Raw genomic sequence first — 60,948 nt, forward strand, 5'->3', positions numbered from 1 at the left:
TAAAAACCCATTTAAATCAGTAAATGAAACAGTTCCCAAATAATTAAGATTATCATTAATTGTTGTTGTTGTTGTTATTGTTATTGCTATTATTGTTGTTATTGTTATTGTTTTTTTGGTTTTTGATTTATTTTTGTTTTTGTTATTACTACAGAGAGTGGATCCCTGCATGATGGGGGGTGGAACACAAAGGGGCTTGGGGGACACAAGAAGGGGATGGGAACTTTAGGCTGGGTTTATCTTGAAAAATTCTGAAGGCTGCACAGATGGAACTCTGTGGAGACTTCACACTGGAAAAAACAGGTTTATTGGGAGGCACAGTGCTGTAAAAATTGGTTTATTGGGGAGTGTCTGGCTGGGAAAGTGGGCTTATGGAAGACTCCAATGGTGCTGGGTATTTGTTGGGGCACCCACACTGATAAAATGAGTGTTTTGGGGGACCCCCGAGTCTCCAAAATAGGTTTATTAAGGATCTCAGAGCTGCAAACTGGGTCTCTTGGGGAACCCCACCATGCCAAAAACAATGGGTTTTGAGGGGGACCCCAAGAGTGTAAAAACTGGTCCTTGGAGAGACACAGAAATGGGTCAAATGCTGCAAAAATTCACCTTTTTTGGGGGAACCCAACACTGCAAAGAAGGGGGTTTTGGGGGACCTCAAGAGTGAAAACTGGGATTCCTGGGGAACCCCGTGGTGCAAAAATTGATTTTTTTAAGGGACATACCAGTGCTGTAAGATTAGATCTTGTTGAGGACCCCATGCTGGAAAAATGGTGTCTTTTGGGGAGCTCCAGGAGTGCAAAAAAGGATCTTTTTGGGCACCTCATAGTCCAAAGCTGATCTTTTTGGCAGGGATCTCCCACTGTAAGAATGGGTCTTCTGGGGCTCCCAGGAGTGCAAAATTGGTGTTCTGGGGGGACTCTAATCCCCAGTGGAGGATTTTGAGCTATAAAACTTTGGGAGGAATCCCAGTGCTTCAAAAGCTATTTTCCTGTAAGACCCCACGCCCAAAAATAGGTTCATTGCAATTTCATGTGTTTAACTCTGGGGAGGAAACCCCTAAATTCCAGTTTTGGGGTCACACAGATTTTGGAGCATAACCAGCCCTGACAAAACCTTTTCTACCCCCAAAGAGGGATTTTTGCTGCTTTTTCCACAGGTTTTCGCTGTGGTTGGAGCACAGGGCTCAAGGAATTAGAGGATTATCCAGGGAAATCTCACCTCTGAGCCCCAGAGGGTTGCTGCCAGCTCCATCATTTCCCAAAACTCAGCTTTGGGAAGGGCAATGTCTGTTTGGGGGTTCAAGGGCAATTCCCACATGCAACAGGGTGGGAATTCTATCCAGGATCTGGGACCCTTGGACCCCAACATGCAAATTTACATTTTCTTAAACCCGGGGGGCATTTGTGGTAATTTGGAAACCAGGACCCCACTGGTGCAAACATTGATCCCCATCTTGGGAATTTGGGGTGCCTTTCCTTGAATTTGAGGGGGCTTTTTGCAAACCTGGGACCCCATTTTGGGAACCTGAGATGTCATTTAGGGAATAAGGGATGCTTTTTAGGGAACCTTTGGAAATTTTTTAAGTTTTGGGGCCCTTTTAGTGAATGAGGGCTCTTTTTATTAAACTTGGGACCCTTTTTAGGGAATCTGGTATACCTTTTAGGGAACCTGAGGTGTTTTTTTTCAACTCTGGAACCCCATGTCTGGAACATTTCTCACGTTTGGGGAGGAAGATTGTGAATCAGGAGTCATTTTGTTAAACTTGGGGTTACTTTTCTTAAAACTTGGACCCCTCTTTGAGAGCCTTGGACCCCTTTTAGGGAACCTGGGGTGTCTTTTTGCTGCGCTGGACCCTCATTACCCAAATCAAAACCACTTTTATCAACAGTAGTACCCCATTTTGTGAACTTGGAGCACCTTCTCTCAAACCTGAGAAGGTTTTTTTGTCAATAAGGGCTCATTTTATGAAATATGGGGGCTTTTCTTAAACGTGGGACCCCTTTGTGCAAATCTGGGAGCTTGTTTTTCACATCTGGAGGCCCTTTTTTTGCAACCCTGGTGTCCACTTATGCAAATCAGAGACCACTTTTTGCAAATCTTGAACCCATTTTTGGAAACCTGGGGATAGTTCTTAAATGTGGGGGATCTTTTTGGAAATTAGGGCTCCTCTTTTTAAACCTGGGGGGGATTTTTCTTATGCCTGAGATCCCACTTTGCAGACCTGGGACCTCATTTTTGGAATCTGAGCTGCCTTTTCTTAAATCTGGGGTGACTTTTTACAACCTGAGACCTCCTTTTGCAAATTTACCACCCCATTCTATAAACTTAGGGTGCCTTTTGCCAAACATGGAGCCTCCTGCATCGAAGCATGAAGAGGGGTCCCTGGTCATAAAAGAAAAGGGGTTTGGGGGCATCTTAACAGATAACATGTAGATAAATTTACGTTTAATGTTTTGATTAAACTGAAAGGCTGTGACTTCTCATTATTCCTCTCTAGAAGCTCCAATTTACCTTGAAAAATTAAAATTTGGATGGATTTTTAGAATTCTGTCCTGTTCCTGGAGATTCTTTCTCATATTTGGGTGGATTTTTAGCATTTGCTCCCATTCCCGGACACACTTTCTGATTTCCAAGCAGGAACAAACACTTATTTCCCCTCAAACTCCTTAAAACCAAGCCTAAAAGCTGCAGGAGCCTGACTGAGGGCAGTGTTAGGGATAGAGATTCCCATAAACCTGGCCATGGGATTTGGGGGCACGTGCCCCAGCAGGAAATATTTCAGGCATCTATAGTTTAATTTCACTGTTTAATTAATAATGGAGCTATTCTTTGATAGGAGTTGGCGGGGGATTACGCTGGAGGCAGCTGAGCTTGAGGCTGGATTCCCCTTTTCCGAGTCAGTTCCTTTGTTGGAAAAGAGGTTGTAAATTTATATATTTATATTTTATAGAAATTTATCTATACCACTCCCTCCCTCTCTTTCTGTATATCTATATAAAATATTAATATTAATATATAAATTATATTCTATGTTATATATACTATATCTTTCTGTAATTTTATTAATATAGAAATTAATACATATAAAGAAAAAATTGTATTTTCATATAGAGAGATTGTATGCATAATTTGCAATCCCTGGGATAACTCAGCCTGGGGGGATTTAAAACTCCCATTCCCAGGACTACAGAAAACATAAATACTCCAAAACCCCACTTTTTTCTTCATTTGAAATATCAGGGTGAACCCAGTCCATTGGGCATCTTCCCCCTCCACATATTCCTGATGTTGTGATGCTAATCCATGCTGAATCGCTTCACAGAAAACTCTGCCAGGAAGAGTTTAGGAGGAAAAAAAATCCCTCAATGAACACGTTTGCCATGGATTTTAATGCCAAGCCAGACTGGGAGGCAGGTTCTCGGTGTCGCTCCGACCCCTATAGAGGTTGGATATGCCGTAAGATGGAGGTGGGGGTTTATTTACATTAAATTTCTCCTGCTGGTGCAAAGGGCTGGAAAATCCAAAGCGACAGCTCATCCAACGTCTTGGCCTCTTTCCGACCTGTTGAGCTGAAATAATTCCCTGGGTTTTTGTTTGAGGTTACCCCAGTTATAAAATGCAAAGAAGGGAAGGAAGCTGAAAAGGGGAGAATATGGGGATCTCCAGGGCTTGTGCTGCCCTGTGTTCTGGAAATTATGTTTTAGAGTGTGGAACTGAGGTAAAATTTGTTTTACCTAGAATAAAAACCCAGTCTGGTTTGGACTGGGAGGGACCTTAAAGCCCATCCTGGCCACGGGCAGGGACACCTTCTACTATCCCAGGGTGCTCCAACCTGGCTTTGGGCACTTCCAGGAATGGGACACTTTTAGGCAGGATTGGCTCTGTCCAATTGGGAACACCCTCCTCTACCTCACCACATCCCAGCCGACATCTCCCAACATGTGTTGGAACATGTGTGGGAATCTTGGTGAGCCTGAATTGGTCCTTCTCCTATTTCACTTGACCTGGGAGAATCCTGACTGGCCACAGTGTCCCAGGAAGGTGACACCAACTCGAGGCCTGAATGTCTTGAGCAGCCACGTTGTTATCATCTTGTTCCTTGAGGAGATCTGGCATCTTCCCTGGTCATAGGGCTGTGGCTTCTCCTGGTTAGAGGAGACAGTATAGTTGTTATCCCAGCTTCTCCTCTCTCATCTCTCTCCTCACACCAGCGTGGTCCATCCAACCCTACATTACTCACCTCTTCAGCTGGAGAGAGCAGGAACTCCATGATGACTCAAAAGGAAGCAAAAACACTCTTTCAAAGGATGGGAAAAGGAAGAAGCCAAGGGGTAGATAAATAATCACAGGCCAGGAAAGAAAAGAGGGAGGATGTGACCCCATGGGATCCATGGTGGGAATAGGATCTCACCTGGGATCACATGTCCAACCTGGGCAGCACTTAGTGTGAACTAGAGGTGAAGGTCTTGGGAAAGTCCTGCAAGAGAAGCAACAAGGCTGGGCTGGAGAACCAGAGCCATGAAAAGGAGGAGCTAGAGCAAATGATGAAGATAAGGCCAAGTTGGAGATGTCCATTCCTTTGGAACTTTGCACATTTCTGGCTCTTGCTTACACCAGACATGAGGAGGATGGGGAGGCTTTGTGGTCCATGTGGGTTTAATATCAGTGAGAAAGCAAAGCCGGGGAGAAAATCAAGAAGCACCAGGTCAGCTCTGGGCAAAATGAGGGAGAAGAGCTGGTGCCAGAGGAACCAAGGCAGCTCCTGTTCCACACATCCACTGACAAAGCAACAAGGAGGTGTTGGGGGTTGGTTCTCTTCCCTCTGTGGAATTTTCCCCATTGTCATGCTAAGATACCTGTTAACTGGGCCTTGGTGACAAGGCGGGGGAGGGGGAGGAGAGAGAGGAGGGAAACCCCGCAAGTTTCAAACAGCCAGAAGAGGAAGAGGAAGGCTGGGCCTCGGCCCATTTCCCCCGCGGAGTTCGGATGAGAAGGACGATCGCCGCCTCTGCCCCAGCGCTACCATCCCAGCGTCGGGAGCCATCCTCACTGCTGTCGGACCCTGCCCTGCTGCCTTCTCGCTGTGAACTACCACCATCCAGCACTCTGCTGAGCATCGGGACCGACACCGTGAGCGGAGAGCTCTCTCTCTCCATCTCTCTCTCCCCCTGGGACAGCGCTGCCACCAGCCCCAGCCCTCCTGCAGCTCTGCGGGACCTGCCCGTCCCCAGCACCGGGAACTGCAGCTCAGGGAAAAGGTGCCTGCAGCCAAAAACACTGGGATTTTAGTTACTGTTCTGTTTGTGGGTAATTTCATAGCTGTTGTTGTTCTTGTTTGTCTTGTTAGATATACTAGTAAAGAACTGTTATTCCTACCCCCATATCTTTGCCTGAGAGCTCCCTTAATTTCAAAATCATAATAATGATTAGGAAGGAAGGATCACATTTTTCAGTCCAAAGGGAAGCTTCTGCTTTCCTTAACAAACACCTGTCTTTCAAACCAGGACAGGAGGATTTGTGCTGGTGGAAGACTGTGTGTCAGTGACTTCAAAGTACCTCAAAACCATCTGGCTGGAGCTGCCCTGTCCCAGCTTCATCCCATGTCAGAGGAGACATAGGAAGAACATCAGAGCATTATCCATGAACCTCTCAGAGGGGAGAGCCTAAACGTTTTGCTTATTTGGGGTCAGGTGCATGTGGGTAAAGTAACGGGAGGTGGCATCACACATTTTTGCCACAAAATCACCAGACATCACCCAAAAGCAATGAGGAATCAAACTGGAGGCAGCTCTGGTATTTGGTCATCCATTCCAAGACTCAAAATTTGGTCAAAAAGACCAATTTCCAATTTGTCCTCAGGATGCCAACACCAGCCTGAACAGCCCACATACACCAGCTCACAACACAAACCCCCATGACTGCCAGCATCCAGATCCATTCCCTGTCAATCCAGTGAATGTGGACCCTGGCTCACTCCCATGGTAAATAACCCTGAACTCAGCCTGTTTGTTTTGCCTTGTCAGCATTCCCAAGATCCAAGTGCATCACTTCCAGTGGGTGGTGGGAGCATCCAAGGGGTTAACTGAAGAGAAATTCCCAGTAATGGGTAACTCCATCACATTTGTAACATCTTTCATCAGAGCCAGTCTTGGTGTACAAAGATTTTGGAGGTGATCACGTCCAAGTTATGGATGGATGAATGTGGGGATGGGGATCTTCAGCATATTCCAAATGCAGGACGGCCAAGCAAATTCATGGGGTACTTCAAATGGTCCCAAATCATTGTTAATCACCATCAGCACTTCATCTCTACTCAAGAAAATTGAATTTTTGCTAATTTTTCATTGTTTATTGAGGAAAACACCTCTCTGGGAGACCCTAAGGAGCTTGGTAAGGGGCTGGGAAACATCTCCAGCAGTGCCAAAGCATCATCACAGGTCCCAAGCCATAGTGAGGAGCATGGAGAAGGCATTGGATCTCTGCTTACTGCTGGTGTGGAGGGATAAACACCCTGGATCCACAGGAAAAACCCACAGATCCATTTGCTTCCCAAAAAAAAAAAAGGTGATTCACCAAGGATTTCCAGGGTTTACAGCTTTATAACCCCATTACTTTGCTGTAAGAGGGTGGGATTTTCCTGCATTTTCTCCTCCTTGGTTTGATTTAGAGGACATTCCTGGCTGGAGGGAAGCAACCCAGATGAATTCCCCAGAATTTACCAGTAATAACGTCTTTCCTCCTCCTAGAATAACTCAAAATACCAGAAGCAGGTTCTCCAGGAGGTTTCTCCAAGGGTACAAACCCACACCAGAGGTTCCCAAACACCCACGGGTGACTGGACTGGTTGTGGTGAATCATCAGCGTGGGTGAAAATCCTCTGACCCTACTCATCTTCCCTTATTTAGGATCACAAGAATGAAACCAAGAGGTTGGGATGGGCTGGAAACTTCTCAGACCAGTTGTGCAATGGTTTTTCCAACCCCATCCCAAAGGGGTCCCTCCTCTGGGTTTTCATCTCAGTGTCTTCAAGATTTGAGATTGCAAAGCAAAAGGTATTGAGATTTCTAGCAAAAGGTATTTCCATCCCTGATCTTTTTGGGCCTTGATATGTGTAATTTTTTCAGGGGTTGACACTAAACATCCTCCCCAGTGCAAAATGGGAATTGAGAACACCCTCATATCCCACTGTAAAAAGTGAAAAGCTCCAAAGGAAAGTGAAATTCCACCAGAAGAGTAGCCCCAGTAAGAGAAACAACAAACAAACAAACAAAAAATGAAAAAAAAAAACCCACAGACATATGGAATATTTGCAGTCCTCCAACTCAAATCCATGTAAATTTGTTTAACTGGGGTGGGATTGCTCACCATCCAAGAAAGTCCAGGGTGGGTTTGTGTTTACATTTTCATGGAATAAACATTGGGAATGAGATTATCTGGGTAGGTGTAGCGGCTGATTTCCTCTCTCTGTGTTACAAACCCGTGAAAGAGGCTGAAAGCAGCATCAAATTCACCCAAGACGGTGAAGATGCAAATAATTCCCTCAATTTATGTGAATATTTATCTATTACTTTAAATTTTGTCCCACTCCAATGGCAAACCCATTGCAAACACATTGTAAGGCTATTACAAATCTGTCACAAACCTGTTGCAAATCATTTGCTAACAAATTTAAAGCCCACTGTAAATCTATTTTAAGCTCCTTGTAACTCCCTTGCAAGCTCATTTCAAGCCCACAGCCCACTGCCTGTTGTAATCTCATTGCAAGCCTGGTGCAAGCTCCCTGTAAGTGCATTACAAGTCCACTGTATACCCATTGTAGACCCTTGCAAGCTCATTCCCAGTCCACTTCAAGCCTGTTGCAAGCTTGTTGTAAGCTCCCTGCAATCCCAGCAGCAAGGGAAGGATGAAGCCTGGAAGCAAGGCTGGGATCAAAGGAATCCTGCTGCTCCCAACCTCTGTCGGTTGATTTCCCAGACTGGACTCCCCTCCCTTCTGGTTCCAGTTAAACAGAGGCTCCAGGGCTTCCGTCATGGCTCTGTCCCGTGCGTCACCATCACAGCCCCACATAGCCAGAACCCTTCGGATCTTCCCCCCCCCCCCCGCACCTTCAGGGATTTTCCACCCTCCCAGAGCTCCAGTGGGATCTTTGATCTCCCACCCGAGAAGCTGCTTCTCCTTAAATCATGGAGAATGAAGCCCAGGGTGGGACAGGGGGATAAATCCTTCCCTGGGATGGACTGAATCCAGAGGCAGCCTTGGGAGAGGGGGACCAGCACAGCTAGGAGGCTCCCCAGGATGAGGGACAAGTGTCAGGACTGGGCTTTGGATTTCTGGGATGTGCCCATGTGGAGAGAAGGCACTGCAAACTCATCACAAATCCCTTCCAAGTTCATCACAAATCCATTGCAAAGGCATTGCAAGCTAACTGCAAACTCCTTGTAAGTCCATTGGAACGTCAGTCACAGGTCTACTGCAAACCCTTTGTAAGCCTATTGTAAACCCATTGTAAACTCATTGCAAATACCTTCCAAGTCCATTGTGAACCTACTGTAAACCTCTTGCAAAACCTGGAGGTCCATTGCAAAGTTGGGAACCTTGAACATCCATTTCAAACCTCTTGTAAACTCACTGCAAACTCATTGCAAGACTCTTGAAGCCCATTGCAAACCCTTTTCAAGCTCTCTGCTGTTCCACTGGGGACGTTTGAAGCCCATTTCAAACCACTTGCTAACCCATTGTAAATTAATTGCCAACCCATTGCAAACCTGTTTCAGTCCCATTGCACCCCCCCTTGCATAAATCCATTGCAAACCTGTTGCAAGCCTGTTGCAGGTGCATTGCAAGTTCACAGTAAGCCAAACTCTCATCTTTTTTCTCATCTCCCATTTGCAGGAAGCCCCCCAAACCCCCACCCCTTGATCTGAATCTCCCGTTGAATTTTCTTTTATGATTTTTCTTTCCCGCTGGAAGAATGAGGGATGGAGAAAGGCAACAGATGGCACCCCTCCCGCCCCCCCCTCGCCCCCCGCCACCGCACCGGAGCATCACCCCGGTGCTTCCAGCCCAGCCGGCTCAGCAGAAGCCGCCGCCGGGCTCGTCGGGCCCCTCGGCTTCGTTAGGGCTCATTAACGAAGAGCCCGTCTCGCTTTTCCAAGTTGTCAGGGCCCATTACCATCCGGGACCCCTCGGCCCCGTCCCGCGGGCTGGGAACGGGACGGCAGCGGGAGGATCAAAAGCCACGGGTGTCCCGCTCCAGCGGGGCAGAATAATTTAATAGAGAAGCTGATAATTTATTTTTACAAGGCTTTTTTTTCTTGCTCTTACGAGTTTGTTTTTTTTTTTCCTTTGCAATTACCAGTCTCAGCCTGTAAATCTCTCTGCCACCCCTCTCCGATCCCATTACACCTCCATCACCAGGAAAACGGGGGTGGTTTTTTTTAATTAAGCTCCAAAGTTTTTGGCAAATTCCACTTTTCTCTTTCCAGGGAAATTAAGATTTACTGGAAAGGCCGGGATGGGCAAGAGGGAGGTGGCGGGATGCCGGTGTGTTACCACTGCTCTCTGCTGGACCTGCTTCATTTCTCACAACCGGAGCCAGGTACTTCGGCTGGAGCAGGAGAGAAGGACGAGGAGGAGGACGAGGAGGAGGAGGAGGACGAGGACGAGGACGAGGACAAGGAGGACGAGGACAAGGAGGACGAGGAGAACGAGGTGGAGGAGAACAGCAGGAAGAGAAGAAAGAAGGGTTGTGCTGGGGCAACACCATCCCAAGCATCCCCAGCCAGGGACAACGTGGTGGGGGAGAACCATGGCCCTGGGGACAGCAGTGCAGTGTCCAGAGATGCCACCCTCTCCTTGGCATTGCCACTCTGCACAGAATTGTCAGCCTTTCCCCGACACTGCCACTCTCTCTCTGGCATTGCCACTCCATCTCCCTCCTTAACATCTCCATCCTCTCCCCAGCATTCCCACCTTCTCAGTGCTGGCACCCTCTCCTTGGCATTGTCACCCTCTCCTCAACATTCCCACTCTCTCCCCAACATTCCCATCCTCTCTCCAGCATTCCCACTCTCTCTCCAGTGCTCCCACCTTATCCCCAGTATTCACACCCTCTTCCCCCAGTGCTGACACCCTCTCCTTGGCACTGCCACCCTATCCTTGGCATTGCCACCTTCTCCTCAACATTCCCACCCTCTCTGCAGTGCTGCCACCCTCTCCCCAACATCATCACCCTCTCCTCAGCATTCCCACACTCTCTCTGGCATTCCCACCCTCTCCCTGGCACTGCCACCCTCTTCCCTGCCTTCCCACCCTCTCCCTGTTTCCCTGTGTGTGCCCAAGCTCAGACTCCACTGAGGAAGGTTTATTTGCACTTAGAAAATCCAAAGGACTGGACTGGGTGCACTGGGAGCAGGGTCACAGGGTGAGAGAGCCCTGCTCAACCCGGAGCTGGGATTTCACTGGGAGTCTGGGTCCAAGTGAAAATCCCTCAAGAGAAAATCCCTCAAATGAAAATCCCTCATGTCTGTGAACTCCAGGGCCTCTCTGAGGCCTCAATGGGGCCTCAAGAGGTGTTCTGCAGTGCAGCATCCAGGGAGCAACAGGACCTGCAAGGATATTAAATATTTAAAAATTGAATTTAAATACATTTATTATATAAAATGTATATTAAATTAATACTAATTATTAACTAATAAAATAAATAATAAATATTTATTTATGTTATATTTATATTTTAATATATATTAAATATAAGTATTTAATGCCCCAGCCTTAAACATCCCAATGTTAAATGCCTCAACACCAAAAAACCCCCAAGCTGAACACCCTGACATTTAATGGCCCAGCCCTAAATACCCAGTGTAATGCCTCAGTTTTTAATACCCTAACACTATGTGTCCCAAAGCTAAACATCCACGTTTAATCACCCAAAGTTAAATATCCCAATGTTTAATACCCCAAAACTAAATACCCCGGAGTTAAACGTCCGCCATGTTTAGTGACTCAAAGCTAAGCATCAGTTGTTTAATACCCCAGAGCTAAATCCCCCGATGTTCAATGCCCCAGCGCCAAATGCTGCAGCCTTAAATATCCCAGAGCTAAACACCCTGATACATAATGTCCCAACAATGAATACTCCAGAGCTAAACTCCCTCATCTTTAATGCCCTAGCCCTAAAGACTCTAAGCTAAACACGCTAATATTTAATGTCCCAGAGTTAAACACTAAAGGTTTTATTTCCCAGAGCTAAGTTCCCCAGTGTGTAACACTCCACAGTGCCAAATGCTCCAATCCTAAATAACCCAGATCTAAACATCCTGATGTTTAATGCTCCAGTACCAAGTATCCCAGAGCTAAATTCCTTAATGTTTGAAGCATTGATCTAAATGCCCCATGCTCAATGCCCCAACAATACATGCCCCAAAGTTATTTGCCCCAATGTTTAGCTCAATGCCCTGATGTTAAGTACCCCAGAGATAAAGTCCCCTTTATGCATCAATCCAAATGCCCCAGTGCTAAATGAGCTGGTGCTAATTACACAAATTCTTAATGGCTCAGTGCTAAATGCTCCAATATTTCATGCATTGATGTTTAATGTCCCACAGCTAAGTGTTTAATGTCCCAGAGCCAAATGCCCCAGTGCAACGTTCACCAGTGTTTTAAACATTGAGGCTAAATACCCCAGGTTTAAATACACCAGTATTAATGACCAGTGCTCTTGTGCTGCAACACCAAATGGCTGGGGCTGAACTCCCCCATTTTAATGCCCCAGATCTCAATGCCCTATTACTAATGCCCCAACCCTGAAGCCCCCAGGGCTGAATTAATATTAAGCTCCAGTGCTTAATATTCCAGTGCTAAAAGCCCCAACACCAAGCGGTCCAGAGCTAAATTGATGATTTATGTGTTGGTCAAAATGCCCCAGTGCTCAATATCCCAACCCTAAATGTCCTAGAGCTGATTGTCTCGATGTTTAAAGCCCCAGTGTCAAATGCACCAACACTAAAAGTCCCTTCCCTAAATGCCCCCATGTTTTATGGACTGAGGCTGAACATCCCAGCCCTAAACACCTCAGAGCTAAACACAGCAATATTTAATGCCCCAACCCTAAATACCCAGAGCTATACATCCTGATATTTGATGCCTCAACCCTATATACCCCAGAGCTAAATACCCCAATGTATATTGCCCAGTGTTTCCCGGTTCTCTCTGCATAGATGCTGAATGTCCTAGTGTAAGACATCCCAGAGCTGAATATTCCGCTGGGAAACACACCAGTTTTGAGCTCCTTTGGTAAACGCCCCGCTCTAAAAGCTCCAGGCACTAAATCCCCCAGACACTGAATGCATCGACACTAAACTCCGAGAGCTCAGTGCCGTGGTGTTTAATGCCCCAGGGGTCAGTGCCCTGCTGGTAAATGTCTCGATCCTTAGTGCCTTTTTCTGAAATGTCCCGTTGGCAAATTCCCCAGGCACTAAATTCCCCAAACACTAAATACCCCAGAACTCCATGCCCTGATGTTTAATGCCAGTCCTAAATATTCCAAAGCCAAATGCCCCAATGCCAAATTCCCAAGGAACTAAATTTCCTGGGTGCTTAATGTCCCAATAGTAAATACTCCGGAGTTCAATGCCCCAGAGCTCAATGTCCCGATGGCAAATTCCCCAGGCACTGAGTTCCTCAGGCGCCACATTCTCCAGGCACTAAATTCCCCGGAGCTAAATGCTCTGCTGTTTAATGCACCAATACTAAATACCCTGGAGCCAAAAGCCTCCGTGCCAAATTCCCTAGGCACTAAATTCCCTGAATGCTAAATGCCCCAACATTACATTCCAATAAGCTAAACGTCCCGGTGTTTAATGCCCCAGAGCTAAATACCCCAACGCTAAATTCCTCAGGCACTAAATATTCCAGGCACTAAATTCCCCGGAACTCAATGCCCCAATAGCTTTCGGCTCATCCTGCTTTAAACACATCAGTAAAAAAATTCCCACCACAACCAAAAGCAGCAGCTCCATTTCAGGATATCCCCCCCATCCCAGAGTTTAATCCATTTTCAAACTGGAAGGGGTTTAATTAACCCAGCGATGGTGCCGGTTGAAAGTTCTACAAATCTACAAGATTCCGAGGGCGGATTCGGCACCCAGAGAGATTCCAGCTGGGAAATGGGCTGAATTCCTGTATGGATCCCGTAGGATAATCATGAGCTGGTAACTTTTAATGCTGGTAAATCAAGGATTTTAACTGCAGGAAAGTGAATGGATCCACCAAAACAGCCAGTGCTGGTGGGGTTGGAGTTGTTTGGGATGGTGGGGCTGGAGCTGACACCAAGTGGATGGAAACTGTAATTCCTGCTCTGGGAGCAGAAAACAGAAGATCTGGGGGGAAAACGAAGAGTAATTGGAAAATAAAAATTAAAATAATAGTAATAATAATAATAATAATAATAATAATAATAATAATAGTAACTGAAACACTCTAAGACCAGCAAAAAATGTGCAAAAATCCAATTTGGAGCATCCAGTAAAACGGAGGAAGAGTGGGGGAAGCCATCGGGATGGGATGGGACAAACAGACCACATCAGCATGAGATTTCCTTTGGAAAAGTACCCAAATCCATGGCAAATAAATGGAATAAACCCCCAAAAGTGGCTCGGAATATTTATGTAACCTTGGTCATGTCTTTTCTGTCAGTTCCTGGCTGGAATGGGGGTGCTGGGCAGTGATGGGGATGGGGAGGGGGCTCTGGGGGCATGTTGGGGTCACTGCAGTGACCTCTGCATCCTGGCATCTGCATGCAAGGGATGGAGGGGATGGATGGAGGTCCCTTGGTGTCCTGGAGGGACACTGAAGACCTGGACTCTGTTAGGGAGAGGTCACGGTGACACTAGAGAGTGGCACTTGGGGATCAGTCCAGTGCAACCTCCAGCACACAGAGCATCTGAAGCCCGGATCTCAGAAAAAGTCAGGATTTCGTCCCCCAAAATACCTTTGTACCCTAAAAAAGCTTTATTTACTCAGAAAAGGTGCTTTTTTTTTTCCTAAAAAAGCCTTTTCTTTCCTCCAAGAGCAGATATTTTTCCTCTAAAAATGCCTTTCTTTCAAAAAAAGGCACATTTTCCCCCCAGAAAAGAACCTCTTTTTCCTCAAAGCACCAGTTTTATTCCAAAAAGCCCTATTCCTGTAAAGAATACTTTTTTTCCCACAAAAGGTTTTTCCCCAATAAAATACTTCTTACCACCCCCCCAAAAAAAATTCATTTAAAAAGGCACTTGTTCCACGAGTTTTTCCCATTAAAGCCATTTTTTGGTTTTATTTTTCCTCACCAAAACCCACCTTTTTGTCTCCAAACCCAGGGTTTTTTCCCAAGAAGTAGGTTTTAAAAACCCAAAAAGCAAAAACCAACTACTTTAAAAAAAAATACTTTTCTTCCCAAAAAAGCACTTTTTTTACTCAAGAAAAAATATTTTTCTCTCAAAAAAAGTATTTTCCAAAAAAAACCCCCTTATTTCCCAAAAAAAAAAAAAAAAAAAAAAAAAAACCTTTATTTCCAAAACCAGTTTTTCTTGTAGAATGTAGGGAAATTCTTTGTATAGCTCTAAAGTCCATTTTCTGCCTGTTCTTTTTCCTGTAAAAAATAAACTATTTTGTTTCTTTAAAAAGCATGTGTTTTTTCCAGAAAGCCTGTTTCTTCCAAGAAAAAAGTCCTTTTTTTCCCCAAAGCTCTTTCTTTAGAAAGTTCACTTTAAAAAGAAAAAAGCTTTTTTTTTTATTTCTCTCAAAAAAGTGTCTTTTTCTTAAAAAAAAAAAAAAAGACCTTCTTTTTTCCTAATCCCCTTTTCCCCTCAAAGGTTTCTTTTTTTTTTTTTTTAAGGGACCTTATTCCAGGGAAAGATCTGTTTTTCTGCAAAATCCTTTCTCCCAAGGGAAAAAAAATTCAAAAGAGCCTGTTTTTCATAAAAACCCTTTCGCAAATAAAACAAATCAAAACAAAAAAACCCAGCAACTGTATTTTTACAGAAAATCAGTTAGTTTTCCTAAAACAAAAAAAATCATTTTTTTAAAAAAGTCTTTTTCCCCAAAACCCCTGGGCTCGGTGTGGTGTGTGGTGCCGGACAGGCCGGAAATGATCCGGCTCCGGCCGCGACTCCGCTCACATCACAAAATATCCGGCCCCATTGTTCGGGGGAGCCGCGCCGTGTCCGTCCTTTGTTCCCTCGGGACCACTTTGGATCCACATAAATATTTGGAGAGCTCCAACGCGCGGGAGGGAGGACGAGGAATTTTTTCCTCTTCTCCCCACCCCTCCAACCTTTATTTTTTGGGGCCAAATATGACTTTTTGTACCTTCGGACGGAAATTTCCGGCTGGAAACCCAACCCTGCGCCTGGTGGGAGGCTGAATGGTCGCCCCGCTGGCTGCGAACAATATGGATTTGGGATGAAAAGCTTTTCCTGCCCGGTTCCCCGGAGCGATCCGGAATCGCATCTTGCCGGCAGCATCGTGGCGCGGTGCCCGCGGGATGCACGAGGAGCAGCGGCACTCCCGGGGCTGCCAGCTCTGGGATTTCGGGGGGTTCCATGTGGAGAGCCGGACCCAGGATGGGAGTGGGATGCGGGACAGGGGGTCCATCCCATCCCAAAATATTAGGGATCATGGGATGATGGGCGGATGTGAAATGGGGATCCATCCCATTCCAAATGAAGCCTCAGCTCCGGGATGAGAGATACCATTACTCCGTGGTCTCCGCGGTGGTTCCTAACCTCTGTCCCAGGGGTGACGTTGTCACCGGACGCGGCTTTTTTGGGTTGGAAAGGGCAGGATTTTGGCCATGCGCTCGTCTGAGGTGTTTGTGGGGAGGGTTGGTGGGGTGGGATCTGGGAATCTGGGATTCTACGAGGTGCTGGGGCAGGAAAGGGAAAAAGAAAAAAAAAATAGAGGGGGAAGCACAAAAAAGGAAAAAGGGGGAAATAGGAAAAAGAGGGAAAAGAGTGGGGGAATGAGGGAAAAGGGGGAAAAGCAGGAGATAAAGGGAGGGGGGGAAGGGGAGAAAAGAGTTGAGGGAGAGAGGAAAAGAGGGGAGAAAGAAGGAAAAGAGGGGAGAAATGCGGAAGGCAGGGGACAAGGGGAGAGATGACGAGAACACTGGGAATAAAACGTGGGGAAGCGGAAATAAAGGGAGGAAAATAGAAAGAAAGAGGGGGAAATGGGGAAAAGTGGGGTTAATGAAAAAGGATAAGGGAAAGGGGATAAAGGGGAGGAAGAGGAGTAAAGCGAGAAAAGAGGAAGAACAAAAGAGGAAAAGGGAGTGGAAGGTGGATAAAAACCAGGTGGAACAGGTAAAACAAGGGAAATGGAGAAAAGGGATGATAGGAAGCTAAAACTGGAGAAAACAGGAAAAACGGGGGAAAGAGGGAAGAAGAGATAAAGCGGCGGGCAACAGGGAGAAACAGGAGAAACGAGGGAGACATAGAAAAAGCAGGGTGAAATAGAGGGGGAAAAAGGGTAAATGGGGGAAAGGGGAGGGGTGTGAAGAGTGCGATCCGCAGGGCAATCCGGGGGAAAGCGGGGACAGCAGTGGGGGAGGAACACGGGACCGGCGCCCCCTGGCGGCAGCGGCCGCGCAGGTCCCGACGGGGGCGGGACGCTCTCCCAGAGCCCCCGGTGCCGCCGCACAGTCCCCAGTACCCCACGGCTCACCCAGTATTCCCATAGCTCCTCAATATCCCCAGAGCCCCCATAGCTCTCCCAGAGGCCCCAGTGCCACCCCATAGGCCCCCAGTGGCCCGTAACTCCACCCAGTGCCCCATAACTCCCTCCAGTACCTCCATATCCTCACAAGATTCCCATATCCCCCCAGTATACCAATAGCCCACCCAGTGCCACCTACGCTCCCATTATCCTCAGAGCCCCCCAGCGCTCCCATGGCCCACCAGTACACCCACAGTCCCTCATTGCCCCCCTATCTCTCTCAGTGCTCCTACACTTAGCTTCCCCGGCCTCCCCCACAGAGTCATTACAGCCCCCCGCCAGTGCTCCCTACGGCCCCTCAATTGCTCTCCTTGGCCCTTACAGCTCCCCAGTCTTCCCCAGTGCCCCCTCACATCCTTCACAGACTCCACAGTGCCCTCACAGCCACGTAATAGGCCTTAGAGTCCCCCTTAACTGCTCAGTGTCCTGCCATACCCACCCGCCAGTCTCCCCAGGATTCCACATAGCCCTCCCAGCGTCCCCAATGAAGGGAGCAGACACTGTCCTTGCACAGCCGGATGGGCCGGGGACACCCCAAGTATCCTCAGGGGGGACGGACCCCCGGGTCGGAAGGGCTTTGGTGGCCACGAGTGAACCACGGGTGAGACACAAGCCCCATGGTGAATCCCGAGAGCACCGGGACCGGTGCTACCCTCCCCCCGCCATCCCAGAGGGACTCTGAGCATTCCCGGAGTGACACAGGAAACACCGGGAACCGGTGCCATCATCCCTGTACCGCAGCATCCGGCGGGCACCGGCGCTGAACACCCTCGCGGTGACCCCGGGTGACCACAGGAAACACCGGGAATCGGTGCCACCCCCTCCCCGCTGCAGCATCTCGTCGGTAACGACCCTGAGCATCTCCGGGAATATCCCCGAGCGAGCCCAGATAGCTCGAAGGGCGGTGCTACCCACCCGTACCGCCGGACCGACCTTGGGAAACACCGGGGACGGGTGTCACCGCTCCCCCGCCAAATCATCCGGCTGATATATGACCTCAGCCTCCCCGGGTGACACCCCGCGCCCGCGGGGGCCGGTGCCATCACCCCTCCAGTGCAGCATCTCGCCGGTGCCGGTCCTGAGGCAGCCCCGACGTGACTCCGAGCGACCCCAGGCATCAGCGGGGACCCGCGTGACCATTCCCCCTCTGCGGCATCCCGCCCATACCGGCCCTCAGCATTTCCGGGCTGACTCCTGGAAATACCGAGGACCAGTGCCACCGTCCCCACGCGGTAGCACCCCGCCATTACCGACCCCTTAGCATCCCCCGGAGTGACTCGACATGGCACCAGGGACAGGTACACCACGTCTGTATCGCTGCCTCCCTCCGGTATCGACGCTCAGGATCCCTAGGGTGATCTCGGGTGACCCCCGGCGGCGGCAGGGACCGGTGCCACCATCCCCAGGCTGCAGCATCCCGCCCTGTGAAGCCCCGGGATGACTCCAAGCGACCCCATGCAGCAGCGGCGACCGGTGCCACCACCAATTTCATGCTGCGCCTTCTTGCCGAACCGGTCCTCAGCATCCTCGGGGTGACCCTGGGTGACCCCCGGTAACGGCAGGGACCGGTGCCACCATTCCCAGGTCGCAGCATCCCGCTGGGCCTGACTCTGGGCAGCCCCGTGATAACTCCTGGAATCACCGGAGAGCGGATCTCGGCCGCGCCTCCCTTCCCCCCCACGCCAGTCCCGGCCACCTCCCCTCGTCGCATCCGCGCCCCCTCCTCTCTCCGTTGCTGTGGCGACCCCGCTCACCGCCCCCCGGGGTTGCTATGGTGACCCCGCTCACCGCCCCCCGGGGTTGCTATGGCGAGCGTGAGCGGCGGACGCGCGGCGCGGTGGGCGGGGCACGCGGGGCGCCGATTGGCCGGGTGGCCCCACGTGATGAGCGCAGGAATGCAAATGAGCGATGGCCTCGCGCCGCCGCCGCGCTGCCGCCTGAGGGAGGGAGGAGGGAGCGGGCCCGGCCCGGCCCCGCCGGGACCCTCGCACCTCCCAGGCCCTCCGCTCCGGGACCCCCCGGCGCCTCCCGGGCCATGGCACAGCCCGCCCGCCGCCGCCGCCTCGCTTGGCCCGGCCCGCAGGTACCGCACGTGCCGCCGCTACCGGGCCCCGGAGGCTTTGTCTGGGCCGGGGGGGGGGGGGGGGGGGGCGGACGAGGGGGGCCCGCGCATGCGCACGCGCCGTGCCTCAGTTTCCCCCCCGGGGCCGTGGCCCCCGCTGCTCCCCGTCCCCCGTGGGACCCCCACTTCCCACGCCTACCCGTGTCTCCCCCCGTTCTCTTTCTCCTGCTCCCCCTCCTCTGGTTCTGGACCACATTGTTGTTATTATTATTACTATTATTATTATTATCATCCACCTCCCACCTTCATATTCCAGTGCCCTCATGTTATCTCTGGCCCGCTATACTATATCTGACCCCCTTGTCTTCTATCCCTCCCCTTGCCATCATATCCCACTCCCCATCTTCCACCCCCTTTTCTGATTTCACACAGTTATTATTTCCATTCCCCACCATCATGTTCCAGTCTCTACTATTTTATCTGAGTCCCCCTTTATTACATCTGACCAACTCTTTTCTATCCCACACACCCACTTCTCATTCTCTATATCATATCCTGCTGCTCCCTAGCCCACAACTCTTTATTATTATTATTATTATTGCTCACCCCCAATCATATTACAGTGCCTGCTGTTACCTCTGATCCCCTGTATTGTGTCTGACCCCCCAGTGTTATATCTGACCTCCTTCACTTCTATCCATTCATTAGTGTTTTCCCCCCTTTTGCATTATCTTCTACCCCCTCTTCTGCTTTTGTTTCCTCTTATTATTCCCACCCCATCATTGTTTTCCAATCCCTACTCTTACCTGACCCCCCTCTCTTCTATCCCATCTTCCCACATTATCCTACCCTTCACCTGCATCTTGCATCCCCCCCTTATTCTGAACCCCCATATTATTCCCCTCATAATTCTTAATACTGCTGCTTACTCTCCCATCTTCCCCCCCTATGTCCCATATTGTCCTCACAGCCTGTCTGTATCCCCATTCCATCCCATTCCTCCAAGATTTCCCTACTCCCTCATTGTTCTGCCACTGCCAATTTGGGCTCAGCTCAGGGAATTCCAGCTCCCTGGTTCTTCCTATCCTGACTGTGGGACCTCCCCATGTTCCCCCACCCCAGTGGTTCCATCAGTACTCAAAATCTTCCCTTTCTGTTATTTTGGATGGGTGTAATGGTTTGGGGGGACTTGGAGCAGGTTTCTTCACCTCTGAGTCAAAAGTGAGGTATCCCCATCTGACACACAAAATTCCCTGGTGGGGTTTGGTGTGGGTGAGGACAAGTGGCTTGGATCCACAGTGTGTGGGAGCTGCTGGGGGCTTCCTGGGCTGTGCCCACCCCTGGGGCATTGACTCCAGATGGGCCTGGTGTGATCCCTCTGTGCCAGTCACTGCGGTGACCCCATGTCAACCTGATGCCACCAGAGGGGAAAAAAACGGGTCCATGGCTGTAGGGTGGGAAAGGTGCTGCCTAAAACCTCTCTAGCTGATGGTGGACACGTGCCATGGATGCAGGTGGAAGGATGGGAAGTGTCACAGGCCACATGTACTGCCACCCCCATGAACACATGGATGTCCCACCCTTTGCTTTGAGACAGTGGCATCTCAGGGGACTAAGCCCCATGGGCTACACAAGGTCTGGACATCACTGCTACCCTCATGTGCTAGGTTGGGGTGGCCTGATGGGGCTGTGCTGTGGCATGGCCACCAAGACCACCCTCAGTGGCCACTGTCCATAATCTGTAGTGTCCCACACCGTTGTCCCTGGTCCTGCAATGGTGGCACTGCAGGGGCTTAGTTAGGTGGCACAGGTCACCTGACACGTGGGGGCAGTGGGTGGCTATCAGTGACCATGGAGCCTCATGGCCACTATAGTGGCTGTGGTGACAGAGGTGCCACCCACAAACCCCCCCTCTCTGGCCCCCACAGCACTGTCCACATCCTCCTCCTGTCCTCCTGTCATGCTGTCCAACCTGTCCTGCCATCCATTCATCCCTCTTCTTCCTTCCATCTGCCCTTCCCCTCATCCATTTCCTCTGTTCATTCTTCCTTGCATCCCTGCATCCCTCTCCTATGTGCCTTTAGCCTTTCTTCCATCCCTTCCTGCCTTTTGTGTCTTTTCATCTGTCCATACTTCCTCGTGTCTGGTCTGTTCTTCCCTCCATCCCTTGGTGCCTCACTTCCCTGCTTTTTTTCAGCATTTCCCTCTATCCTTGGATCCTTTCTTCATTCCGTCCATCTTTCTATCTATCCATCATTCCTTCCTTCCATTCTTAGAGCCGTCATTGCTTCTGTCTGTCATTTCTTCTGTCTTCTTGTCCATCCTTCCTTCCATCCTTGATCCCTCCTTCCGTCTTTCCCTGTCCTTGTTGTCTCTTCTTCCTTACTTACTTCTCTGTCCTTACATCCATCCTTTCCCTCCCTCCTCCTATTCGTTTTTCTTTCTGCCCATCCATCCTTCCATTTATCCTGCCCGTTCCATCCATCCTGTCCATCCCTTTCCTTCTCCTGTTTGTCATTCTTTCTGTCCTTCCATCCTTCATCCCTTTCCTGCTTCCTGTCCTTACGTCTGCCCTTTCCTAGTTCCATAACTCCCTTGGTTTCTCTCCTTCCTCCCCTTCCCCATTTCCTTCTCTCTGTCCATCTCTCTCTTTCCTGCTTCCCTTCTACCCTTGTTTCCTTTTGTCTGTCCACCCCTTCATCCCTCTCTTCCTCCAGTCCATCCTTCTATCCATCCCTATTTCCTCACCTCCATCTCTGCCTTCCAGCCTTCCCTCTGTCCATCCTTCTTCCTGTCCTTCCCTTTCCTCTGTTCCATCCATCCTCCTGTCCATGCTCCCTTTCCCCATTTCCCATGGGGTGCTGACCCCCACTTTGGTAGAGGAGAAACCACAGGGTCTCCCATCCTTCTTCCTCTACTCCACCTTCCTCCTCTTCTGTGATTCCAGCCCCCTGTTTCTCAACCAGACATGAGGTGCCAGGGATACCCCCTCACTTGGTTCCTCCCGCTTAGCTCTAGTCTGGCCCACTTCCTCCATCCTGCCTCGGCCCTGCCATGGAGAATGAGCAGCTCCCAGCTCCGGCTCCTGCCAGCAGCACCAGTGGCACAGCCCCAGCGCCTGCCAGCACCACAGCCACACGCCCGCCCGGGCCCCAGATCTCCGTCTACAGCAGCATCCCCGACCGCCAGACCGTGCAGGTACGGGGCTAGGGGGCACTGGAGGGTTGGGGGGCACCAAGGGTTCGTGGTGCAGCCTGGGGCCACATTTTCCCCCCAAAGGTGATCCAGCAGGCGCTGCACCGGCAGCCCAACACAGCGGCACAGTACCTGCAGCAGATGTACGCGGCACAGCAGCAGCACCTCATGCTGCAGACGGCCGCGCTCCAGCAGCAGCACCTCACCAGCGCCCAGCTCCAGAGCCTGGCCGCTGTCCAGCAGGTATGGGCACCCTGCAGGCACTGAGGGTCCCTTGAGACTGGCACACCCTTCACCTTTGGCTTTTCCTCAAGGCAAGCCTGGCGGCGAACCGGCAAAGCAGCTCCTCAGGGGCCAACAGCACCCAGCCAGCCCCGACACAGCAGCCCACGGTGAGTCCCTTGGCCTCTCAGCACCCACCTTGACCGTGCCTGCCTGTGCCAACACCCTGACCTTCTCCTGATGCTCCATTCCAGATCAATCTGGCAACGTCGCCGGCAGCGGCACAGCTGCTAAACCGGGCACAGAGCGTGGGTCCCGGGGCATCAGGCATCGCTCAGCAGGCTGTACTGCTGGGCAACACTGCCTCACCTGCCCTCACTGCCAGCCAGGCCCAGATGTACCTGCGGGCACAGATGGTAAGGGCAGGGCTGGGACATGGCTTGCCTCAGCATCCTGATGGGATGCCCAGGACCATTAGGGGGCCCATCATCCTGTTGTAGGATGACCAGGACCCACAGAATGCCCGTGGCCATCCTATGACCCTGTAGGGGTGCTCATTGCTCTGTGTGGCATGCCCAGGACCCATGGGAAATCCATAGGGTGCCCAGTGCCCATGGGTCACCCTCCACCTTCCTGGGGGTCTGAGTACCCCACAGGGTGCCCATCACCCTGCTGTGAAGTGTGTAGACTTCATGAAGTGCCTTTGCTCTGCTGTGGGAGCCTAGTCCCCATATAGGGTCCACCCCACCCCACAGGGGATGCCCAGACCCCACAGGGCACCCAGAGCCCTATTGGGGGTGCCCAAGCAGGTGCTCTTTGCCTTTGGGGGCTTGTTGGGGCCCTAGAGGGTGCCCTCCACCCCACTGGGCGTGCCTCTTCCTACCCTACATAGATAGAGAGATACCCGTGTGCCACCCTGTAGGGGCACAGAGGAGGGACACACTGGGTGTGCCATCCCTGACATGGTGAGCTGTGCACCCACTCTCCCTGTCCCCAGCTCATCTTCACACCCACGGGCCCTGTCAGCGCCGTCCGGCCCGAGAGCCCTGCACCGGCCCCTCCACCGGCCCCGCCACCTGCCCCACCACCCACCACCCCTCAGGTGAGTCTCCACGCCCCTGCCAGCCCCCCAAAATCTGCCCTGGCACCCCTGACCCACTGCCGTTGCAGGTGCACAGCCTGGCCCTGCGCCCCGCCGGCCCCCACCTCCCTGCCCTGGCCATGAAGCCCCCCGGGGGTGCCCCTCCCCGGCCTGGCCCCCCCCGGGGGGCCCCGCCCGACCCCCCCGCCGAGCACCTCAAAAAGGCCGAGGGGCACGAGGGCCGCACCCATGCCCTGGCCCGCGCCACCGCCCCCGCTGTCACCCACCCGCTCATCACCCCAGGTAAGGGGCTGCTCTGGGGCAGGGGACACCCCTGGGTGCTGGGGGAGTCACGGGCTATTCACTCTGAAACCTAGTGATGGCCCACACTGGTGTGTCCTGTACGTTGTCACCTGCCTGAACAGGGGGTCCATCCCCTCACTGGCAGGGAGGGTCTAAGCACCGATAGGATCCTAGGGTCCTGTGAGCTGCAGGGGGCTGGGGCAGTGAGGATTTGAGCCAGGGGACTCCATGGACTGCTGGAGTCTGGGATGCTGCACTGGCATGGCTCCCAAAATTGGGGACCCAGACAGCCTGAGTGCAGCTTCCCACATCAGCAGCAGAAGCTGGCAAAGCTGATTATCCAAGGGCACCAGAGGGAACAGATACAGTGAGCAGCAGCCTCCTGGAGGGGGATCCTGGGGGTGGGTCCCTTGGGGCTGAGGTGCTGGTGATGAGGGGGCATCTCTGTCCTGATTGCTGTCCCCACAGCCTATGCCCCGCTGCAGCCCCCCCAGTTCCTGCAGCAGCCGCCGAAGCCGATGCAGCCGCACCCTCCGCCGCAGCAGCAGCAGTTTGTCATCCAGCAGCAGCAGCTGGGCCCACGTGGGCAGCCCCCTTCGGGCCCCCCCACTGCCCCACAGCTCCAGCCCCTACCCCCTGCCAGCCCCGGCCCAGCCCCCCAGCCCAAAACAGGAGTCCCCCAGGGAGCGGGGGGAGAGGGCGGCCCCCCCAATGGGCACCCTGGCTGCCACGCTGCCCCCCGCAAGTTCCAGCACGCCTCGGCTGTCATCCTGCAGCTGCAGCCCGCCGGCCCCACGGTGAGGGGACCCCAAACATCCCCCAAAGCTTTCCCAAGCCTTCCCACCAAAATCCCCTAGAACACTCACGGTGAGGGCCCCCCAGACCTCAAATCTCCTGCCAAAGCACCAACCAAACCCTTATGGTGAGGGGCCTCCAAACCTCCCAGCAGACCTCCCATCAACTCCCCCTAGACTCTCACAGTGAGGGGCCCCCAAGCCCCTTGGTGGGGGGATCTCAGGGGAGGGAATAAGGAATGCGGGTGCTGGAGTGGGAGTGGGGGGTATTGAGTCAGATGTGTGCAAGTGCACAATCCCTGCACATGTGTGTGTGCATGTGTGTTCCTGAAATGTGCATGGGGCCCAGCTGTCATGTCAGTCTGCAGGTGTACAGGTGTGCACGCTCAGGCCACACTGCATGTGTGTACCTGCTCCATGCACACTTGTGCCTACAGGTTTGCCCCGTCCATGGCACTTACATGTCTGTGTGTACCTGATCCTGTGATGTGGGGAGCATGTGGCTGATCCTTGTATGTCTGACCCATGCACGTGTGTGTGCACAGCTTTGCCAGATGCATGCCCGTGTATATGTGCATGTGTGCCTGTTCCTTGCATATGTTGTGTAGTCACTCCAGGTCCATGCATGTGCATGTACAAGTCTCAGAGCCACATGTGTGCCTGGTCCATGCACATGAGTGCCGAAGTGCCTGCCTGACCCGTGTGTGTGCACATGTGCTCAATCCATGTGTGTCTGGCCTGTGCATGTGTGTGACGCTCATGCCAGACCCATGCATGTTTGTGTTTATGGGGCTGTGCGCAGGCTGCATGCACGTCTGTGCGGATGTGCATGCCAGATCAGGTGTGTCTGGACATACGTGCCTGATACTTACGTGTACATGTACACGCCCACTCTAGGCGCACACTTCTGTGTGACCCATGCACGGGTGTGCACACTCCAGCCATGCAGGTGCATGTTCCTGTGACATCTGCACACGCATCTGCCCTGACCCCCGTCCGTGCGTGTGCACACCTGACCCCCGCCCATGTGTGTGCACACCTGACCCTGCCCACGCGTGTCCCTGCCACCACAGCCCTCCCTCGGGGTCCCCGAGGGCGCCTGCCGGGACCTGCTGCCCGTGCCGAGGAGCGCCGAGAGCCCGCCTGCCGCTCCGCCGCAGCCCCCCGCCCTCTCGCCGCCCGTCGCCCCCCCGGGCCCCGACACCCCCGAGGGCGAGCGGCCCCTCACGGACGGTAAGCTCCCGCCCCGCTCCCACAGGCACCCACTCATGGGGTGATGCATCCCCAAGCCCCGAAGAGCAAAGGGGGACGTTGAGGGCGGGGCTGGGCTGTGCTGCGGGAAGGTCTCTCAGCCCGCCCGTGTCCACAGTGTCACGCGCGGCTGACACAGGGCTACGGGCTGGCTGCCGCTGCCCGTGGGAGGAGCGCGGGCGCCTCGGCCTCACGCCCCGAGAGCGCCCGGGGAACCGGAGCGTGGCCATGCCCCGTTCTTGTAGGCGCGGCTCTGGAGCGACGGCTGAGGAGGCGTGGCCGCATCTGGGGGCTCCGCCCCAGCTGCGTGAGGGGGGGGGGGGGGGGGCAACAAGGGTGGGGGCGTGAGCAATCCTGTGAGGCCACGCCCCTCACGGGAGAGACTCCGCCCCCGATGGCGGGGACGCGGGAGGCGGGGTCTGGTGGGGAGGGCGCGTCCGTTCTGCGAGGCTCCGGGCGCGCGCGGCGACAGCGCCCGCCAATGGGTGCGTGGGGGCGTGTCCGCGCCAGGTCCCGCCACCGCCACCGCCTTTGTCCCCGCTCGGCCCTGGCCGTGCTCCCGGCGCCGCTCCCACAGCAGCTCCGGCCCGGCCCCCCCGACATGGCCCCCCCGACCCCCTGAGCGCCCGGTGAGTGAGCGCCGACTGCGGGGCCTTGGCCCGGCCCGGGTGGCCGCGGCTCTGACCTCACTTCCGCATCCGCCCCCGGCTCCGGTCCGGCCCCGCGGCCCGGCTGAGGGAGGGGCGGGGGCAGCGGTAGCAGCCGCCGCCGGACAAAGGTGATGGGGCTGCCGGGGCCTGCGCGGCCTGATGGTCCAGCCGGGCTGAGGCGGCCTCGAGGGGAGAGGAGTCGGGCGGGCTGGGAGCTATCGGGCCTGCCTGGGCTGTGCTGTGGCTTTACTGGAGAGTACTGGGGTTTATTAGGATCTTACGGGCGTAGATCGGGCCCTGCTGCGGCTTTATTGGCATACACTGGGACCTTTCTGGGCTCGAACTGGGTTTTGCTGGGGAAGATCGTGGCTTTCCGGGGGTGATCGAGCGTCGTTAGGGCTTTCCTGGGGGAGATCGGGCTTTCGGGGTAGATCGAGCCCTCTTGGGGCTGTAGTGGGGCAGATGCGGCCTTACTAGTGCCTTACAGCGACGCACTGAGGCTTTACTGCTCTGTGCTGGGGGATGTGTCCGGACCACTCCGGTTATTTTGAGGGGCTCTTTAACCCTTTTCGCAGCCCCTCAAGGGCCGCTCGGGGCTCTCCGGGCGGCACTGGTGGCACTGGGAGCGGCAGCAGCTGCTCCCCGTTCCAGCTGTATGGAAATCGCGGCCCCGCGTCAGCGCGGCGTCAGCGCCCGCCCCTCACCCCGCGTGTCCCCCGCTGTCCCCAGAGCCCCCCGAGCGCCTCCATGCGCAGCCCCGCATTCCCGGGATGACCTCGGGCTCCGGCAGCGCTGCCGCCACCGTCGCCGGTGCCGCCCCCCACAATGGTGAGAACAAACCGCCCCAAGCCATCGTGAAACCCCAGATCCTCACGCACGTCATCGAGGGCTTCGTCATCCAGGAGGGCGCCGAGCCCTTCCCGGTAACGTATCCCGCTCTCCCAGAGCCGGGGCTTGGGGACGGTGAGAAGTCTCATGTATTTGGGGCGTTGGGAATGCGGTGCACAGCCGGGCTTGAACCCCCAAATCCTCCCCTGCTTCGTCATCCAGGAAAGGGCTGAGCTGTTCCCCGTAACATGTCCTGCAATCTGTAGTTTTATCCCACGATTTGGGTTCTGGATCGTTGCACATGTTATTGAGAGTTTTGTCAGTTTGGAAAGGGCTGAGCTGTTCCCCGTAAAGTATCCCAGTTCCTGGATTTGGGAGGTTGGGAATGGCGCATCAAATCGTGACACCCCGCCCCCCCCTCCCCCCCCCCAAATCCTCCAGCCATGTGTTGAAAGCTTCATGATTGAGAATAGGGCAAAAGTGTTCCTAGTGTGGTATCTCTCCATCCCTACCGCTATTTCTGGGGCAGAGGGATGTTGGGAATGGGGTATCTAGGCCCTTGTGAACCCCCAAATCTTCCCCCACGTTACTGAGCTTTTCATCATTCAGAAAGGGACTGAGCTGTTGTTGGTAACATATCCACCAATCCATATCCTTAACCCTGGATCTGTGTGTGTGGGAGGGGGGCTCCTGTATTTGGGGAAGTAAGAGTGGGGCACCCAGACAATTGTGAACCCCCAAATTGAGCAAATCATTGTCTAGGAAGGAGCAGAACCATTCCTGGTAATGTATCTCCCTCTCCATATCCTTGCTTCTGGATTTGAAGGCTTGGGAATGGGGCATCCATACTGTTGTGAATCCCCACATCTTCATATTTTTGAGTTTCTTATTGAGGAGGAAAGGACTAAGCCATCTCCCTTTACCTGTCTGTGTTCCTGGATGTGGGAAGTTGGGAAATGGGTTCCTGCGTTTGAGGGGTTGGGAATGGGGCACTCAGACAATTATGAGCTCCCAAATCCTCACCCATGTTATTGAGCATTTCCATCATCTGGGAAGAGATAGAGCTGTTCCTGGTAACATACCTGTTGTCCTTCTTGGAGCTGAGGGATTGGGAAGGGGGCACTGGGATTTGGGGGGGTTGGGAGTAGGTCACTCTGACAGTTATGAACCCCCAAACCCCTGCCCTTGTTATTGAGCACTTCAGCATCCAGAAGTAGGTAGAATTATTCCTGGTAATGTATCCTCCTCACCTTATCATTGCTCCTAGATTTGAGGGGTTGGGAATGGGACCCTCAAAGAATACTTAGATGCAAAATCCACACCCATGTCACCATCACCCAGGAAGGTGCAGAGCTGTACTTTGTAACACATCCCCCTCTCCTCACCCTCATCCCTGGGTGTGGGAAGTTGGGATGGTCCCTGCCAGCCCCATGGCCACAGGAAGGAGTCCTTGTGGTGCTGGGGCACAGGTGCAGCCAAGTTTGTTGCACAGGTGGGCCGCTCCTCGCTGCTGGTGGGGGCCCTGCACAAGCAGTATGCGCAGGAGCTGCTGCCGGACAAACTCCCGCCACAGGACAACACCACTACCACTGACTCGGACATGGAGGAGCCGTACCTGCAAGGTAGCGCCCGAACCCCAGCCCACCCAGCCCCCTGGGAGCCCCCTGGGATTTCCCCCGGAGTCCCCCAGCTGAGCTGGCTGGTTTCTCTCTCTGGGTGTCCCTCCACGCCCCCCAGAATCCAAAGAGGAGGGGAATCCCCCCAAGTTGAAGTGTGAGCTCTGTGGCCGCGTTGACTTCGCCTACAAGTTCAAGCGCTCCAAGCGCTTCTGCTCCATGGCCTGTGCCAAGAGGTAACCCTGAAAATTCACTCATCCCCTCCTTGGTGGGTAGAGGTAACCCCAAAATCCACCCAGGCCCTCCTCAGCAGGATAGAGGTAGCCCCAAAATCCACCCAAGCATGGTAGAGGCAACCCCGCAACTCACCTGACAGAGCAAATTTAACACGAAAACCCGTGTGGACCCTCTTCAGCAGAGTGGAGGTATTCTAAAGTTTACTTGACAGAGTAGAGGTAACCCCAGAAATCTACCTGTCAGGGTAAAGGTAACCTGAAAATCCATTCAGCATGAGAGGGGTAACACCAAAATGTCCACCCAGTGGTGAAAAGGTAACCCCAAAATCACCCTCCCGCTCTTCAGTGGGGTAGAGGTATCCCCAGAATTCCCCCAGTGGAGCAGGGACCCTTTCATGACCCGTGGCTCCGTTGCAGGTACAATGTGGGCTGCACGAAGAGGGTGGGATTGTTCCACCCAGATCGCAGCAAACTCCAGAAACCAGGAGGGCCCCCACATGGGCGGCGCCGCAGCTGCAAAGGGACCCTGCCACCCCTGAGCAAGGACAGCAAGAAACAGGTATAGGGGGGGCAGAAGCTTTTCCCCAGCTGAGGCCAGGGTTTGTCCTTAATTGTATGGCTTTGGGGCTGGAATTTGTTTCCGATCTGTGGGGTGGGCACTGAGGCTGGGGTTTGTCCCTGAATTTTGGGGACGGGGGTGAGTGCTGAGGCCAGCGCTGCCTCCGCAGCCCCCGGGGTCTGTCCCAGTGGGGTCGGTGACGGCGTCGTTGCAGCTCAACCACAGCCAGGAGGATTCCAGCCGCTGCTCTGACAACTCCAGCTACGAGGAGCCGCTGTCGCCCATCTCTGCCAGCTCCTCTACCTCACGGCGCCGACAGGGAGAGAGGGACCTGGAGCTGCGGGACATGGAGCTGCCAGACGTGCATGGCCGTGACCTGCCTGGTCTTGGTCACCGCTTCCTGCCCAGCGAGCCCAGCAAGTGGAATGTGGAGGACGTTTATGAGTTCATCCGCTCGCTGCCAGGTGAGAAGTGTCCTTGGTTGGTCAAGGAGGGATCTACCTATGGATACCCAGAAGTGTGGTTTTGGGAAGACTTATATCCCTCAGGACATGTTCAAGGGGGGATTCACTCAAGGATAAACCCAAAATTGTGTTTCTGGGAGTAGATTTATTCACAGAGAACCCCTTAAGTATATTTTTGAATAGGATTTACACACAGATAATCCCATAAATATATTTTTTGGGGATGATTTACTCACAACTCCATAAATATTTGGGGGGGGGGGAAGATTCTATTTGCAAACGCATGAGGATTTTGGGGGAGCAGGGGGATTTAATCACAGATAAATCTAAAGGATAATTGGAGGGGGGGGATTTACATATAACTGCCTAAATACATTTTTTGGGGTATTGAAGCACAGAGAAACCCCTAACTGTATTTCTGGGGCCTCTGAGATGGTTTGCTGATGCTGCCCCTCCCCACAGGCTGCCAGGAGATCGCAGAGGAGTTCCGGGCGCAGGAGATTGATGGGCAGGCGCTGCTGCTGCTCAAAGAGGATCATCTCATGAGCACCATGAACATCAAGCTGGGGCCCGCGCTCAAGATCTATGCCCGCATCAACATGCTTAAGGACTCCTGAGGGGGGGGGGGGCATAGGACCCCACTCCCCCTGTGGGACCCCGACCCTCCCAGGACCCCTGCAGGACCCCTGACCTTCCACGTGGCCCCGGGGAGGTGGCAAGGGGGGGAAGACACTTGTGAGCACACCCCACCTCCTCTGCCCCCCTGGGGGGTGTAAATAGCCCCTAGCTCTAGAACCCACCCATCCCCCCCCATCCCCCAGTTTTGGGGTAGTCACCGCCCCCCCCCCACCCCCCCCCCCTCTTCAGCAGGGACGGGGGTCCCCATGTGTCCTCCCATGTTCACTGTCAAGTCAGCAGAGCCAAGCAGAATGGTTGCCTTAACGTGTGCTCCCTCCCCCATCTGGGATTGGGGCCCCCAGGGAGGCTTGGACTTCCCCCTGCCAAAGGGGGTCAGGGAGAGGTGGGGGGCGTGGAGGAGGTGTCACCCCCCCATTCACATACCCCCACACACTGGGCTGTTTTGGGGGCACCTTAGCAGAGGACAGTGGTGAGGGGCCTCCCCCTCCCCCCTCAGCCAGCACGGTCTTTTTAAGAAAAGAAAAAAACATTGAAAAAAACGATATGGCCCCACCCCCCTTTTCCTGATTTTTTGTTTTTGTTTTTAATAAACACTTAAAAACACTCTGGGACCCTCCCAGTTTTCTTCACTTCCCACCCCCAAATTTCTTTTTATGTAAACTGAGGCAGCAACTCAGGGATGTCTTAAAGTGCTGCTGTGGGGGGTGGGACTGCCTGTGGGCAATGGATTCAGGGGTGGTGGTGTGTGTTACCTGTGTGAGCGTGGAGCTCCCTGCTGCCCCCCATGCTGGGATGTGAGGGTGATGTTCTCCCAGGAGCCTGTGGTGACAGACACCTCCAGACGACCCCCAGTGCTTAGGTGGACGGACACAAGAGTACTGAAATAGGTGAGGTGGGGAGGCAGACAGGAGGGGACATGGTGGCATGTCCCTGGAGATGGTCTGGGTGACACAACTCTGGAGGTGATGGGCCTGGTGAGGAGTCCCTGGATGTAGCATCTGTATTGAGGTGTCCCCAGAGCTGGTGGACATGGAGATGGTATCTACTGTGACATGTCCCTGAGGCTGGTGGCTACAGTGTGGTGACCCTAGAGCTGTGGCCACAATGAGGTGTCCCAGGAGGTGGTGACAGGTTGCTGCAGGGTCCCCAGGTGGCCACACTGAGCTCTCCCTGGGGTAGGCCACACTCGGAGGTCTCACCAGAGATCATGGCCAGGGTGAGGTGTCCCAGGCCACAGTGAGATGTCTCCAGCAGTGGTGGCCACTGTCCCAAGAGCTGGTGTACCCAGCAGTGGGTCACTTGCACCCCCCTCCCAACAGGACAGGGAGCCAGCTTCACCCTGAGACACCAGTGACCGGTGTGTGCCTGTCACCAAGCACTGTGCCACCCCTTTCCCTGGGGAAACTCTGGGACAATACACCTGCTGAGGTCCCACAGCATCACCCTCCCCTCCTGCAGCCCCACAGGGACCAGGCCCTCCCCATGTCTCCAGCTGTTCCCACAGGGGCATCCTCTCCCCTCATCCTTCCCCTTCCCTACAAACACAACCCCCCAGTTTCATTAATTCCTGTTTTGGTCTTTTTTTGTTCTCTTTTATTCTCTTTTTTTGGAAAGGGGCTGGGCTGGGGGCGTTTCATTCCTTTTCTACACTGTGAGGCCATGCCCCCCCCAGCTTCTCCAGAAACCACAATATAGGATGGGGGGGGGGGGGTGGCAACAGGGAGAGGGGCAACTTTTTGTCCATTTTCTCCTCTTTTTTCTTTTTTTTCTTTTTTACCCTTTTTTAATAAGGTACCAACTAGCTCTAGGGAGGCCTGGCCTGGCTGGACAGCGAGGAAAATAAAAAAGCCCCAAAATTTGGGGGAAGGGGAGAAAAAAAAGGGGGGGGGGGGGCCTAAGTGTATAAGAGGCGTATTTACAGAGTATTAACATGCTGACAAAAAAGGTTACAATATTGATATCATACAACATCAAGGGGAGAAATAACAGCAGGGTAAAAAACAAAGGGGTGGAGAGCAAAAATAATAGGGGGGTAAAAAATAACGGGGGGGGTTAAAAATTAATAAAAGGTAAATAAAACACCCTGAAAAAAATCAACAAAAACCCCCAAAGAAATGCTGAGTTAAGGCTTAAAAAGTGTATAAAAAATAACACAGTTAATATCCAAAATGAACCAAAAAGTACAGAATATAGATGAGTTTGGGGGGAGTGCCCCCCCAGCTCTATACAGGGGCTATGTACAGGCAGGCACAAGGCAAAGCAGGGGGACCCCCAAACCTCCCAAAACTGGAGTTGTGGAATGGGGGGGCTGTCCCCGGGGGGATGCAGCTCTGCCCGCAGCTTCGCCCTTAAAAGGGACCCAAAAAAGAACACAAAAAACCCCCAAAACGGTTAAAAATCAACCCCAAATGGAGGCGCTTGGGCCCAGAGTCTGTGGGCAGGGTGGTGGGACTTCCCCCCTCCCCCAGCTGCTTTTTGCTCCATCCACGGTTCGTTTTTGGGGTGAATTTCTGGTCTTTAGCAGCACCAAATTCTTGGCCAATAAATATATATATATATATATTTGTATCCAAAAATGGGAGGTGGGGCCTGGCAGGGGGGACACCCCCACCCCTACTGCCACCCCCAAAGAAACCAAACCGCAGAGATTCAAAGTGCTCTGAAACCGTCTTTGGATGTACCAAACCTGCGGGAGCCGGGCAGGAGCATGGCCCGGGCACGGCCCGCGGTGCTGGGGGTCATGTCCTCCTACTCCTTCTCCTCCTCTTCCTCCTTCTCCTCTTCCTCCTCCTCATGCTGGGGGGGGGGTCCTGTCCCCTTCCCGCTTAGATGAGGGAGATCCGTACAGGAATGCCGGGTGACTCCGTCCGCTGCGGCGAGTGCTGGCTGACCAGGTGCTCAACCACCGTGTGTTTGGACATGTGCTTCATCAGATAGGTCTCCTGTGGGGGGCACAGGGGTGAGTGGGTAGATGGGGGCTGGCGGCAGGTTTTGGGGCATTCCCCATGCTCACCGAGGTGTAGGCACGGCCACACATGCTGCAGCAATAGGCCTTGGCATGCTTGATGGCATGTGCAGACAGGTGGATCTGCAGCGAGGCTGAGTCCGTGTACGCCCGGTAGCAGTTGGGGCACTTGTAGGGCTTATCCTTGTTGTGCTGGCGCTGGTGGGACTGAGGGAACAGAGGGAGTCAAGGAGGGACTATGGTGACCCTGGCCCCCCCCCACCCCACCCCCCGGGTCCCCCCACACTGACCTGGAGGTTGGAGAGCTGGGTGAAGGCCTTCTCGCAGCCGGGGTGCGGGCATTTGTAGGGTCTGTCACCAGTGTGGATTCTGGGGATACATGTGTTGGATCATTACCACCTCCCCTTCCACCACCAGGGACATTGCTAGTCCCATCCACGGGGTCACATCGGAGTGGGGGGTTACAGTGGGCACAACAACACCAGTGCCCCAGGAGGTGATGGGAGAAGGTGGGGAGACATAAGGCTGAGAGATGGGGGCTGGGAGAGGATGGAAGTGCTGGAAACTGTGAAGGTGGTTGGATGATGGGTGTGGAGGACATGGACTGGCAATGAATGCCAGATGAACATGGTGGGGTCATGAAGGTGGTGGGTGCATGGGGGCATGGCAGGGATGAAGAAAGCAGCAGGAAAAAGCACAGTGGAAATGGCTGTGCATGGTGGGGGCAACAAAGGTGATGGAGATGATGAGCATGATGGCAATGGTGAATGTGGTCGGAAAGAAGGAAGTGGAGACTATGGAGGTACTGGAGACTATGAAGGTAGTAGAGATGTTGAGCACAGTGGGGACAATGGAGGCTGTAGAGTCAGAGCGGCATGATGGGGATGATGAAGGTAGTGGAGATGATGAGCATGATTGAGCTCACAGAAGTGTTGAAATTGATGAGTGTGGTGGGGATTACAAAGGCAATGGGGACAGCCGGGGTGGGGGGGAATCGATGAGCACAATGGGAGTTACAACTGTGGTGGAGATTATGAAGGTGCTGGAGATGATGGGAGATGATGATGCAGGAGATGATGGCAGCAGAACCAACAAGCAGAGCAGGGCCATAAAGGATGCCAGGAGAGATTGGTGGCTGTCAGGTGCCCACCCACCCCCCTGCCTGGCCAGAGAGAACAAGTCCCTAGCACCTTGGCGCAGTCCTCACCGGGTGTGCTGCTGGAGGTGGGAGAGCTGCCGGAAGGACTTCTCACAGTAGGAGCAGTGGTAGGGTTTGACACCCAGGTGGATACGCAGGTGCTGGGCCAGGTAGGAGGCATTGGCGAAGGACTTGGAGCAGTGGGGGCACTTGTGGGGCTTGGCCTCTGTGTGCGACTTGGAGTGGATCTGCATCTCCGACTTGGTGAAGAACGTCAAGGGGCAGACCTTACACCTGGAGGGTGTGGGGGAGAACCCCGCAGGGACCGGGCTGGGGTGGGGGGGGCTCCCCGCCATCACCCCTAGCCCCCACAGCAGGCGGGGGTGTGCCTACCTGTATGTCTTCCCCTCTTTGGCCGTCTCCCCTGATGCTAGAATGGGGTAGGGCACCACCAGCACTGGTGGTCCCGAAGGGTTTTCTGCCTTGATCTTTTTGCGGCCCCGCTCAGCCTTGGGTGCTCCCAGCAAGCCGTGGCCCTGGATTGTCTTGATGGAGTCGAGAAGCGGGGGGCTGGTAATTCCTGAGATTAGGGTGGGTGAGGAGGCAATGAGGCGGCTCTGACTGGTGGAGGTGGGGGTAGAAGGGGTGGTGGTCCCCGTTCCTGGGCTGGATTCTGAGGTGCTGATGGCCGGTGCACGGGATGCCAGCCCCAGCCCTAGTGGGCAATATGATAGAGTATTAGTTTTGAGGGGATCCACATTCCCCTCTGCCCCCAGACTGGTGGTACTTGTGATGGTACCTGTGACAGTGCTGGTGGCCGGCCGGGCGTGCAGGGCCACATCAGGCTGGGGCACCGCCTGGGGGTGCAGTCCCGGCACCTGCTGCAGCTTTGGCAGGGACATGATGGACTGGCTGCTCTCAGCAGGTGAGGGGGGCACCAGAAGGGGCTGCTGCGAGGCCACTGAGGTGGGAGGCAGGTGCGGGGGGCGGATCTTCTCCGCCATCAACTGCTCCTTGATTTTGTTGATCAGGACCAGGTTGTCCAGCTGAGGGGGGAAAAGGCAGAGAGGTGGGTGAGGGCAGTGGAACTGGGACCCTTGGGACCCCCAGCCTCCCCCTCAGAGCCCGCTCCATCCATTCATCCTCCCTCCTCCCAAAATCTTGGTGCAGAGATCCTACCTGGCTGGGCATGGCAGGGGGGGGAGGCCAGAAATAGGGGTTGTTGAAGCGAGGCTCCGCCATCCTGGGGAGAGAGGAGGGCGGTTATGGGGCGTCACTGGCTGCCACATGGCCCCCCCCGACCTTCCACCTTGAACTCCCCAAAACAAACCATCACCCTCCCAAGAAGCAAGACCCAGACTCTAAGCAAAGGCAGAGAGCAGGCAGGGGGAACAGGGCTGGGGAACCTCCTCAGCATCTTCCCAGACGAAAATTCCTGTAGGATTATGGGGACACCAAGCACCTGCCTGCCTCCAAGTTCACAAAACACAGGTGAGGGCATTAGGACACTATTCAGAACAGGAGGAAGCTGAAATCTGGGGAAAATCCCCAAACCTCCCAAGCTCTGGAAGTATTTCTCCCATCCAGGAAGGGATTAGAGGTAGATGGGATGCTGCCACAGGAGAGAGTGAGCACAGCTGCACATTGAACCCAACAGCAATCCCAACCGAATTCCCCCCTCCACAAAATATGCTTCCAAAGCCAAGTGAAGTGCCTGTGACACCCAGGAGCGGCTCAACAGGAGCACCTGGAACCAGCAGTGCTGGGAGATTTATGGAGACGCTTGAAGGCATTGGGAAAATTAATTCTAAATCCATCTTTGGGTAATGGGAAACAGCTGGAAGGGGGCAGCAAAAGGATGATCCCAGGCAGAGCAGCCCAGCATGACCAGGAATCATTATCCCAACACATCCCATTACAGGGGCACGAGGGTAAGCATCTATAGGACCCCAATGAGATATACGGGAGCAGAGCCTCCAGGAGCTCTGGCTCCGAAATAAACCAGGCCACGGCCAGGAATCCAGGAGAAACTAGACCGATGCTGTCAGCAAAGTGCAACCCCAGAAGCTTTGCTGGTGGCAGGATTTGGAGATAAGCCTTTCTCCTCTTCCTCCTCCTTCCCCTCACACTACCTGCCCCAGGTTTCAAACACACTCTGAGCTCCCCATAGGCAGGTGGGCAGTACCCAGAGAAAGGGAATCCTGGCCCCATCAGAATATAACATTCAGGTTATATAACAGGTACCCCAGACTGAAGAAGCTGTGCGATGGACCACCCCCGTTTTGGGACGAAACTAAGGAAGGGGGGAAGAAACCACCTGCCCCTTGTGCTATGGAGCAGCCTGGCACAGGATGAGGTGTGTTCCAGGGTATCAAGGAATGGGAGCAATTTCTTATGGCAGACTTCAGTGGCACAGCCTGTCCAGGACACCATCCAGACATCAGCTGTGGGAATTCCCCTTTCCAGTCTTGAATCACTCTAGGTCACCTCCTGGCTGCTCAAGCACCAAATTTTAGGGTTTTGAAGTGATAGCAGATCTGGATCCCAGTGGCACAAGTGGAGGCAAAGTCCCGTTCCATGCCACAGAACAGGAATTCACTGGGGATGGTAAATGCACCTTCACATGCACGGATGTAGCTGTTGCCAGCTATTTTGTGTAATTATGTATGTACCCACAGGCCGCTCACAGCATGCATTTACCCACTGGCTATGTGTATGTGTGTATATATATACACACACATATATAAGATCTCTTGGGATAATGGGCATGGGATGAGGGACATCAGTGCCAGCATGAGGGGCTGGACACAGGTAACCAGGGACAAAAGCGGAGCTGGCAGTAGAGAATCCCTTGTATAGAGGCAGGTAGGGAACAGGAGCTCAGGCAGGAGGTCTCTGAGCCCCCAAGCACCCCCGCACCAATCCCCCACCCCAGAGCAGCCGTGGGAAAACAGGAAATCAAAGCTATGATTAGAAAAGGGTTTTTTGGAGCTGATTCCCCATCTCAGCAGGTGCCCTATGACCTCTGTCCTTCCCATCCGTCCATCTGTTCATCCTTCTCCCTGTCTCGATAGCATGCTGGGCTCCAGTGGAGCCAGCAGAAGCACCCAGATGGATCAAAGCCCCCAGCATGGCTCCAAACCATCACCAGGACATGGCACCAAGCCCTACACCACTCACAGGATCCTTCCTGCAAAGCTGGAGGGGGCTGGAAAGGCACAAAGGGTATTTTGGGGAGAAAAGCATAAATATCACGTGTTTCCCCACCCCCAAATGAGGAAGGCTTACTAAAGAAATGAGAAATTATTTGTAAAACCACCACACTCAGAGCTAGATGAACAAGAGGGAAGAAATGGTCGGCGTTGCCAAAATAATTATAAAAATCCCTGTTCCTGTCCCGATTTAATGTTACAAATTGTACAGTGTTTCGTCAGGAGCGGCATCCCCTTCTCTGGGGCTGGGAAACAGAGTGGGAAGGGGAAGAAGGCAGATGGAAAATAAATATATAAATATAAAAACTCCCTTTTTCTCTATTCTCAGCTAACTATGAAAAATGGAAGCTGACATGCAGCAAAGGTGGAAAAAAAAAAGAAAATCCATTAAAATGGAAATTATGAAGGGTAGGTAATACTGCGGCACGTCTCCCCCCCAGCTCTGCAGGGCACGGGGAGTGGTAGGGCTCTCTGTGCCCCCCCCAGCTTTTTGGATGGGCAGGGGGAACCACTCCTTGGGTAACATCTCCAGTGGCATGGGGACCTGTGCTCCAAACCATGGTGGGAAGAGCCTCTGACATCCTCCACAGGCACCAGATCTGGCTGCGGAGGGATTGTCAAAGGTTATCCCCAGGGACAAGGTGGGTGCCCAAAGCATGGCGAGGACCCAAGCAGCCCAGCCAGAGAAGAGGGATGTGGAAAGAGCAAGCAGGAAGATGCACAGAGCTCCAAAACCATGGGCTAAACCCCAAATTCCCCAGAGCAGCACAGTACCCGGCATCACAGCTTAGCCAGGCCAAGGGGGAAAGCAGCAGCACCCTAAAAAGAGACCAAAAGCCTCCTTGCCTCCACACCCCCAGGGAGGGAAGAGCAGGAGAAGCCAGAAAGCCAGGGCTGGGGGTGGCGAGGGGAGAGCAGGGGCGGTGGCAGCAAGGGGGCAGCAGTGCTGGGGCCATCAGGGTCAGCAGTGGTTGGTACTCACAGGGTGGCCTCTGGAGCCAGGTGGGCGCAGCTGCCTGGGGAGACGTGTCGCTGAGGCTCCAGATTGATGGGAGGTAGATGATGGCACGGGTGGGCACGAGCTCACTAGAGCCTTCCAACTTCCTACCCAACTGCCGCTAAGTCAAGCTACAGTTCTCTAGGGAACGCCTCTACCTTGGCAGCCCTCTCTGTCTCGCCTTCGCTGAAATAAAAAGAAACAAGAGATTTCTTTTCACGCCACCGCCAAGAGAAAAGGGGCAGATCCCAGGGACCAGCGAGCAACCACCAACTTGGTACAGCCTGAAGGTGGGGGTCTGGGAGGCGAGGGGAGGAACTTGGGGTGACCAGAGAAGCACACGGTGACTAAACATGTCCTCAACCAAACAAGACACTGAGTTTGGTGTCCCCAAGTACCCCAGCAAGAGCATCAGGGTGCACCCTGCTCCCATCCCCTGTGCCAAACGGCGAGTGCAGGAAAAGCCGGCGGCAGCCAGAGACGGCGCATGGGGAAGAACCAAGCCGGAGGATGGATGTCCCCTGTGCATTCCCCCACCCAAATCCCAACACGTCCTTCCCAACAAAGGCCAGACCAGGGATGGTGATGCTGGCTGGACATGTCCCTGGGCCAGGGAACCCAGCTCTGCCTTGCACCATGCCTCAGTTTCCCTCCCAGAACACAAGGCCATGGCCCCTGTCCCCTCTTAAGAACAGGTTTCCCTGGGGTTCACCTGGAGCAGGAGTTTTGGAGGGAAAGCAAGTGCCCATCCACAAAACCTGCGTCCCAAAGCCACCAAAGGGTAGGAACCAGCATCTAGCACCATCACTCCCTGCCCAGATTGTCCTCACCCAGGAGGGATTCACCCCAAGGCGAAGGGGGGAAGCAGGAAGGCATGGCTGCAGAGCAGAACGCTGGGTGAGCCCCCTGTGGCTCAGGGAGGGGGTGGCCCGCACGCCACAAGAATTCACCCAAGATGGAACCAATTAAACCCCCAGCTTCCACCCCCCGAAGGGCCCTAGTCTGGGGCTTCTCCTTCCGCACTTCCAGAAAAACCAACCCAAAATGAGCCTCCAGCCTGGACCAAGGGTCTCTGTGAAGGAAAAGGAGTGCACAGGGCAGGGTGAGGAGCCAAGCACCAGTGGCAAGAGGGAGGGGAGGTGAAGCCATGCTGGAGACCCCCCCCTGGGGTCCCCAACTCAGGGGTGGAGGAGGGGAGACCAGGGTGGCAATACTCCCAAAAGATGGGGGCCAAGGCAGTGGTAACCCTAAATCCAGTTTGGGTCCAGTGACCCAACAAAGGGGACATGGAGACAGCCTGCAGGAGACTCAGAACCCATGGAGTGACACACCAGACACAGGGCACACATGCCCTGCAAAACACACCACTCCCCAGCCTGCTCCCCCAGACCCCAAATACACCCAGCCCCCGAAAGAGACCAGCCAGCACTCTGCAAGGCAAAGGCAGCACCATAAACCAGCCTGGGGCAACTGCCCATCCCCAGCAGCACAGGGGGGGGGGGGGCACTCATGGGTGACAGCACGCAGGGAAACCGAGGCACAGGCAGGGATTGCCCTGAGGAGGGAGTGAGAGCACTGGATCCAACATGCACTTGTTGTGACATTGTGCCCAAAAATCCACATTTTTAAGGGAAAAAACAGAAGGTGGAGGGGTTGAGGGTAAATGTTATTTTATGCATATATAGGCACATTTCTTAAAAGGGAAATATCAAGGGATCACACATACACTGGGAGCAGGGTCCCCTCCCCACAGCGGGGACAGGCAAGGAGTCCCTCACACCCCCAAATACCCCCAAAAATATCATGCCCCCACTTATATAGAAATATATATATCCACATATAATACCGAGATTCTGATGTGCATATATATATTATTTTTATAAGCATACACATAATTACATACATGCACATCATTATGTTAGATGCTATTTTAAGATGTAAATGTATAAAAGCAGGGATTTTTTTTCCTCCCTGTGATCCCCTCGAGCCAGCCATCATGCCCACCTCTGCGAGTACTGGCGTTGTTTCCCCTTATCCGCGTCCATCTCCAGCTCTAGCTGAGACCGGGTGCTGCACGTGGGGCGTTTTTCTACGGGGGGACAAGGAGGAGGACAACTTCACACACCCCGAACCCCCCGCCAGCCCCCGGCGCGCGAGATCCCACAGCGGAGGAACAAAAGCGAAGCGGCTCCGACCTACCCGACCCGTGAGAACGTGGGGCTTTGCCTGAAAATAGAGAGAAAACAACAAAAAAAGGAAAATAAAAAAAAAAAGTGGGTTTTTTTAATACCCCTGCTCACCCCCAGGCTGTTGGGAAAGCTGAGGGATGGGGGAGCTGGCTGGAAAACTGGGGGTGAAATCCATCCCCTCACCTTGGACCCTCCGCCTCTTGGCTAATCATACGCCATGAGGGGCTTAAAAAACTTTTTTACCTCTCTGCTTAAATATCACTTTATAATCTCAAAGGCCTTGGGCTCAAAGCCACTTTCACCTGCTCCATCCTCCCCATGTTAAAAAACCCGGCTGCTATCCAAAGGACTGCAGGCTTGGGGGGGAAAATAACTCAACAAGGAGCATCCTCCAACCTTGAAGGGAGAAAAAGAAATCAAAATCATAAAATTCATCATTCCTGGGTTCAAATCCATCACTGTGGCCACGCTGTCTCTAAGCTCCCCCCCAGGTCCCCCAACGTGGCTGGGAGATTATGGATGTATAAATAGGATATGGCTAAATATATGTTGGAGAGGGACAGACAGACCTCTGGGACACAGCCACAGAAATTTGGGTCCCTCGCTAAAGCTGCCGCATTCCTGCCAAAAACGCCATGAAAAAATATCTACCCCCCTCCATTAGACCTTCCAGCCAGCGAGACCACTTTTCTAAACAAAACCAGTTAATGCAGAAAACAGTGAAGAAAAGGAGGAAAAGAGGAAGGAGAAAAGGAATTGAAATGGTGAAAATTATAATAATGGTGATTACGATGATGGTAATGAAAACATTCAGCCCCTGTGCTGCTTCTGCCACCCCCTGTAAGCAAAAAAGTCAGAAAAAAAGCCAATGCATCAAAAAAAAGCAAACATCCCCCCCCCCAACATGCAACATCCACAGAAATAGGTACATTCGGCTGCAATTAACTTTTCCATTAGGCCATCCAGAGGGAAAGAAAAAGGGAAAATCCTGGTAAACGGGTATTTTCCTCGATGTCCCCCCCTCTTCCCCCCCCTTTTTTTCTCTCTCTTTTCCTTCTTCTTCCTGCTTGGTGGGGGGGGGGGGGGGGGGGATGGAATAATGATGATAATAATGAAAAAAAAAGAGGCGGAAAAAGGAGAAGTTTGGTTAAGTGAAGTTGAAATCCTCAACCTGGGAGGGGATTGGGGGGGCGGGGGGGGGGGGGGGAAGAGGTTTGCCAGATAAAAAGGCCGGGGGATGGGGGTGGAAGGGGGGGTTTGGGGAAGGGGGGTGGCCCGGCTGGGTGCTCCCCCCACCCCCCTCCATCCGCCGCCTCTCCCACATTCTCAGACGTTTTTATTAAAATTCGCAGACAAAAGGCAAACAAAAATGGCAGCCCCGGCTTATTTTTAAAACGCTAGGACGGGGACGCCATGTTCTGCAGGGCTGAGGGGAGGGGGAAGGGGGGTGAGAGACAAAAAAGGAGGGAAAATTTTAAAAAATATTGATTTAGATGGGAAAATAATACAAAGCAGCGCGGGGATGTGAGGGGGAGTGTGTGAAGGTCCCCCTTTTCCCGCTCGCCCCCGGGGTGAGGGGGGTTTCGGGGGTTTTGAGGTGTTTTGGAGAGGGAATGGGGTGGTGGAAAGGGAAGGATGAGGGATATTAAAAAAAAATAAAGTGGGGGGGGAGGTAAAAAAAAAAAAAAAAAAAAAAGACACTTCCTATACCGACAGCCATGGTGCCCCGCCGTCCCGCCGGCTCCGCCGCACGGAGGAAGATGGAGCCCCGCGCCGCCCCCCCGCCGCCGCCCCCGCCTCCGGCCCGCCCGGCCCCGCCGCCACCACCGCCCGCCCAGGGACGGGCTGGGCTGGGGCACCCTGGCCCGAAGGGCCTCCTCGGGCCCCGCAGAACCCCGAAAGTGCCGCAGCCCCAGGGAAGCTCCGCAGAGCTCTTTAGCCCCCCATTCCGTCAGGCCCGGGAGGGGTCCCCGGTGTCCGCAGCCCCGGAAGCCCTCTTGGCTCCCCAAACCTTGTCAGCTCCCCAAAACCCGTCAGGCCCCCCAAGCCCGCTCAGCTTCCCGCAGCCCCGTTAGGGCTCCCCAAATCTCCTCAGCCCTATCAGGGCTCCCTGGTTCCCTCAGCCTCCAAAATCACCTCGGCCCACCAGTCCCATCGGTCTCGGCAGGGCTCCCCAAACCTCCTCAGCTCCCCAGACCCCCTCAGCCCTGTCAGGACTCCCTGGTTCACTCAGCTGCCACAAGTCTGTCCTCACTTCTCCGGCCCCCTCGGTTCTCAGCCTGCCCCACTCCTTCAGTATCACCAGCCGGCCCAAATTTCTGCAACCCTTAAATCTCCTAAGCCCATTCAAATCTCAGCCCACTTAGTTCACCTCAGTACACCCAAAAATCTCCACAGACACCCATTTTCCCTCAGCCTCCCAGTTCTCCTCAGCCCACTCAAAGTTCCTCAATGCCCTGGATCCCCCCGGTTCTCCTCTGACCCTGCCATGTCTCAGATCCCACAAACCTCAACCTCACAGTCCCCTCACTGCCTCCAGGACTTCTCAGTGTCCTCACTTCCCCAAAATCTCCTCAGTGCCTCCTCAGTTCCCCAGTTCCTCTTAGCCCACCCAAAGATCCTCAAATGCCCAGATCACCCTGGACCCTCAGTTTCACTCAGACCCCCCCACCCCCAAATCCTCTCAGATCCTTCAGATCCCTTCAGTTCTTTCCATTCTCCTCAGCCTTCTCCAGCCCCCCCAAATCTCTTCACCATCCTCCCCTCCTCCCCATTCCCTCAGCACCTCCAGGACTCCTCAATGTCCCTGCCTTCCAAAATCTCCTCAGATCATCCCAAAATCTCCTCAGGCCCCACTAATCTCTTCAGACTCTTCAAAATCTCCTCAGACCCTGCCAAATCTCTTCAGACTCCCAGTTCTCTCAATCTCCTCCAGGTCTCCTCCCCACCTCTAAAACTCTTCCACCTGATTCCCCTCAGCCCCTCCAAAAGTTCCTCATGCTCCTAATTCCTCTCAGCCCCCCCCCCCCAAGCTGTCACCCCTCCATTTCCCCTCAACCCACGCAAAGCTCCTCAGAACTCCAGATTCTCTTCAGCCCCCTTTGTTTTCCTCAGCCCCCCACCTGTTCTCCTCAACCCCCTTGAACTCCCTTAGATACCTAAATCTCCTCAGCCCCACTCCAGGTCTCAGCCCAGTTCCCCTAACACCCTGCCCCCCCAGTTTCCCTCAGCCCCTCTCTCTGCCTCTGATACCCTCAGCCCCCTTGTGAAGCCCCACAGCCCCCCCAGGGACTTCCCCAGTCCTCCCTTTACCTCCTCATCCCTCTGAGGATCCCCTCATTTCCTAGGGGGTCTCCAGCCCCTTTCAGGGTCTCCCCTGATCTCAGGGTCCCCCCAGCTCCTCTGTGGGTCTCTTGCAGCCCCCCAGATCTACAGACACTGCCCACAGGGGAAGGAAAAGTGGGGCAAATCCCATCTATTCCTCTTCTTCTCCTAGGTTTGGGGGGACTGAGCCCCAGAGCTTCTGAGTTTCCATTTTAAATATTACTAAAAAAAAAAATAATTAAGGGTCTTTTTCATGTTTTCCCAAAATGTTCTGCCACAGAGGAGGATGGAGAAAAGAGGGATGTCCTGAAAGGAAATGATGCCTTCAAGAGAGGTAGGAAATGGGAAAGGATTAGGGATGGGATGGGATCCCAAGAGATTGCCACCACAGAGTGGACATTGCTTTGCAGCTGCCTGGGATGCCAGAATCCCCTGGAGCAGGTCCTGGCCACGACAATGGATCTGGGACAGAGGCACCATCCCCTGTGGGACCTCTGGGCCTGTCCCTGGCCCTCCCCACATTCCCATTGCTCTGTCAGCCCTCCAACTGGGATCCCCCATCACCCAGCACTTCCCCATCCTGGAAGGTCCCCAGATCCATTAATTATCTGTGACTCAACTGAGAATCTGAGCTATCAGCTCCAGAAGTCCCTTTTAATCTGATTTTTGGATATTGACACCCAGAAGTTGTCATCCAGCATTGGCGTCATCCCAAACAGGAGAACCTGAATCCCGCCAGAGCTCCGCTGATGTCCAAGTTCGCCCTCTCTAGCTTAATTTCCATTGGGGCTTTCACTTCTGCTGTGGGATTTTTTTTCTAGTGATTAAGAAACCAGTGGTTTTAAACCTCAGCACCGATTTAGGCATTTTCTGATTTTTTTTTTTTTTTTTTTTTGGTGGGGGGGCGGGGGGTGGAGTTATCCAATCCCAAATCTGCATTGGGAGGAGACGGTGCAGGTCACTGCTGAGCTTGTGGGATCCACCAAGGATTGGTGAACATCTCCTGGGATTTTCCTTGTTGGGACTGGCTGGGATAAGTGACACTCCAGGCTTTTTTTCCAACCCTACTTTGGGTGGATTAATCTTGGGTGTGGGAAAGGGGCCCCTTTCCTGGGAAGGGGTTGGTATGCAGGGGGAAAAAAAAAAGAAAAAAGAAAAAAATAAAGAAAGAAAAAAGAAAACAAAACCCATGCCCAGCTCCATCCCAGGCTGGAAAATGAAGGAAATTAGTGCTTGCCTGCTGAAAAAATATGATTCCAAGGCTGGTTTTGCTCCCAGGATAGATCCAACTGTAATTAAAAGGAATAGAAGGCAGGAGTGGAAGGAAATCATGCTGGAATCACCACCACAGAGTTTTGGCAAGGCCATGATGCCATTAGACCTGCACAGAGCAGTGTAACCTTCCCATTCCAGCTGTACCAGGAAGCCAGATCCATCCAGGACCTCCAGTTGACTCAGCATATAAAAGGAAATTTTTACAGATGGCAAACTGGGATTTTCCAGTGAGAAATGTGGTCCCTGAGCAGTGACAGTGGGGTCCCCTAAAACTTTTCCACTGTTCCTAAAGCCAGTGTCCTGGATCATGGCACACTGGAAAGAGAATTCTTTGGGAAGCACCTTCATACCACCTACCTACTTGTTTCCCTCCCCAAAAATCCCTTGTTTTCCATAAAAAAATAGTTGACAGCACCTACCAGAGTGGGCATACCAGGCATTAGGGATGCCAGTATTCCCAGTGCTAGCTATCCAGATGAGAGAAAATGCTCATTCCAGGCTTCTTGGCATTAGCAACCCCAAAAAGTAGGTTTTTCTCCCTGGATTGGCAGCAATGGAGAGTACAAAGAGTGATGTCTGATGCTGGTGTGAAACAAACATGGAGGTTTCAGGGTGTTTAGTAAATACTGGAAAAAAATCCCCTGGGGTTCCAGAATTTCCCATCTCCCTGCAAAGGGGAGAGCCCTTGGGCTTTAATTAGGTAACAAGTTAATTAGAATTAATTAGTTACTGTTTGCAAAGCACTGCTGAGATGAGACATGTCGGTGTGAGGCATCTTCCCGCTTCCTCTATGGAGGAGTGTGGGATCCTCCTTAGGAAGGGGGTCCATAAACAAAGTTGGGATTAAACCCAGTTGAATGGTGCACTCCGGGAGCAGGCAGGATGCTCCCGGCATTCTAGCAAGGATGTGTTTCCATGCCAGGATGGAAACACACATGCCAAGAGCCAAGCAGGCACGTCCCAGCATGCCCGTGCCGCCAGCGGCAGGGGGGGAGCATTCCAGCATTGCGGCTCCTCGGGGCCTCCCTGCCTTCCCACCAGCAGTCCCGGCACACGCAGCACACGTGGGGAGGAGACAGGTTTTCCCTGCCTGCCGGCTTTGCCGTATCACCCAGACTCTTGCCACATTGTGGAATCCTCCAGCCTGCTGGAACCGCAGCAGCTAAGGGCTGTGTATCCCATAAAGAGATTGGGAATCAAGGCACAGTGTAGCCCTCCTGGCTCACACAGGGATTACCAGGAGGTAACAAACCAATTTACTAATTAACTGGGATTAATTTCCCTGTTTGCCCAAACTACCCTGTGGTTTGCTTTCATTGCCCAATGATCCACCAGGATGAGTGTTGGCAATGCTGGCTGAGTGCTGCATGCTCCAGTGGGATGATGCTCTCAATCGCCCCAAATGCCTGGAAGTTCAGCCAAATGCTTAGGATACAATTAAATAACCCGTTAACTAGGGGATGCAATCCCCTAACCCTGAATGTCGATCTGGGGTGAAAAAATTATTTTTCCTTCTTTCCATGGTTATTTGATATAATGCCAGCCGTTCCTCAGTCCCCAGAGGGTCCCAGAGGGGAGACATGACCTGAATTCCTAAAGGAAAACAAGCAGGAGAAAAAAGCAAGTCCATGTGGATTCGTGTTTTCAGGGTTTTTTTGTTTTGTTTTGGTTTGGTTTTTTTAGCTATTTTCAAGCTTTTAGGGAAAAGGAACAGAGCCCAGTAGGAAAAGGAACAGAGAAGATGGTTATTCCCTGGAAGGGGATAGGGATAACCAGGACATGGGATGTACCTGAGTTTGGGGGGAGGAAAGGGGGGTGCCAACAGTGGGAGTGGGATGATCCAGCAGTGAAAGCCAAGGAGTTTGTTCCTGTTGGCTCCTGGCCAGACAGTCACACCTCTTCCCAAATATGCAGCTCAACTTTCCCTCAGGACCTGTGTCCGCTTCCCCATGGCCCCCTCCATCCTCCAGCTTCCCTTAGGAACCCCACCCCAGAGTTCCTCCTTCATCTCTCTGGTCCCTCAAGGGGGGAGTCAAGGATCCTTGTGGAGTCAAGGGGGTAGAAACCTTGTTATGGGGCAGGCAGTGCTGCTACTGGTCCCAACTGGTCCCACCACAGCCAAGCATCATGATGACACAGTGGATGCCTGGCACCCAAAACTCTTCTCTGTGATTTTTGGCTAAATCAGTACATTTGGGGAGAAAGTTGTGTTTTCTCAGCAATAGGTTTGTCTGTGGGGTCACCGGGCTCTGGTCACTGGTGGGTGCAGAAAATTGGGAGGAAGAGAGGGACAGAGGGGTGGGAATACAGGGCTAAGGAAGGATAGACAGGATGGATGAACAAATGGAGAGACAAAGGGATTAAGGGATTAAGAGAAATGGATGGATGGATGGATGGATGGATGGATGGATGAGCATCCAGGCGGGTGGACAAATGGGCAGATGAAGGTATTAAGGACTGGATGGGGAGATGGGTGAACAGGTTAGCAAGAAGATGTGGAGGGAGGGAGGGAGGAGTGCATAGAGGGATGCACAGTAGAAGACATGGATGATTGGACACAGGGATGGACAGAGAGATGGGCACATGGACAGACAGGGATAGAGAGATTAAAGTCTGGAAGCGAAGAATGTTGGGCAGGGGACCATGAGGTGGGTGGGAGGATGGATGGACAGAAGACAGACAGACAGACAGCTGGAGAGATGGGAGGACAGAGGGACAGAAATATGGACAAATGGACTGATCAAGGGCTGGACAGGGAGATGGCTGGGTGGAAGAGAAAGGGTCGGACGAAGGGACAGACAGGGATAGAAAAAGGGCCTAAGGTCAGGATGGGGAAGGGTGAGTGCCCAGCAGTCCGGACAGGTGGACAGGACACGGCTGGCGACGCCGTGGCCCCTTTAAGCGCCCCCCCGCGGGCGGCGATGGTACGCGCCGGTGAGGCCGCGCCGCGCGGAGGACAATGGGGTGGGGGCGGGCCCACTGTGGGCGTGGGGGGGTGGGCAGGAAGTGCCGCTTAGCCGCGCCCCCTCCTGCTCGCCCACCCCCGGCCCGTCGTGGCAGGGTCGCTCTCGAGGCGGCGGCGGGACTGCGGATCCCACCGGCACCGCGGACCCCCCCGGCACTAGGAACGGGGCACGGCACCAGAACAGCACCGGGCACCGGCTGGGTGAGGGCACCAGTGCCAGCGAGACGCGAGGTAGCATCAGATGGGGGTTGGCGGGGACCTGTCTCGAACCCGGGACCTGCTGGGAGCGGGGGACGGGCTCGAACAGCCCCAGCCCCGATCCCTCCAAATCCAGCCTCAGCCCGGACCCCTCCAAGTCCAGCCTCACCCACGGCCCCCAAATCCGGCCTGAACCTGACCAACTGAAATCCAGCCTCAATCCTGACTCCTCAGATCCCGCCTCAGCCCCGGACCCCAAATCCAGCCTCTGTCCCGGCCCCCCTCCCTCGTCCCCGGTGCACCTAATTCAGCCCTATTCTAGCCTCAGCCAGGGGCCCTGATGCAGCCTCAGTCCCATTCCCCAATATCATTGATACCACCAGTTCCCCTGTCAGACCACTCTGCATGTTCTGTACACCTATTGCAACTCTATTGTGTCCCCTCCCAGTGTTGCTCTGATCATCTCTATCCCAAATCTGCCCCACTACATCCTGATGCTCCCATTCCTCCCATTGCATTATGACCCCCCCCACTGCATCCTGATCCTCCTAATGCAACCCCTCCAGCCCCCCCATTGTATCCTGTCCCCCAGTTCCCCCTCTGCACTGCAGCTTGGTCCCCCATTGCAACCCCCCATCTCCCTGTTGGGACTTGATCTTCCTATTCCCCCTGTGTGACCCTCCCAGCTCCCCCAACAGCATCCTGACCCCCCTGTTTCTCCTCTTTGTAAATCCTCCAGCTCTCCATTGCCTCCTGAGCATCCCATTTTCCCCCACTGCAGCCTCTCAGCCCCCATTGCATCCCAAACCCCACCTTGCACCCCATTACAAATCCTGAACCCTCCCATTCCCACCTGACCCCCATCCCCCTTATCATCCTCACCCCTACTCCCCCATTCCTCCCCACCCCAAGTCCCCTCATTCACCCTCTCTCACCACAGCTTTCCTCTCAACCTCCCCCCACCCCCAGCCTTTCACTCACCCTCCCAACTTCCCCTCCCAAGCTCCCTTATCCCAAGGGTTCCACTCACCCTTTCCACCTTCAACCTTCCCCCATCCTAAGCCCCTCTTTTACCTTCCCACCTCAAACCCCCTCATTCACCCTCTCCCCCATAACCTCCCCCTACAACTGCTCCTACCCCAAGCCCCCTTTTTACCCCTCTGAAGCCTCCTCCTCCATCCTCTCTCCTCCATCCAAAGCCCCCTGTTCACACTCTTCCCATCACCCCAAGACCCCCATTCACCCTCTCCCCAAGCCCCTCCTGACCCTGTGCCCCTCTCCCCAGCCCCTCCTGACCCCGTGCCACTCTCCCCAGCCCCCAGCCATGGCGTGCAGCCTCAAGGACGAGCTGCTGTGCTCCATCTGCCTGAGCATCTACCAGGACCCAGTGGGGCTGGGCTGCGAGCACTACTTCTGCCGCCGCTGCATCACTGAGCACTGGGTGCGCCAGGAGCCGCAGGGCACCCGTGACTGCCCCGAGTGCCGCCGCACCTTCCCTGAGCCCACGCTGGCCCCCAGCCTCAAGCTGGCCAACATCGTGGAGCGCTACAGCGCCTTCCCCCTGGATGCTATCCTGGGGGCCCAGCGCAGCCCCTTCCCCTGCAAGGACCACGAGAAGGTGAAGCTCTTCTGCCTCACTGACCGTGCCGTCGTCTGCTTCTTCTGTGATGAGCCTGCTGTGCACGAGCAGCACCAGGTCACCAACGTGGACGATGCCTTCGAGGAGCTGCAGGTGGGTCCTTGTGGGATTCCCGGCCCCGAGTGGCTTCTTGGGGCTGCTGTATCTGGCTGGTCCCTCTTGCTTCCATGGTAGTGCCCTTCCTTTTTGTACCTGCTCATCAGGGTCAGTCCTGTGGCTTCTTCCCATCTGTCCCTGCTCCCCTTCTTTTCCCTCTCAGGGTCAGGCCTACGCCTTCCTTCTATATATCTGTCTGTCTGTCTGTGCACCCCATATCTCTCCTTTGGGGTCAGACCTGTAGCTTCTTCCAGTCCATCTGTCCCTGCACTCCTTTTCTTTCTCAGGGTCACCCCTGTGCCTGTGTCCTGTCCTTCTGTCTGTCCCTGCAGCCCTCCTGTCCTTGTGGGGGTCATCTCTGTGCCATTTTCCTGCACCTTGTCCTTTCCTTGTTTGGGTCAGTCCCATGCCTTTCCCCATCAATCTGTCTGTCTCTGCACCCCTCCCATCCCCATGGGGGTCAGTCCTGTGACTTCCTCCTGCCTGTGTGTCCCTGCACTCTGTGTTTCCCCGCAGTCCTTCTCAGCGACATCATTTGAGTCAGTGCCATGGCTCCCTCCTACCTGTCTGTCACTCACCTCTCATGTCCCCACTGGGGTCAGCTCCACGCTTTCCTTCTATCTCTCTGTCCCCACAGCCCTTTTGTCTGCATTGGGGTCGGCCCCATGCCCTCATCCATCCATCCATCCATCCATCCATCCATCCATCCATCCATCCTTTTGTCACTGTCCCCCTGGGATTCCCCTTGTCCACTGCCACTGGGATCCTTGGAAACCCTCAAATCACCCCCTGGCTGAGCTGCCAGCCAGGTAGGACCTTCTAATCTAGGACCTGTTGCCCCCCACCCCAGGCAGGACCCTCATTTCTCAGGGACGACCCGTGGACTGGCCATCCCACAGCCCCATAATCCCATGGTTGGTTTGGGTGGGAAAGCTCCTTTTTTCCCCAAATCACCTATTTATGGATTTTTCCCTCTCTGTCACCAGCGGGAGCTGAAGGAGCAGCTTCAGGGGCTGCAGGAGAGTGAGCGTGGCCACACAGAAGCCCTGCAGCTTCTCAAGAAGCAACTGGCTGAGACCAAGGTACATGTGGGGACACTGCTGACACCCCTGGGGACCCCACATTTTTCCCGAGCCCTTCACAGCCTCGCAAAGTGGAATTGGGGTTACCCTCATTGCCACCCCAATGACACCCCAACCCTGACCCTCACTAGCCTGGTTTTGGGACTTCTAAACACTCAGAACTCTACAATTTCATGGATTTGCCCCATTTTTTCCTTCTATGGTATCCCAGTGGGGCTGCTCATCTCTTTGTAATTTCCTGCAGTGCTGCTTTTATTTATCTTTTTAATTAATTTAATTAATTATCTCCTCACTCAGGGGTTCAGTGTCCAGTGAGGTTCAATCTTCTCCCCATCCCCACCAGCAACTGAGGTGGGGTGTTTTTGGGTTTTAGGGTTTTTTTTAGGGGGTTTTAAGGTGTAATTTGAGGGGTTTTAGAATTTATTAGAGGGTTTTAGGGAGGTTTTCAGGGTTTTTCAAGGGTCTTTAAAGGTTCTTTAAGAGCTCTTAAAGGTTTTTTGGGAGGTTTTTTCAGGTTTCTTTTGGAGATTGTTTTAAGGTTCTTTGGAATGTTCTTTTAGGGTTCTTTTAGATTTCTTGGGGAGGTTACTTAAGGTCTTTTTGTAGGATCATTGGGAGGTTCTTTTAGGGCTACTTTAGGGTTCTTGGGGTGGTTCTTTTAGGGTTCTTTTACGATTTTTTGGGGAGGTTCTCTTAGGGTTCTCTGGAAGGCTCTGGGTGGTTTCTCTAGGATCCTTTTAGTCCATTTTTAAGGGTGCAAGATCAAATGCACCCTTGTAGCCCCCAGAATTCCCTGATCATTATGCCCTTTTAGATATTTGTTTGGGGATTAAGGAACTCACGGAGTGACCAGCAGAGCTTTGGGTGCTCCTAATTCTTCGTTGCACCCCAAGTCCTCAGCCAAGAGCCTGCGGGCGACGATCGGGGAGGCGTTTGAGCGGCTGCACCGGCTACTGCGGGAGCGGCAGAAGGCGATGCTGGAGGAGCTGGAGGCTGACACAGCACGGACGCTCAGTGACATCGAGCACAAGATCCAACGCTACAGTCAGCAGCTCCGCAAGGTCCAGGAGGGCACCCAGATCCTGCAGGAGCGCCTGGCCGAGGCAGATAAGCACGTGTTCCTGGCCAGCATGGCATCCCTCTCTGAGAGGTGGGTGGCAGTGAGGGGATGGGGGAGTCCCTGGTGTCACTCCCACCTCGGCACCGTGTCTTCTCCGCAGGCTGAAGGGGAAGATCCACGAGACCAACCTGACCTATGAGGACTTTCCCACCTCCAAGTACATGGGCCCGCTGCAGTACACCATATGGAAATCCCTCTTCCAGGACATCCATCCTGGTGAGGGTGCAGGGATGGGGGAGCGGCAAGGGATGGGGAGGTCACCAGGGACAGGGACACACAAGTGAGGGACAGGTACACACGAGTGAGGGATGGGGAAGGGGACATCATCTGTGAGGGTCAGGGATGTCACTGACAAGGGATGGGGATGTCACTGGCAAGGGTCTGGGACATCAGTGATGAGGAGCAGGGACACACCCAGTAATGGACAGGGACATTACTGACTAAGGATGAGCATGAGGACTGGACACCCCAATGAGAGATGGGGACAGGGCCACCCCAGTGGCCTTCCCCCCATGCCAGTTGTCACCCTTGTGGGACGGAGCACTGGCTCTAGGGCTGCACTAATCCTCGTTCCCCCTGTCCCTGCTGAACCAGTTCCAGCAGCACTGACGCTGGACCCTGGCACTGCCCACCACCGCCTCATCCTGTCAGACGACTGCACCATTGTGGCCTACGGCAACCTGCACCCACAGCCGCTGCAGGATTCACCCCGGCGCTTTGATGTGGAGGTGTCGGTGCTAGGCGCCGAGGCCTTTGGCGCTGGCGTGCACTATTGGGAGGTGGTGGTGTCTGAAAAAACCCAATGGATGATCGGCCTGGCCCATGAGGCTGTGACCCGCAAGGGCAGCATCCAGATCCAGCCAAGTCGTGGGTTCTACTGCATCGTGATGCACGACGGGAACCAGTACAGCGCCTGCACTGAGCCCTGGACACGGCTTAATGTCAAGGGCAAGCTGGAGAAGGTGGGTGTTTTCCTGGACTACGACAAGGGGCTCCTCATCTTCTACAATGCTGACGACATGTCCTGGCTCTACACCTTCCGGGAGAGGTTTCCTGGGAAGCTGTGCTCATATTTTAGTCCTGGGCAGAGCCATGCCAATGGGAAGAATGTCCAGCCGCTGCGGATCAACACTGTCCGTATCTAATGGGGGTTTTTGGGGTGTCCCCCCGCCCTGTCAGGCGTTTTCCCACTCCAGGAACTGGTCCTGCTGCTGGGCAGGATCCAACATTCCACCCGCTTCTCTTGGTCCTGTGCTTCCAGGGAATCCCAGTACAGGGGGCTGGGATATGGCAATAAAGGATTTGGAGAGAAGGGGCTGGGTGGTGAAGAGCCCCCGGGGGGGTGTGGGGCTGGGCTGGGGGCACCCTGGGGTGTCATGGCATGAGTCTGTCACCATGCTGGGGGTGCCACGCTGTGCTGGGGCCGTTGTGACCTGGTCTGTGGCACTGTGCTATGGTGGACTGTGCCATGGCAGGGGTCTCTTGCTGTGCTAGGGGGTACCATGGATGTCATACTGTGTCAGGGTTGCCATACAATGGGACGTGTGTGCCACATGTACAGCACCGTGCCCTGCTGTGCCACAATGTCCCAAGCCTGGCCAGGGCTCTGTGTGCCCATGTAGCGGACACTGTGTGTATTGAATGTTCAGGGGGTATGCATAGGAGCTGTGTAGGGTGGGCTGTACAGAGGGTGTGATATATGGAGAGTGGGCTCTATACAGGGGGCAGTACAGAGGGGGTGCTGTGTTCTGGGGTATGATACAGAGGGGGTGCTCTACACAGGGACTGTGATATGTTGGGGTGGGCTATATAGGGATATGATGTGTGGGAGGGGTTATATGTAGAGGCTGCACTGTATGGGGGCATGATACATAGAGATGGGCTATATAGCGGTATGGTTTATGGAGGGAGAGACCTACTGAGTGAACTATGTGAGACAGTGATACATAGGGCTGGGCTGTACAGTAGAGTGATAGAAGGGGTAATGTTTAGGGCCTGGGCTGCGTCAGGAGTATGGTATAATAGGGAAGATATATAGGGGACAAGCTGTACAGGGATGAGCTGTGTATAGATATATGGAGATATAGAGCGGTGGGCTATTTAGAGGAACGCTAGTTTGGGGGGTGATATGTAAGGGTGGGATGTAGGGGGTAAGGTGTAGGGGTGGGACATTGCAACGCTGGGCAGTAAAGGACAGCGGAGCACTGGGGGACACTGGGAGCAGCCCTGCATCCGCCCACCAGGCGGCGCTGTGGCACCCGGCCGCGGGCTCCGCGCGTGCGCCCAGGGCGAGCAATCGAGCACCGAAAGGCGGAAGGGGTCCGCTGCCATCTTGCCCCAGGCACAGCCCCTCCGGTACCGGGGAGCGCGGGGGGGGGGCGGGGGGGGGGGCACCGGGGGGGGCTGGGGGAGCCAGGGGCCTGAGTGGCTTGGCTGGGGGAGTGAGTGGCCACCGGGGCCTTGTAGGGGGGTGAGGGAGTCGCTGTGCGTCTGGGAAGGACTTTGTTGGGCAATGAGAGCTGGGGTTTGTCGGCCTGGGATGGCTATGGGTTTGGGGGAGGCTGTAGGGCACTGAGGGTGGTGCATTTTGGGGGGGCTTGCGTCAGTGGTCTCTATGGACAGTGGGATGCAGGGGGTCTGTGAGGATGGAGAGGGGACTGGGGGGCTTTGGGATTGGGGTACTGGGAGGTGAAGTGTGGGGAGATGGGGCCGCTGAGGCGGCTGAGGAATGGGGGGGTGAGGGGGAGAAGCCTTGGGGGGACCCTGTGGGGCTCAGAGTGTCTGTGGGGGGGGATGTCTCCTTAGAGGCTCAGGATGGTGTTGAGGATCTCCTGTGGGGCTTAGGATGCATTTGGGGGTCACTTCTGTGGCCCAGGATGGGTTTGGGGGGGAGTTCCCTGTGAGGATGCCATTGGGACACCCCATGTGAGCTTCAGTCGTCTGGGGGTGTCACGGACACGGGGGGTCTTGTGGGCGGGTTGGGGGTCCCCGGGTGACCCCCTTGTGTCACAGCCATGGATCCGGGCGCGGGGGCGCGGAAGGAGCGGCCGAAGCCGCGAGAGCCAGCGGCTCGCCTAGAGAAGGCTAAGCAGAGATCGGCACAGCAGGAGCTGAAGCAGCGGCAGCGGGCGGAGGTGGGAACACAGGAATGGGGAGGGCCATGGCTCAACCCGCGGCCGGACCCCCCCCCTTGCCATCTGCCCTTTCCCAATCCCAGATCTATGCCCTGAACCGGGTGATGACGGAGCTGGAGCAGCAGCAGTTCGACTCCTTCTGCAAGCAGATGCAGGGATCCGGGGAATAACAGCCCGGCCCTGCCCTGCCCCACCCACCCCTTTTCTAACCCCCCCCCCCCCCCAGGTATTTATTATCAAATTGCCCTTTTTATATCAATAAAGTCTGTGCTGATTCTCTGTCTCCGGGCTCCTGTTTGCTTCTGCTCCGGGTGGGAATGATGTGGGGGAGGCCAGAGCAGGGCCGGCGCCAGAGCAGCTGTGGCCCTGGGTTCCAGCTCTAGCCACAGTCCCATCCCGACATTCCCTGCCGCAGGGAAGGGTCCTGCCCTCCCCAAGCTGGGATTTATCCCAGGGGGATGTAGCAGGAGCCACATCTCGCAGCTGCTCCTGCCGCCAGAGCTTCCCCGGGGATCCTGAGTGTTTCTCCAGCACCAGGTTTGACCTTCACTTCCTTCCTCCACCCACACCCTCTGTGCTCCAGCTGCCACTGTCCGGCAGCCTTCGGCTTTCCAGAGATTTTTAGATCAAGTCCCACTTCCCCCCTTTCCCCGTCCCAGCCATATCACACTGAGAGGGTGAAAATAAACCACGTTTGGGATGGTGTTTCTCTGCAGCCATGGATTAAGTGGTAAATTCCAAATTGCTCCCAGTGAATCCCATGTCGGAAGCCCTCTGGAAGTTTGATCAGCATCTTCCTCCTCCCACCTAGGGAGGCCTGCCTTATTTTTGAAGTGTGAACCTCCCTTTGTAATGAATGCCCACTGGGCAATGTGAGCGATCCCTAAACTTCAGTGTCCTATGTAGAGAAGGGCTTGGAGGTCTCTTGTCAGGGCAGACTCTAAATTTCCTGTTTCCCAAGGATTTGGAGGTCTCTGCTGTTGCTCTGGGGGGATGGGGGTTCCCTCACCCCCACAAAGGATAGGGATTTTGGGGCTTCCCTGAAGTTGAGCCTTTCTCTTCTTTTACCTTAGCAGGCTCCTTCTGCCACCCGGATTCAGTGGGAATAGTGAAGGGAGGAACAACACCCGGAGCAAGGATGAGGAGGATGAGGAAGGCTTTACTAGGCTCTAAGGAGGGCTCAGGCCTTGCAGCTCCAGAGGGCATAGGGGAAGATGATGTAGGACGTGGACCAGGCCAGGCAATAAACCGCAGCCACCGCCATCGGTGCCAGCAGGACAGCCAACACCCCTAGAGAGTGGGAGAATCCTTGGGGATCTGATCTCCTTCCCCCTCCGTCACCATTCTGAGAGGTTCGTCCCCATTCTTACCTCCAGCATAAACCAATTTCTTCCAGAGCTGTGACTCCAGCACCCTGTCGTGGGGGTAGAAGCCGCAGTCGGCCATGAACAGGATCATGGCAGCCGCGGCGACACGGAGCAGGGCCACATGTCCTCCAGTGAGCAGGAAGGTGCTGGCCAGCAGCGCTGAGGCGTAGGGGCAGGGCAGCCCCCGGTAGGTGAAGGGGATCCCTGTGGGGTGTCAGGAGTTCAATGTGGGGGGCAATACCCTAAACCCCACACTGCCAGAGGCTCATCTTACCGCTGGAGAAGAAGCAGAGGCGGGCAAAGACAGCCAGCACATAGGCAAGGGTCAGCAGTCCCCCCAGCACACCCTGGGGCTGCAGCAACAGCGCCGTGCCCAGCCCAAACGTGGTGAAATCGGCGAAATCATCCAGCTTGGCACCTGTGGGGGCAGCAAGGGGCAGGTGCCAGGTGGGCACCGGGCACAGGGGACACCCCACAGGTCACCCCTGGGCTGGGGGGATGCACTCACCCAGTGCTGAGCAGGCATCAAGCTGCCGAGCCACAGCCCCGTCAGCCAGATCCAGCAGGAAGCCCAGGAGCAGGAGCCAGCAGGAGTACTGGTACTGCCTGGGAGGGAAGCCCCACTTCTCAGCCCCTATTCCCTTTTTTTTCACCCAGTTTCTCCCTTGTTTACCCCACCTACTGAGGGTGGAGGTAAGCCCAGCCACCAGATTGGCCACAGAGAAAGCAAAACTGGGGTGATCTTCACTTTTCATCCTGTCTTTGCCATATTTCACCTTTTTCCCCAGCAAAAGTAGGGGTGACCCCCATTTTGAAACCTGCCTTTTCATCCTTCCCCCCCCCCCCCCCCCCCCCCCCCCCCCGCTATTTCCCCCCCGCCAATTACTTTGGATGGAGGAAAGGAGAGCCAGCTTCAGAGGTTGGCTATGGAGGGAGCAGATCCACCGTGACCTCCGCTTCCCAATTATTTTTCACCATGTTTACACCTTTTTCACCCCATTTCTTCCTTTTTCATCACATTTTCCCCTTTTTCTAGAAAAGTGGGGTGACGCACACTTCTCAACCCTCTTTTTCATCTCTTTTCAGCCCATTTCCTCCATTCCCCCCCCCCCCCCCCCATCTATTGATGCTGCAGAGGCCAAAGGTGAGGAACTTTTGACCATGGAGAGAGTCAAATCACAGTGTTCCCCATTTTTCATCCCCCATTTTACACCCATTCCCCCATTTTTTCAGCAAAACTGGCCTGGCCCCCAGTTTTCTACCTGACTTTCACGCTATTTCCATCTTTCCTACCCCCCTTTCCCTCTTTTTCCAGCCAAACAGGGCAAACCACACTTTTCTACCATCTTTGCCCTCCCATTTCCCCCCTTTTCCAGAAAGAAACAGGGTGACCCCCACTTCTGTGCATCTTTTTCAGCACATTTTCTCTCTTTTCATCCCATTTCCTCCTTTTCTTTCCCCCACCTATTGATGCTGGAGGGGAGCCTGGCCAGCAGCTTGGCCACAGAGAGAGCACAACCAGGGTGACCCTCACTCCCCAGCCCCATTTTTCACTCATTTTTTCCCAGTTTCCCCCACCTGTTTACGCTGCAGAGGATGGAGGAAAGCCCAGCCAGGAGGTTGGCCACGGAGAGCCCGTTGGCCACGTTTTTACGGAGGAATTCCAGTGCCTGTCCCCGTCCTGCTTGCTCGCTCAGCACCAGCTTCTTGGTGGACTGGAAAATACCTACAAACCCCCCGGTTGGTGTTCCAACCAGGGAAGGGCTGCAGCCCCCCCAAATGTAGCAGGATGCTGCAGGGATTCCCCCTCCTCAAACCAAAATCCCCCAAAATCTGTTTAGGAAGCAGCAGGGGATTGATTTGTGCAAGCTCTGCTGCTGAGCTCCCCACCAGCAGCCAAAAATGGAATAAAGAGGCAAAAAAAGCAAAGAAATTAATAAAAGAACTGTAAAACATAATAAAATAAAGACAAATTAAGCCAAACCCAAGCTTAGACTAAAAGCCAACCCCAGTTTAAGCTCTATGGATCTTATATACCTATCGGGCTAAGCTTTAGGGAAAGAATTTAAAGGTCCTGTCCTTTGCCCCCCGCCTTTGCCGTGTCCCAAAGCCAGGCAGATCCTTCATCTGAAAGAAAACAGGACGTCAGAGCAAGACAAACCCCCCGAGCCCCCTCAGAGCCCCCCCGAGCTGCTCCGGGCCGAGCTGGCACGGGCTCATGGCCGGAATGCCACCAGAACAGCTCCCCAGGTGGGAAAACCAGGAAGAGCCGCCGGAGAGCTGAGGTGTCGGGGGTCGGCGGCTCCGAGCGCCACGGCGGGAGCGACCTTTGGACACCGCGCCCGGAGCCGCCGGCACGGGCTGAGCCGGGAAAATCCCCCCTTGAGCCCCGGGCGAGCGCTCCTGCTTTTACCGGAACCAGGGACTGTTGGGGGCCCTGAGGCCATGTTGGGTGCTGCGCCCCACCTTTATTCCTTAATTTGGGGTGAGTTTGGAATCTTTGAAAGCTAAATTTGGAGATTTGGGGATTTGCCGTCCCTTCCCAGCGCTAGGAAGGATCGGGGCCCTGAGAATGTTCCGGAGCTGTCACAGCACCGGATCCAGGCACCTGTGAGCGTCACAGCACCCGGGCACTGCCGGGGCTCCCAAACTCGCCCGTTCCTGGTGTTTCTCACCCCAAAATCAAAGTGCTGGGATGGGAGGGAATTTCCTTAGCCCTGCACCGCTTCCGCTGCTTTTATCACTACTTTGGGGGGGGGTAGCAAGGTGCTTTTGGTTCTTCCCAGGTGCGTTACGAGGGGGTTGTGCCCCCAGAGCTATCTCACACCCCACACCCCCCAAGGCGAAGGGAAAAGGGGTTCAGCCACAGGAAGTGCAAAATTAACCTACTTTTACGGGCCAGTTCCTGTGTTTTACAGTTTTCTGCCCCGATAACCCTAACTTTTCTACTAACCCCCGCCAAATGATGATTTTTAGGGATGGGGGACGCCTCGCAAGGGGCCGAGCGGCATCCAGGTGACACTTACCGACCGGCGGCGACACCATCCACATGGCAGCGGCGGCTGTGGCAGCAGTGACAGTGACGCCCCGGCGAGGGGAAACTGAGGCAGGGGCCGCTCCGTGGGGCTCCGCGCGGTGCCGCGTTATATAAGGAAAAGCCTCCCGGGCTGAGTCACCCGGCGGGGGTGGGTCCGGCCAGAGGCCACGGACACGGACACGGGGGGTTCACAGCCGCCTGGCACCACCGGCGAGGGAGGAGCTGCCCCGGGGGGCCGGGGGGCCATGCCAGGCTCGCGGTGCCCCTGCCAGCCTCCCAGCACCCCTGCCAGCCTCCCAGTGCCCACGCCAGGCTCACAGCACCGGTGCCAGGTTTGCAGTGCTTGTGCCAACCCTGCAGTGCCAGTGCCAGGCTCACAGCACCCGTGCCCAGCCACAGCGCTGGTGCCAGACTCACAGCACCCGCACCGTGCCCACAAGAGCAGGACCAGGCTGGCAGCACCCATGTTGCACTGATACCACCTGTATCACACTTACAGCACGAGTGATAACACCTGTACAGGCTCACAGCACCCTTGTCACTCTGGTAACACCCGGA

General features: G+C 54.3%; 5 protein-coding genes across 6 annotated transcripts; 3 read left to right on the forward strand and 2 right to left on the reverse strand.

The window, feature by feature from the left end:
- Positions 1-21,868: 21,868 nt before the first annotated feature.
- PHC2 (polyhomeotic homolog 2) lies at positions 21,869-31,520 on the forward strand. Its single transcript, XM_062507629.1, has 14 exons — positions 21,869-22,012; positions 22,094-22,252; positions 22,324-22,401; positions 22,486-22,647; positions 23,229-23,333; positions 23,402-23,615; positions 24,084-24,412; positions 25,483-25,642; positions 27,040-27,233; positions 28,631-28,760; positions 28,876-28,990; positions 29,408-29,549; positions 29,719-30,013; positions 30,476-31,520. Exons 1-14 carry the CDS (start codon positions 21,869-21,871, stop codon positions 30,628-30,630), a joined length of 2,382 nt encoding a protein of 793 aa, XP_062363613.1. The 3' UTR covers positions 30,631-31,520.
- An 883-nt stretch (positions 31,521-32,403) lies between these two features.
- LOC134052845 (zinc finger protein 362-like) lies at positions 32,404-41,980 on the reverse strand. Its single transcript, XM_062507545.1, is given in 11 exon segments — positions 32,404-33,594; positions 33,666-33,824; positions 33,908-33,986; positions 34,825-35,049; positions 35,149-35,470; positions 35,555-35,801; positions 35,935-35,998; positions 40,969-41,053; positions 41,164-41,190; positions 41,550-41,579; positions 41,582-41,980. Coding segments are annotated over 11 exon segments (1,383 nt in total). The 5' UTR covers positions 41,610-41,980; the 3' UTR covers positions 32,404-33,477.
- A 6,830-nt stretch (positions 41,981-48,810) lies between these two features.
- On the forward strand, positions 48,811-54,154 carry ERMAP (erythroblast membrane associated protein (Scianna blood group)). The gene is made up of 6 exons (XM_062507659.1): positions 48,811-48,918; positions 50,231-50,647; positions 51,637-51,732; positions 52,626-52,882; positions 52,953-53,068; positions 53,447-54,154. Exons 2-6 carry the CDS (start codon positions 50,240-50,242, stop codon positions 53,995-53,997), a joined length of 1,428 nt encoding a protein of 475 aa, XP_062363643.1. The 5' UTR covers positions 48,811-48,918; positions 50,231-50,239; the 3' UTR covers positions 53,998-54,154.
- A 970-nt stretch (positions 54,155-55,124) lies between these two features.
- Positions 55,125-56,269, forward strand: SVBP (small vasohibin binding protein). The gene is made up of 3 exons (XM_062507712.1): positions 55,125-55,207; positions 55,865-55,986; positions 56,070-56,269. Exons 2-3 carry the CDS (start codon positions 55,867-55,869, stop codon positions 56,154-56,156), a joined length of 207 nt encoding a protein of 68 aa, XP_062363696.1. The 5' UTR covers positions 55,125-55,207; positions 55,865-55,866; the 3' UTR covers positions 56,157-56,269.
- An 897-nt stretch (positions 56,270-57,166) lies between these two features.
- TMEM269 (transmembrane protein 269) lies at positions 57,167-60,404 on the reverse strand. Of its 2 annotated transcripts, XM_062507766.1 has the most exons (7): positions 60,380-60,404; positions 59,439-59,480; positions 58,932-59,079; positions 57,862-57,959; positions 57,628-57,771; positions 57,357-57,557; positions 57,167-57,276 (listed from the first exon to the last, which is right to left on the reverse strand). In XM_062507766.1, exons 1-7 carry the CDS (start codon positions 60,402-60,404, stop codon positions 57,167-57,169), a joined length of 768 nt encoding a protein of 255 aa, XP_062363750.1. The 2 variants fall into 2 exon arrangements, with proteins under 2 accessions (XP_062363750.1, XP_062363751.1); XM_062507767.1 differs by lacking the exon at positions 59,439-59,480.
- Positions 60,405-60,948: the final 544 nt, after the last annotated feature.

The sequence above is a fragment of the Cinclus cinclus genome, chromosome 23 (assembly GCF_963662255.1).
Source record: "Cinclus cinclus chromosome 23, bCinCin1.1, whole genome shotgun sequence".
NCBI classification, from domain to species: Eukaryota; Metazoa; Chordata; class Aves; order Passeriformes; family Cinclidae; genus Cinclus; species Cinclus cinclus.

Bases quoted from the DNA above. Each gene is read 5' to 3' on its own strand.
- TMEM269 (XM_062507766.1), bottom strand. From the start codon at position 60,404: ATGTGGATGGTGTCGCCGCCGGTCG. The intron at 59,481-60,379 runs GTAAGTGTCACC...GTTTTCTTTCAG, and splicing joins GATGGTGTCGCCGCCGGTCG to ATGAAGGATCTGCCTGGCTT. The intron at 57,558-57,627 runs GTAAGATGAGCC...GACACCCCACAG, and splicing joins CCTCTGCTTCTTCTCCAGCG to GGATCCCCTTCACCTACCGG.
- PHC2 (XM_062507629.1), top strand. From the start codon at position 21,869: ATGGAGAATGAGCAGCTCCCAGCTCCGGCTCCTGCCAGCAGCACCAGT. The intron at 22,013-22,093 runs GTACGGGGCTAG...TTCCCCCCAAAG, and splicing joins CCGACCGCCAGACCGTGCAG to GTGATCCAGCAGGCGCTGCA. The intron at 23,616-24,083 runs GTAAGGGGCTGC...CTGTCCCCACAG, and splicing joins CCACCCGCTCATCACCCCAG to CCTATGCCCCGCTGCAGCCC.
- SVBP (XM_062507712.1), top strand. From the start codon at position 55,867: ATGGATCCGGGCGCGGGGGCGCGGAAGGAGCGGCCGAAGCCGCGAGAG. The intron at 55,987-56,069 runs GTGGGAACACAG...TCCCAATCCCAG, and splicing joins AGCAGCGGCAGCGGGCGGAG to ATCTATGCCCTGAACCGGGT.
- ERMAP (XM_062507659.1), top strand. From the start codon at position 50,240: ATGGCGTGCAGCCTCAAGGACGAGCTGCTGTGCTCCATCTGCCTGAGC. The intron at 50,648-51,636 runs GTGGGTCCTTGT...CTCTGTCACCAG, and splicing joins ATGCCTTCGAGGAGCTGCAG to CGGGAGCTGAAGGAGCAGCT. The intron at 53,069-53,446 runs GTGAGGGTGCAG...CTGCTGAACCAG, and splicing joins CTTCCAGGACATCCATCCTG to TTCCAGCAGCACTGACGCTG.